General features: G+C 41.3%; 1 protein-coding gene and 3 long non-coding RNA genes across 5 annotated transcripts; 2 read left to right on the top strand and 2 right to left on the bottom strand.

Moving 5' to 3' along the window:
- Positions 1–433: 433 nt before the first annotated feature.
- On the bottom strand, positions 434–3,773 carry ID4 (inhibitor of DNA binding 4). Of its 2 annotated transcripts, none has more exons than XM_085051683.1 (3): positions 3,066–3,773; positions 2,331–2,389; positions 434–1,896 (listed from the first exon to the last, which is right to left on the bottom strand). In XM_085051683.1, exons 1-2 carry the CDS (start codon positions 3,469–3,471, stop codon positions 2,376–2,378), a joined length of 420 nt encoding a protein of 139 aa, XP_084907809.1. In that variant the 5' UTR covers positions 3,472–3,773; the 3' UTR covers positions 434–1,896; positions 2,331–2,375. The 2 variants fall into 2 exon arrangements, with proteins under 2 accessions (XP_084907809.1, XP_084907808.1); XM_085051682.1 differs by having other exon boundaries at positions 3,073–3,773.
- Positions 3,774–5,277: 1,504 nt separating this feature from the next.
- LOC146441423 (uncharacterized) lies at positions 5,278–7,687 on the bottom strand. Its single transcript, XR_014850440.1, has 3 exons — positions 7,509–7,687; positions 7,091–7,262; positions 5,278–5,419 (listed from the first exon to the last, which is right to left on the bottom strand). It is a non-coding gene; the product is annotated as an uncharacterized LOC146441423 (long non-coding RNA).
- Positions 7,688–20,153: 12,466 nt separating this feature from the next.
- On the top strand, positions 20,154–28,199 carry LOC146441422 (uncharacterized). Its single transcript, XR_014850439.1, has 5 exons — positions 20,154–20,369; positions 24,076–24,190; positions 25,792–25,877; positions 26,831–26,952; positions 28,056–28,199. It is a non-coding gene; the product is annotated as an uncharacterized LOC146441422 (long non-coding RNA).
- A 9,211-nt stretch (positions 28,200–37,410) lies between these two features.
- On the top strand, positions 37,411–63,447 carry LOC146441421 (uncharacterized). The gene is made up of 5 exons (XR_014850438.1): positions 37,411–37,524; positions 38,104–38,252; positions 60,883–60,931; positions 62,358–62,515; positions 63,365–63,447. It is a non-coding gene; the product is annotated as an uncharacterized LOC146441421 (long non-coding RNA).
- Positions 63,448–71,815: the final 8,368 nt, after the last annotated feature.

The following is a 71,815-nucleotide window of genomic DNA, read 5'->3' as shown; positions in this document are numbered from 1 at the left end:
GAAAGTGTTCATCTTGTTGACACTATCACTGTAGTCAATACCTAATGACCTCCATAGTTAATTTCCTCATATTTAACTTAATAGAAGTCCTCCCTTGGGTTATAGCACTTTTGACACTTGTATAATCTGAAACAAATCCTCTTTTTCAGTCAAACAGACCATGTTACACACACAGTTAGCTAGCTATTTACAAAGCACCCAATTAAATCCTACTTAATTCTCCCACTCTGAAAATCCCATTTCACTAGTGCACAGGCTACTGATCACACAAGATGAGTATCTTCCACAGAGCCTGGACACAACTTTACAGCCAGCAGGACTTGATTATACAAGAGCTATCTGTAAAAATAATTCACCCATCAAATGCTAAATACAAATAGTGAAGAGAATGTGCAAATTCAGAGGATTGAAGAAATAAGCTGAAGAATCACAGTTAAAGACAGGTAAATCTAGTTTAATGTTCACAGGTAGTAGTTACACATCACAGAGATTAAACAGGATTTTAACTAACATAGCTGCAGTGAAATGTAAGTAATTTTGTACTAGAAAAATAATCTTGACGCAGTTATCTGATTTTTGGTCTACTTAAGTTCATTTTAAGATGAATTTACATTGCTGATCATAACGACTTTGCCCATGTGCCTTGCTGCAGTTTGCTATTAATACTCTTTGGATGAAGGAAACAGCAACTGTTTTTGTTAATGGTTTGCCCTTTGGTTGCAAGTAGAGAACTGTTTTCAGTTTTTATGCAATTAATAAGCTGTAGGAACACAAATTTACAATAAAACCTTTTGGTGCTAAATGAAGTTCCTGAACAAGTTTCTTGATCTAATTCAACAGCAGATTTTTTAAAAAAAAGCTGGTTAGAGATCTAAAGCATTGCACCCATAATGCAAAAAACCTAGAATTTGTTTTTCTATTCTCAGTAAAAAACACTACATCTTACTGCTACTTTTATAGAATGCACTTAAAACCCCTGTGCCTAAATGACAAAAGTGTAGTCTTGAAATGTATAATACACTTACAAACATTTTAAGTCTAAATTGAGGAAGACACGTTGTATGGACTCCAAACAAGTTTATTTGCAATTAGACATCTCATGCAATCATGCAGGACCACTAGCTATAGCCGCAACTTTCGAGTTTAAAGGACATATGGGGACAAAAGAAGTCCTAAACATTCAAGGTATTTCCATATTAGCAGCTCCGTACTTGAGCTGTGGTTTTCTAAAGAGATATTCCCACAGATTAAAAAAAAACATACACACCTTTATAATATTTACAAAAAAATATTTAATTAAAAATATTTTATAATTACAGTAGTCTATTAAAGCATATACTTCTCACACTTATAGAACATCTCTATATATATATACACAGTATGAAATGTCACTCATCTGTCTATACAATATGTAACATTCCTGCAGGGAGAAGAAAGTTCCCTGGGCCCCAATAAAATCCATCTATTTTAAACAATAGATGTCAAATATATCTACAAATGCTCTGGTAGATTAGTAAAGCTTCAAGATTCGGCGCTCAGTCCCCTAAGAGTTACAAGGTTTCTAAAGTCTGGTTTAGGCTCGGTGCTCTATCCCGGGGCAGAGTCGCAACTTTTCCCGCTGCCACCGTGGGACGCGCCGCCGCTCACAGCTGGCCGGGAACGACGAGAAGAGACGGAACCAGGGGGAAAAAGGGAAAGGACACGGGGAGCCGGGGATGGGGGAACCGCTACGGACGTGCAAAATGGTGAAAAGGCTTGGCTCTGCCGGGGTGAAGCATGGGAACTGCTCGGGGGGTTGGATGGCTCCTTCCTCCGGTGCGGCGGGGCAGGGCCGGGCCCCCCCCGCCGCCGCCCGCCCCCCGCGTTGCCTCTGCGCGGCGCGGCGCCGCCGCACACCTGTGGGAGAGGAATGAATAGAGGGGGTGTGTGAACCGCTCCGCTCCAGACCGACTGGCGCCACCAACAAAACACAAGACATGCTTGATCAACAACCCAAAACAAACCAGGTCAAACAACAACCGCAGCTCCCAGGCTGGGCCAGGCGGAGGGAGGGATGCGCAGCTGCACGCCGCAGCCAGAGGCGCTCCGGGAGGAGGGGGGTGCACGGGGGGGAGGAGAAACCCAACCACCCGGTAATTACAGAAAATAAAATAACCACCCCGTAATTAAAAATAAAACCCCAACGCCTCCTGCAAGTATTTCTCGCCGGGCTCTGGTGCCCTTTCGGCAGGCTTCCCGCAGGATGCGGTGCGGCCCCACGGAGCCCGGGCGCTGTGCCGCGGAGGGCTGCGCTCCCCCCGCCCGCGGCCCCGCGCCCGCCCGGCACTCACCTGGGGAGCGGCGCTCAGCGGCAGAGGATGCTGTCCCCCGGCTTATTAACAGAGCCTGCCTGCGCAGCAACCAAACACTGCAAATTAACAACTGGGGGGAAAGGACACGGAGACACACCCCCCCCCCCCCCACTCCCCAGACTCCCTCCTCCTCCGCGTACCCAGGCACTACCATAGCCCCGTCAGGTGCGCTCAGGAAAGACCCCCGGGGGACAGAGCCAAGGGGGTCGCCGCAGTGCTACGGGAAGCCCCGGGGGCGCGGGGTGCCGGGGCACGCCGCTTCCCGCGCCACCGGGCTGCCACCGTGGGTCCCGTACAAGGGAGTCGCTCCCCGATTCCCGCCCCCCCCAAAGCACGCCGTGTTCCATGTGCACAGCCCCCACAGCCCCTCACACTCGCTTCGCGGCGCGGAGGATGGGAAGCGCAGGAAGAGCGCGCCTGTTCCCGTGTGTGCAAACACGCCGGCTACAGCTACTCCCTCGAGAGGCTGTAATTACACGGTACACACCGTGCGGCTGCCTGCCCGCACCGAGGGGTTGCGGGCACCCACCGCGCACCCCCGGGGCGTTTCTGCGCCCATCCACCCTTCCCCTTCGGGAGCTACGGCTTCTCAGCAGAGCCACGAGGTCGAGAGGGGCGACGCATCACCGGCGCGCTCCCACGGCGGCCGGCGCTGACCATCGCGCTACGCCGCTCTGCTCCGCGCCCCGCTCCCCGCGCTCGTGTGTCACGCACCTCTTACCGGGTCAGTGTTAAGGGCTGTCAGCGGGGTCCTGGGGGTGCCCGCGGGACAGCTGCTCGGGTGCAGAGCGGGCGGCGGGGGCTGCTGCCGGAGCAGAGCTGGGTGCGTCTCCAGAGCCAGCTGCAGGTCGAGGATATAGTCGATGACGTGCTGCAGGATCTCCACTTTGCTGACCCTCTTGTTGGGCGGGATGGTAGGCACCAGCTTCCTCAGCCGGCTGTAACAGTCATTCATATCGCACTGCAGGCACAGCGCCGCGGGCTCCTCGCCCGACGGCGGGCCCCCCTTGCAGCCGCTGTGCTCGGCCAGGCACCGCAGGGCCGGGTGCCCCCCGCCGCCGCCCGCCACGCTGGGCTGCGCCTTGCGACTGGGATGCCGGACGGGGCTCACGGCTTTCATAGTGCCGCAGGGAGAGAGGGAAACCTCCCTCTCCACCACCGCCGCCTGCTGCGGCCGCTGCGACCTCGGGAAGCCGCGCACGCACCGCCCGCAAGGGGAGCGGAGCGCGGCCGCAGCGCCTCGATGGCGTTAACGGCGGCCGCCCCGGGGATGTAACGAGAGGCACTCGCAGAGCCGCGCGACAACAGCGGCACCACAAACCACCCCTTCCCAGGAAAAAAAAAAAAAAGAAAATTTCTTAAAATAAAAAGCGCACGCTCCGCACCCAACCAGCCACAACCGCGGCCGCCGCTGGCCGCGCCGCTCGCTATATAGCGCGAGGCGCGGGCGGGGCGGGCGGTGCCAGGGGGAGGCGGGGGCGCCGCCGCGGCGGGGCCAGGCGAGCGCGGCGCGGGAGCGGGGGGGCGCCGTGGGGCCGCGACGCAGCCAATCAGGGCTCGCCGGCTCCCCCCCGGAGCGCGGCGGCGGCCAATGGCGGCAGGGCTGGGGGGGCGGTGGCGCTGCTGGAGGAGGCGGGCGGCGCGCGCTGACCCCCCGGGGAGAGGAGGAGGTGGCGGAGGAGGAGGCGGAGGCGGTCCCGGGGAGGAAGGACTGCGGGAATGCGGGTGGGACCCGCCGCCCAGCGGCTCCCGGCGCCGTCCCCGCGGTCCGGAGCGCAGCCCCGCGCCGCCCGACCTGGACGAAGGCGTCTGTACCCTCCCCCCTACACCCCCCATCCTCTTCCCCGGGAGGGTTGGCATCTCCTCGGGTAGTGAAACCCGTTTTTATCCTCTCGTTATAGCAGACTCATCCTGGCTTTACACATTTTTTGAGGGACTTGGGGACACTGGTTTACAGGCAGGGAAAATCCCAAGCAAAACTTGAGGAGTGTGGGGGAGAAAGAATGAGGAGGGTTTAGGGACTTCAAGCAAAGCAACGCCAGGGAACATTAAACTGGAGCACATAACTATTAAAAATGCATAGAGATGGAGTATTTAAAATTCCTCCATGACATATAATATTAATCCGTTTTATGTAAAATTCATACCTGTAACTTAATTTGGTCCATTAATGCACCAGATCACGTATTAGTAGATGTACCATGTTTTAAATATGATGCTGGAAATGTCCAGAGTTCTGTATTTTGAGGCAGAACATTAAAATTAACAGACATATACTCCTGAGTCCTGCTTAAGTCATCTTGTGGCAGATTGTAACCTTTTAATTTAATAATGCAGTGTTGAAACTTCCTGTTAATTCCTGCTAAGGATTAAGAGCCACTGTGTATTTGAATGGGACGCTGGTGTAAGAAACTTGGCGCCTGATCCCACAGATGCTGCAGTACCACAAGTTCTTAGTGAGTGAATAGGGCTGATTGCTCGGGCAAAGGACTGAAGGAAGGAGTAAAGGCTGCAGGATCTGCCCCTAAGCTTGTAAGTCAAACCCAACAGAAGGGAAGAAATCCATAATGGTGATTAATGATTACATGTCCCCTCAAAGCTTAGTCACAACGGGTGATATATAAAGGATACAGTGGGAAGCTGTCAAACCCAGAACTTGAACGAGCGGTGAGGCTGGATCATCTGAAGCGTATAACGAAGCACACTTGCATTCTCTCTCACCTCTTAAAAACACATGTTTTGAGGTTCTGCTTACAAATACTCGCACTCCTGTTTTCCTGATTTTGTCCCACATTGCCAGTGCCATCCATGGCAGTTAGGATCCTCTCAGATCAAAATCCAAGTGTGTGGTGTAAATCTAGACTGAGGTCTAGATCTGTATGCCATGTCATGGCAATGCGATGGGAAGATGTATTTCCATTAGCTATGGGCTGGATGATCCAAATTCTGTTGTAGCCATTTCTTTTATTCAGTGAAACTCCTTGCAGGCACAGGCCTTAAGGTGAACATTTTGGTTACTTTGTCTGTGTTCCGGAGTCCTGGTAATACGGACAGACTGGATGTGCTGTCTAGAAAAAATAAATACATTGTAAATTATAGTGAAAATGCTGGCTCAAATCTTGCTGGTGCCATTTGATTAAAATCTGCATGAAACTAGATACCCTGTAATATTGGGCTGTTCTGTTTGTACTGAAACTCCTCTGGGAGCTCATCTGATCTCACAGGAAATCTCTGGGAAACCCCAATATGTAACTGGTTCCCCTTTAGTTTTCCAGAGCTAATTTGGACAGATTATTTCTGTACACACACACAAACACTCACACACACACACACACACACACACACACACACACATGCAGACACATCCCCCCCAGAGCAGTACTATAGCAAATCCACTGAGACCACACTGGTTCTTGAAGATGACTCAGTATTTCTGTAAACTCATGAAGAACCGTGAAATGCCTTACACCTCTTTTTCCATCAGGCCACTTCCACCGCAGAGAGTACAAAGAAAAATCCGAGGCTCTGCAAGCCCTGAAGTTGTGAGTGGATTGTGTGCATTTGTGTAGCTAACATATCACAGTGGAGATATATGGGAGAGGGAAAAATAGCCCTCCCCTTCAACTACCATATAAATATTCAGGGGTTTTCCTCTAGTAACTCCCTTTGATACTCATGAAGCTGGTACATGCTAGTCCAACATGCTCAGCTGAACAATTCCCTGTCAACAACAGGTCTGCTTTTGCTCTCCTTGAAGTCAATGGGGGTTTTGTCATTGGCTTAAGTGGGACCTGGTTAGATTGGCTGCTTTTTCAAAATTTAGTTTGGATGTGCTTAGTAAATTGCTTTAGAAACGGATTGGAAAACCCAGAATGTTATTCATCTAGGTGGGCATAGTAAAACTCCTCATCCCTAAAGAGGATAGTACACAAGAGAGAGGGACAGTGGCTATTGTTCATGCTTTTGTCATATTAATAGCAATATTTTTCATGACATGAGTATAAAGAGATTAAGACTTCTGTTTTTCACCAGACCAGGTTTGGATTTTTAAATAATTTCTGTGCATCTTTAAACATCTGGTCCCTTTATGGCTGGCTGGAGGAATTTATCTGTCTTGGCTGGGTTTTTCCATGCTCTCTTTCCGTATCCAGAGTCAAGATTCATTTCCATTGTGAGCAACTCTTGCAATATTACCACAAGATCCTTGATAATGCTTGAATGGACCAATTTGGTCTATTAAAAGAGAATCAATGAGTTCAGATCACATCATAGGTGTTCTCTGAAGATTAGAAAAGTCACTTTTGATTCAAACCTAAAGTAAAACAAGTTGAAAATTAGAATGTAGTGACTGGCCTTGTGTGCCCTGTGTCATGAGAATAATCCCATTGAATTTAATGAGACTGAGTAACGTATTCTGAATTTGTCAGCATAGGGCTGAGTATATGAATATGCCGTTGACTCCAGGTGCAAAAATAAACCTGACACATTGATGCTGTCTCTTGAGTCATGGCACCATGGAAGAGGGACAGTCTTTCCAAGCACGGAATGTGTGGCATTTCCTCTGACAGCACTCTGGATCCACAGAGGTTTGTGCATGATATGATGCCATTGAACCAACCGTACCACATTAATTAAAATAGTCTCTGGGCAGATAAAATTTGAAGGGAACGCATTCAGGTATGCAGAGGGAAGCAAGCAATCAAAATGGTTACTTACACAAGGTTGCTTGCTATACTTACCTTAAGAGGGCATGAAATGCACACAAATGCTCAATGCATTTTTATTTTTAAGCAGGTTATGAAACAGTGGTTGAGTCAAGTGTCCTCGTTTTTGAGCTTGAGGCAGAGCAGTGCAGTAAAATCCCAAGCTTTCCTTTGCTTAAGGCTGATAACTGGTGTGACAAGTTTCATCCTGGTGGGCATAAAGGTATGTAATACTGAGACCCCCTGCTCCCCATTCCTGTTGACTTCAGCAAGCAGCCAGAAGACTCAGGATCTCAGAGGAGCTGCTCAACACCTAGAAGGCTGATCATTAAAAAACCATTATAAATCTCTGAATGGTTTATGGTTTATGAGGGAAATAGCAATTGATTCCTCAGTGGTGCCATTACTCTCCACTATTGCTATCATTCAAAAGGCAATAATGTTGATTATTTACCTTCAATTAAAATATCTAGTTAGTTGTGATGTCATTTAAAATAGCAGTATAATGTGTTTAGTGCTCCCTTATCAAACACCATAGATAAACTCCTCTTGGCAACAGGGGATGGTGATATGAAATGTAAAATGGGGCGGGGGAGTGAGATGGAGGAAAGACTATGCAAATCTTTTACTGGATTATTATTCCTACATGCCTGTGTCCCTTTGGACAACAGACTGGAGGTGAGACTGCAGGCTCCTTTGCAGTGACACCCCATGGATCCTCCAAATAGGTCAGGGAAGATCCATTGTGCATTCAGGGAGTACAGAGATGTCACCTCACTGTGCAGAGTGTAGCAATGGACAGAAATGCATCAGTCTTTTGGTACCACTCCTCACCAGGAATGATTTATCACCAAAGTTTTTGATCACCAAAGTTTAACCTTTTCCCAAAATAACATGAGCCATCTTCAGTACTGTTCTCCCTATATTCCTCAAGTCCAAAATCTAAATACAACTCTTACACTTCGCTATATGTGATTTTTTTTCTCATTGTCTGATTGTGTTCATTATAGAAATTTCTTCTTAATAAGAAAACCCAAGAGTTTCTCAAGACTTCAATTCCTCAGTGTCCCCTGTGCAAGAAGTTTAATAAGAAATTAAAAGAAAAATGTTTGTTGATTGTTCACAATAGCTCTTAACAGACAAAGGAGATTTTTTTTTGCATGTTCATGTAGTTGTCCAGGTCAGAGCATCCTTCTAATGGCAGGAGCATACTCCTACCCACTACTTTATGGTTTCCTTCAGTTTTGTATGCTACAAGACAGTCACAGAACAACAAACATTATGGAGAGATGAGGAACAGAATTAAAAAAGCCTTTCTCCATGGCTTGATGCATATGTATGCTCTTTTTTACACAAACATGGAAATAAATGCACAAAGAAATATTTCACCTCAGTTAGTGGAGAGAACCAAAAAAAGACTGTGATGGGGTTCATGTCTACGAGAGTTTTTCTTGCTGTGCTGTGTCCAGCATGGCTGGGTTGTAGGAATTTGTTCAAACCCACCTTGTCCCTTTGAGAGTCTGCAGCAGCAGCAAACATTTGTATGTCACTGACAGGCGCCCTGGCATTTTGCTGGTGGTTGTATGTCAGCTAAAGGCTAATGTCATTTAAGAAGGTTGCTTTGTTCAGGTGACCAGAAACACTGGGTTTGTCGGGTAACGTCAGATTTCTGCATTGACTAAAGCAAGCTTGTGGCAAGAAAGATAACTCATGTTGACAACCTTCTGCAGTGTGGTCCAAATATAAGCAATCAAGATGCTTATTCTGGGGAAGGGGAAAATAATTTAGGAGTATTTGGAGCAGCTTCCTGAGGAACACTCTATTAAACTGAGTTACATAGTAACAGATTGAATTTAGAGTCCTAACTTTAATTTTATTTTGTGTAGATTTAGATCAGATTTATGTGCAATGTCATGCCCTTTGTTTGTAGAGAAGAATCCTCAGCCAATCTGCCTGAAAACTGATAGTATGATACCACCTCATACTGTTTTTGTGTTTGCTATGAGTTTACATTAGCAGGTCTATAATCACACAAATAATGCAGCCTACAGGGACAATAAGCAAATCGACCTAAATTAAATAAGTATCTAGATATGTACATGCTCATCTGCATATGTTATCATTACACCAATGACACTGGTATTTATTTTCAGGGAACTTGAAGAGCTTGATCAGCAAAAGCAGTCTACGTTCATGCCATAAAAAAGCCCTCAATAGCAATATTTGCACTAATACAACATTTTACATTTTGAAAGCTAATACTAACACGTTTGTTATTTGTCCTCTGTGTTTTAAGGAATTTTTCAAAATCTTTGGAGGTTTTTTTTTTTACTCTTTTAAATAATTGTTTTAAATCAAAAGAAGAAATCACCTCTTCCCCGACTGTGGAAACAACCTTTCCCACAGTGGAAGGACATTCAAGGTAGATGAAGAGACCTTAGCTTCCTCTGTGTTGATGCAAATGCGTTGATGTCTTCTGTGACTGTAGTCAGTTGGTTCTCAAAGTACTTTTATGAGCCAGTGTCACTCTCAGACACAACCTGCTTGCCAGATACTAATTTCCAGTTCTGCATCTTTTTCATGGTAGTGACTGCCTGACAAGTATGTAAACACTATAGAAAATGCTGTTTGCTGGATTTAGTTCAAGTCAAATTGGTGCCACCACTGGGAACAGAAGTTAGAAAGAACTAGAAATTCGAGTCTGGTGGTTGTGTTTGTGGAGGGGAAGCTTTTCAATGCATCTTCAAATCCCCTGACTGCAGCTATTTATGAGCCATGGCATGCACTTCCAATACCTGCTGAAATCTCTGTAATCTTATTATCTATTCATTTACCTGCTGTAGAATGCCTGTTGCCATAACATGCGAGGATCTACCAAAGCCTTAGTAACAGAAGCAAAAGGCTCTTCCTCATTCTTCTGTTCCATCTTGCAGAAGAAATATTAGAATAGCAGGAAATTACTTATAGGATGACAGCACCAGTTTAATTTGCTTATATACTTGTGTATGTTTGAAAAAGCAGTTTGCACAAAAGGTGAGTTTTGTTTTTAATTTGTACCAGGTTTCTTCCTGTGATCATTCTTTATTGGGTAGTTTCTTGGAGGAAGTTGTCACTCAAAAATACAAGAGTCCTCAGCTTTTGTTGACAGAAAATAGCTCTTGCAGGATTTCATGTTTAGAGAGCATGAAAAAAAGCATAGACAGGTAATGTCTCCTTTAGGCAGACAGGGTCACACTCACCAGCTTAATTTCATCAATAGTATATGCTAAAGTGACCTTTTAAATTTATTAGGACAACAGGATTGCCTAATGAAAACCACTGTGTAGCACCGTGAATTTAAATCAAGATATAAATTGCAGACTGCAAATGGCTGGAGATGCAGAAAAAAGAAAGATGGATGTAGGGAGAATATTGGACAGTGATCCATGAAGTGCAATTCTTCACAGTTAAATATATTCTATGACTTACTAATTTTCCCTTAGAAGAAATGGGAATGAATGGTTTTTTCCATTTTGGAGTAATTGCATAGCAATTCTTCATGGTTTTGCTTCTTGTGCAGGGGGCAAACTATGCAAAAGTATTTTAAAGCCATATTCAAAATTGCTGTTAAAAATGCTTCAACGTGCAAATTTCTTACAGTTTCACTTTGTTTTCTTTAAGCTAAATGATGTGCATATATAAGAATATTTTGGGTAATCACACCGCTTATGCTAAGTAACTATTCCAAGTTGTCCTTGATACCAGTATATTTTCACATACTTACCTTGAAGTGTTAATGACATTTATTTTGGTAATTTTTACTCCAGTAACGTGCTTTTTGAACACTTTAAAGCACTGATAAATTTTATTCAAAAAAATCTCTTAATTTACCTCAGTGGAGAAATTGACTTGAAAAGCAGTACAAATCCTTGCTTATATAGAAACTTTGTCTTGAAGTTAATGAGCTTATTTGCCTGAGTAAGGATATGGATATAGCGACTGCTCAAGTGAGCAGAAGTTTCACAACTGGATGCAAAGTCATTAGCTTACTTCAGACCAGCCTCATGAAATAGTCACTGAACACTGAGAGCCTGAGATCTGGTTCTCAGAATAATATTTTCTAAAATGTGAAAATGCATATGCAAAAGAGTAAGAAAAATTGAAACTTTAGGCACAAAAGTTTAATTAAAAGACATTGTGGTTAGTGGTGATGATTATTTGAAGTAAATTTTACATCCCCACGGCATTGTACCCAATGTGCATTGCAGTCATTTTCCACTGGGAGTAAGAGACTCCCTATAGATAAAAAGAGTTTTCTTTTGCCCCCAGGAACTTTTTAACACACACAATAAATCAATCTTCCTTGCAGTATGGTATGAATTACTATTAGAAATGCATTAATAGAATATTCTGCACTTGTAATGTTAGCATGAGGTATGATTTATTTACAACCTTGCATCTCAGCTTGTTTCTTTGTCCCCGTCCTGTCCACTCTGTATCTTCTGTCTTCTGAACTGTCTTGCACTTGCAGCATCAGGATTCTCTATGGTGTTTAATGTTTTAGTAAGGTGGCAGTCTCTCCTTTCACTTTTTAGGGTACTGTTTCATCCTCATATGTTGAGAGATGCATGCATTTACCTCTGCATCTCACAAAAGGTACTCCTCCAAGTGTGTGAGCAATCAAATGGGGATGTGTGTGTGTGTGTGTGTGTGTGTGTGTGCGTGTGTGTGTGTCCCTCCTTCCTCCATTGTTTCAGACAGGAGCTGAGGAAGTTGCAGCCCATAGAAAACTACACCAGATGAAACTTAACAGGCATTGCATAAAGAGGACACACAATGGGCAAGCACTGGATAAAACATTTATTTTCAGTTGTTATTGATGACCTCTCAGAAGTTGCTCGTGGCTCTACTTCGGCCTGTCACTTGTGAGCTAAAGGGTCATCAATAACTTATGGAAATAAATGTCTTACTGATAGTCTGGCTACTGCAAGTCCAGTATATTGTCTCACATACAGACATGCAGGCACATAAAATACAAATCACAGGGAGACCAATTTTGATATTAGCTTCTGTCCTATCTTAAGAAGATTGTGGCTTTTTAGTTTTTGTTCCCTTTCCGTCTCCCTTGCCTTGCCTTGCCTTGCCTTGCCTTGCCCTGCCCTGCCTTGCCTTGCCCTGCCTTGCCTTGCCCTGCCTTGCCCTGCCCTGCCCTCCCTTCCCTTGCCTTCCCTTGCCTTCCCTTGCCTTCCCTTGCCTTCCCTTGCCTTCCCTTGCCTTGCCTTTCCTTGCCTTGCCTTCCCTTGCCTTGCCTTGCCTTGCCTTGCCTTCCCTTGCCTTCCCTTGCCTTCCCTTGCCTTCCCTTGCCTTCCCTTGCCTTGCCTTGCCTTGCCTTGCCTTGCCTTCCCTTCCCTTCCCTTCCCTTGCCTTGCCTTGCCTTCCCTTGCCTTGCCTTCCCTTGCCTTGCCTTCCCTTGCCTTGCCTTCCCTTGCCTTGCCTTCCCTTGCCTTCCCTTGCCTTCCCTTCTTTTTCTTCGTTTCTTCATTTCTCTTCCTTTCTTTCTTTCTCTTCCTTCATTTCTTCCTTCCTTTCTTTCTTTTCTCTCATTTTTGTTCTTTCTCTTTTTTGTTCTTTCAGTCTCTCATCTTCTATTTCTTTCTGGTATTTCACAAAGATATGCCCTTAATTTATTTATACGGGTAAGTCTCCAGAACAAGGTAGCATTACTGAGCTGGCTTACCAGTTCCTCTGTACACATGAGTACATTCATAATTGATAGAACGGTCTATAGTGTTGGGGCTAAAAGAAACTTAAGGTCAAATCTCTGGGAGGGCAAATCTTGCCCTTCCTGATGAGAAATAAATACATGGAACTAAAAACTGTGGAGGTGAAAGGGAATAAAACCGAATGCATAAGGGCATTTTGAACAATTCATTCCAAAGTGAAAGTGCTTTTTCTTAGTTTTTATTCATTGCCTTGATCTTCCTAAAACTGTTGTTGGGGCAGGTTAATGACTGACCTTTGAGGGAACCACATACCAGTCTTTGTTCCCTAGCAGTCAGGATCTTGCAGAGGCTTGAAACCTTTGAGGGAGAGAATAGGATTAAACTGCTTTATGAAGTCCAGTGCAGGTGATGATCAATGGGAGCGGAGGAGTGAGTTTCTCAGGATGCTCTCTCCCTTCCCCCAGCAGCTGGTATTTATTTCCTTTACTGCAAAGTTACCTGATGGAGAGGGCTGCCTGTCAGTGATTGTTGTCAGATTATTTTCCCCTAAGCAGTCATCCAAAGCATTCACTGTTAAAATCCCAATAAGATTTTAAAGGTTATTGATGATTTAAGATTTAAACATCACATCAAGCAGTTAAAATCAGAAGGAATTAACTTGAGCCTCACACCCAAATCATATTTACATACACTCAGCTTACTTGCCACCCTCCAATTTTCAAGGTGTCCAGCAAACTAAAAATGAGCGTTTTTGATCCTGCAACATGTGCATGTAGTGAATAACTTCTGATAAACTGGTGTTTGCAAGGTGAGTCCCTCATATCTGCCTGTCCCAATGTCCAGCTGTACACCCATGGATGAAGCCATTGGTCCTAATATGATACATTGACTGCAAGGTCCCTTTGAATGCAGATTTTTGTAGGGGATTAGCTTTCACCTTGCCTGCAGATGGAATATGGGCTGTTTGAATTGGAGTAAAAATCTTTTGTCACTGTGAGGACTCAGCTGCTGGTGGGGTGCATGGGTCCCCTCCCCATCCTCTCTACTCCCCACACTCCTGGTCCCTGTGCGGAGATGCTGCCACTCTCCATGTGCCCTCTCCTGCCACCACTCTTGCTCTTTTGGGTGGCTGAGCCTTTGCTGCGACAAGGTTCAGATAAAGGGTCTGCAGGCTGACGGGTGACATTTCAGCAATGGTTTCTGCTGCCTTTCGAGGCTCCATATGGCTGCAAGTGGTTGTTACTATTCCAAAAGATTTGGAGTCAACCTCCTTTGTTCCCTTAGAACTCATGCACAAACCGATTTATTAATGGGAGAATTAAAATAAGCAGAATTTCAAAGAAAACCATTGCAAGCATCCCACCTGCCTAGTCTCAAACAGCTACTCAGCAAAAGCCAAGTGAAGCAAAACCCAAAGCTGTAATTTGTGTTGCTCTAAGATTTCACTGATAGGGGAACCTGATGTCACATCTGCTTCTCCACAGCCTGGAAGAGTTCCTATGCATGCAGGCTCTGAGGCCCACAGCTAGAGGTGCTGTGTGATGAAGATGAGATAAAATACAGAGGAGCTGTAGTTTCAGACGCTCAAGGGACCATTTCATTCACTGAGGAAAAACCCTGCACTCTGTAACAGTTTAATGTCTATAAGGAGTGAAATTTATGTTTAAACCCAACCTACATCTCCTGCTGAGTCACAAAAAGAGCTATGCTGGCTTTTGCTGAGGGATCTTTGTCCTGAACTCGCTGAAACTAATGTAAAGAGTGGATCTATGTAAACAACTTACATTAAGGAACAATCAGATTTTCCCACTAAGACATATCATTAGGAATGTATCCTCTCATGAAGAACTGCGGTAAGAAAGTAATGAAGAATTTCACATGTGAAGTAAACTTCCATCGTGAATTTGAGGGGCTATTTTACTGGAACCGGCCAAATTATCAATATAATCGGGTATTCTGCAGTGTGGGAATCTTGCTGCTGAAAGCAGTGGGAAACTTCGGGGCTGAATGTGGGAAGCTTGCGAGCGTTGGCAGGGATTGTAAACCTTGCTGGAGCGCAGTGAAAAGCCCCTCATTCCTGCAGGAAAGAACTTTTCTAAAGTGCCTGCAAATGAATTGAGGATGGAAACAGAGACATCTCCATTCAAACAATGGGGAGCTGGCAAGGACCGAGCGAAACACCCGCGGCCAGCGGGGCCCGAGCGGGAGCGGGCCGTGGAAGTGCCGCCTTCCCACCGCCGCACGGGACAGCGCTCGGAGAAAGAAGGGGGAACACCCGCGCGGCTGCGGGAAGCGCTGTCCGCCCCACGCGTGGCACCGCGCTGGGGGTGCGGGGGGGCGATTCCCGCCGCTCCCACCGCCTCCCTCTCCCACCCCTGCTCCCTCCGCCCCTCTTTCCCTCCCTCCCTCCCTCCCTCCCGGCCGCTGCCTTGGCCCGGGCTGCCCAGACTGGCCGGCGCCGGGCCCGTGACATCACCCATTCACACTGCGGCCCAGCTGGCGCCGCCCGGGCGGTCGCCGGGGCAACGCGGACGCCGATCCGCGGGCAATGACTTCCAGCTGCCCGCCCGCGGGAGCGCGCCCGGCGCGCCCTCGCCGCGTCGCGCACCCCCGCTCTTGCCGTCCCCTTCTCCTGCAGCCCTTTAGTCCCGCTCACCCCCACCCGCGGGTGTTTTAACCCTGCCCTAAGCGGAGTTCGTGTGGTCTAAAAAAATTCCACATTCACCTTTTTATATGCATTTATATACGATTACTGATTTTGCTGATCTCTACCTTATTCTCCCTAGTTGCTTTTCTTCCCCCCCCGCCCCGCTGAAGAAAATAGGCTGCTGTAGTCTCTCCAATGCGGACTCGGTTCTGACTTTTCGTCCTGATGCTCCTCTCCGCAAGCCTGTAGTTGTGCGATACCCTTTTAGAGATGGTGGGAGAAAGATTGCATGGAAACGGCAAACGGGACTGCCGTGTGCTGAATACTCCTGGAAACTGTTTTCTCTCTAGGTGCCCGAGCACGAAACGTTTTTTACCCTAGTATTGCGGTCCAGTACATGAAAATCTTGATACGGAGTGTTTTGGAAGCTTAAAGGCTGTAGTCTTTCTAAGCTCATCTGAGAAACTTAAAATGCTTGATGTCTCTGGTCATCGAGAAAGAGCTAGGGCAGATGTCAAACTTTGCAAATACCCTGTTTCATTGACCAAGTAGACATCCTTCTTATGCTTTGTGTTCACTAAGAAAATTTTTGAAGCCTGAGTTGACTGAAACTTGCAGCAGAAGCACCAGAAGACAAATAAAACAAACCTACAGCGTGACATTAAAACATTTTGTGACTTTTGAAGCCAATACTGTGATTTTTTATATGTATATGTATATGTATATGTATATGTATATGTATATGTATATGTATATGTAAAATGTGATTCAGAAACTGCTCATGCTGCAGTTTGATACTGCTGCAGATTTGCCCCATGTGAGTTCCCAAGGTCCCAAAGGGCCTCTGAGTCAAATGAAGGATTAGAAGTGAAAGAGCTTCCCAGGTTTTCTGTACAGCCCTTTGGCAGGTAGCTCACAACACTTCCTTTGAGAATGAATAGTTACTACCTATTGCCTTGCAGTTTGTTGATTCACACTTCCTACAGGAAACCATCTGTAAAAATTAGCCTGTGTAATTTGTAGTGATATTAAACAAAGTGATGAGAATCCCACTTAAGAAAAAAATTGATGGCTTTCCATATGGTTCCAAAAAGCTTAACACTGATACTAGTTAGCGCAGTGTAGGAACAGCACAGTTCTGATTCAATTTATCTGTAAAAATGAAGGCTTAGAGAAACATTAATTTTCCAAAATTATGGAATGTTTTAATGTGATTGTAATGACCCCTTTGTGCTTTTAATTTATTACCATTGTTATAATGAATTATAACTCATTGTAACCAAATGCTTTAGATGTGAAAAAGCCAGGCTGGTATGCTGGCATCTTTTTATAGAGATGGTCTCTGTATAATGCAATGGTAGCTTGCGCATTCTGATTTACGTGGAGTAACTTTTGCTGATTTGGGTTTTCTTTTGCATCAGTATTGTGATGCTGTTATGTATCAGGCTCAATCTTCTACATTTTCACATCTTACCTTTCTTTTTCCTGGGGAGCTGCACTTGGATTCAAGACAGCTGGAAGAGCTGGGTGTTGTACAAAGGAGGCACAGCAAACTCCTGTAAGTGATGCTGGGGTGGAGAGCTCTGTGGAATCTCTGATGCAAGCTCAGGAGTGTGTTGCAATGGTGTCTGACCAGCTGTTCCTCGGGAGCCAGAGTGACTCTGAACACCTAGCACTGAGTGTGCACCTGGACACACCCCAGTGGCATTCCTACCATATGGAACCAAAGTTAAGCCTTGCTGAACCACATCCATGCCTGTTTGGGTGTGTCTGTGCTGTGTTCCTGTTATCAAGAGTGCTGAGGAGCCCATCTCAGCAGGTGTCCACACAGAGGCCTGATGCTGCATGGTGCTGAGCAGGAGCTACTGATTCAGCCCGAGCACAGAGCCTGCATGCTCTGCTCCACAGGGCACAGAGATGAGCTCAGCAACAATCCCACATCTGGGCTGGATTTGTGCTGTGCCCCACCAAAGCTCAGACTGAGTTCAGTCTGGGGTTAATAGTCCTAACTCCATCCCAAAGCCTCTCAAATCCATGTGGACTTTGCTACCTAGATCTCCTGGGAGCACAGCATAGGGTAATTGGGCAAGTTCTACAAGGTACATTCATATTCTGTGCTACATGGAAGTACTTGTATGGATGTGACTCTTGCAGTGGTCTGGGATGCAGCCTTAGCTAATGAACTCAATCAGATCTGAACTGGCTCCGCAAAGAGCTCATCCTGGTGTCTCTGTTGCTTCAGCATTCCTGATCTACGACTCATCACATGTGGTGTATCTGCAGATTGAGTTTTTCTGGTGGTGTATGTGTAGATGCATAAGGTACAATGTGATTTGGAACAAAATATCACTGAAAGCATTAACAGGAAAGTTTGTAGAGAGAGACTCAGTAGCACAAGAGGATTGTGTTTAAGACGAGGTCCATACCCTGATGCTTTACAGTTATTTTTTCTTATGGGAAAGGGAGCTGATCCACAGGAACATGGGATTTGCTATAGGAAAAACTGACTGTAGCACTAAGTTTCAACTGTGCTTGTATGTTTTCTTTTTCAGTGTTTGTAATAGTCAGATATTTGTGTTCTCTTCCATTGCATGTTACAGTTCTAATCTAGCAAAGCGCTTAAATTATGTTCTTTAGAGCTTTACTGGATCAGGGCCATTTTCAGTACTTCCAAAAAGTAAAGCCTAAAACATTCTATAAAATCTTTGGCTAGAGATTGTCTAATATTATTCCTTACCCGTAAGGATCTTATCTTCACCCTCCAATAGGAACTGAAATAGCAAATGTCAAGTATGCAGCCTTGGCAGGCAGTTTTGAACTTGGAGGACTTCTTTTGGTGAAGTAGCATGGGCCAACACGCCTGAGACATGTTAAAAGCTTTTTATCCTTCCTCATCTATTTGAAATACAAAAAGACAATTCAGGGGCTAGACATATATTGTGATGGTGGCAGTGACTCTATAAGGAACTATGGGAAGCATAGTCTTCAGTTGAGTGCATAGAATATGCTTTATCCAAGAAGAAAAGAATCCCTTAGTGTAAAAATAAAATAAAATAAAACCCTATATTGAAAGCTTTTAATGTGCTAGGAACTGTTTATTGATTCATAAACAGTCTTTGGCACACTTTCCTTGTCAGCACTGCAAAATGCTTACCTTGGTAGATCAGTGACAGATGTCTAAGTTAGACATTTCATCTTCGGAGTTTGTTTGCATTAGTGGGGCCTCGTGGCTCTTGCTTCTGATAACTGGAATGTATTCAAACATGCTGTCTAATTCCCAATTTTTCTCTTCATCTTTGCTTGGAAGTCAAAAACTGCTAGGTGCCAGTAAATTGAAAGTTAGTATTGATTTTTGTGGAGTTAGATTATCATGAACCCTCTATGCCCATTCAAGAAGGTCGAGGGCTAAATAATGCATTTTCAGGAAGCTTATGCTATGAGCTATAGCATAGAGGAAGAAGCTTCAGTGGAGTGTTCACAGATAGAACATAACTCCACAAAGGTGGACAAGTTGAGGATGTGGCTGTGATTCCCAGTGGCACGCCTACCAAAAAATTCCAAGAACCCTGTACAAGCTTCTTCCCTGGTACATCTTGGGGATGTTTCCAGTTTTTGAGACCCAGGTCTACACCTAAATAGCAGTGTAGGATCTGCCTTTTTCATGAAAGACACAGTAGTGTAAGTTCAGAGTCTCTTACTGTGGTTTGTTAAAAATATATTTGCTTCAGATTTTCTGGTATGCAAAGGGTTGTCAGATGTGCTGTTAGTGATTTGGGACACTTGTGTGTAGTGCAACAAGCATAGAATTGTCAGGGCTGACATCACATGGTCTGTGTGAAGTTTTGGGAGGTGGTCTTTGAGAAAAGATAGTGCTGGAGAGAATCTATGAAATAGGCAGGATTTTAGATTTCTCTTTGTTGTTAAATGCATTATATTCCAGGCTTTTAAATGGGATAAGGAATGAAAAATATCACCTTTTCATTACGTATCATTGCATCCATAGAGTCGCCCAATGAGTGGGCCTAGCCATGAGAGGGCTCATATTAACTTTATTAACTGTGTTATCTGAGTTAAAAAATAGGTTTTTTGTGTGGTATGGACATACATGGATACCTAAAGTATCCATCACCCTCAGATTTGAATACTGTAATTACTTATTTATTCAATTGGTTGTTACTACTATTAATTACAATGCAACTAAGATAAATTAATTTGTGGAAAAAATCCAATTACTAAATAAAGTACATTTCTCTGTAATGAATAGCAACAGGAAACTAAGATTTCAATTCTAAATTTGAAATTCCGGTCTATCTATTGAAAAAAAAATTCATGTTCATTTCAATAAGGTGGCCTGTACATCTAGCTAGAGGTGGTATGTTAATTTCAGCAGGTTGAAATGATATATCATGGCAATAGAGATCCCTCTTCATGTCCTTCCTACTGTACTTCTTATGGGGTCCACACAGGCCTCCTTTTCCCCACTTCATGAACAACCCTGCAAATATACTCAAAGATAGTAATAGTCCATGTGGCTCGCAAGTTATGGAAAATGGCTACTGATGTTCATAGGGCTCCTCAGAGGTAGAGCCAAGTTTCTTCTGCTGCATCTTTGTATGTTTCACTGCTCCTGACATTCATCCTATCTAGTTAGCACACCACTTGGATATCTGCCTGGGCTCTTCGCCTGTGGAGGACAACCAGCTGGAGGTTCCCTTAGCAACAGAATTCCATCCAGGTTGTTCACAGGGGAAGCATGGAAGCATTGGCTGGAGGTTCTCAATGGTGATGTGTTCCTGTCTGGAAGTTCAAACTTTGGGGGCCAAGGTAGGGGTTGATGGCAATTTGAAATTACTGGCCAGGGTCAGGGAGAGAGGAGGCTGCCCCTGGTAGTGTGACTTCCAGTCACAGAGGAAGGGTGACACCATTCAGTTCAATATATTCTGAGTTAGAAACTCAGCCTGGCAAGGTCAGTTTCCACTTCCTCTGGTCTATCATGGCATACAATACCCTCAAATGGTGTGTTGCAGCACAATTTCATGAAGTTCAACAGGATTCAGGGCACTTGGGTCACAACAACCCCAGGCAGTGCTACAGCCTGAGGGCAGAGGGGCTGGAAAACTGCCAGTGGAGAGGACCTGGGGATGCTGGTCAATAGCAGCTGAACAAGAGCCAGCTGTGCCCAGGTGGCCAAAAGGCTAATGGCATCCTGGCCTGTATCAGCAATAGTGTGGCCAGCAGGACCAGGGCAGTGATTGTACCTCTGTACTCGGCACGGTGAGGCTGTGCTTCAAGTCCTGTGTCCAGTTTTGGGCTCCTTGCTACAAGAAAGACATTGAGATGCTGGAGGGTGTCCAGAGAAGGGCAATGAAGCTGGTGAAGGGTCTGAAGCACAAGTCTGATCGGGAGCAGCTGAAGAAGCTGGGATTATTTAGCCTGGAGAAAAGGAGGCTCAGGGGAGATATTATTGCTTTCTAAAACTGCCTGAAAGGAGGGTGTAGCCAGGTGGGGGTTGATCTAATCTCCCAAGCAGCAAGAGACAGGATGAGAAGAAGTAGCCTCAAGTTGCATCAGTGGAGATTTAGACTGGATATTAGGAAAAATTTCTTTGCAGAAAGGGTGATCAGGCATTGCGATAAGCTGTCCATGGAATCACCATGGACATCACCATTCCTAGAAACGTTCCAAAAACATGTTGGTATGACACTTAGGGGCATGGTTTAGTGGTGAATATGGCAGTGCTGTGTTAACAGTTGAACATGATCATCTTATAGGTCTTTTTCAACCTAAACAATTCTATGATTCTGAGTTAATAAGCCCCATCACTGCTGCACAGGAAGCAGGGACAGACAAAGCAAGGCAAGCTGAATCCCCCAGACACCTTCTGATCTACCCAACAGTACCTAGGGGCACAGATTCTGCACACTGATCTGTATGATAGATTGCTGAAATTTTTCTTAGGATTTTTCATAGGTAAAATCCTAAGGGAAAAAACTATTGAATGGTTGGTGAAGACAGCAGATAGGGAGGAACTCTATAACTTTGGGGCAGAGGCTAACTTGGTTATTCTGAAGGTCATCCTGCAGGACTGAGAGCAAGTGCAGCCTCAGCAGCAGAGCCCAGCCAATAACTATGTTCCTGTCTTAACAGAGCCATAACCACTGCTGTGGTTGAGGTAATTGGCTCCTCACTTAAATGCTGAGGCTATGAACAGTTTTCCTATTTCAGAGAGGAGGGAGAATAGATAATGTTTTTTAACAGTACAGTTTATTTTATTTAGTAGGGGTTTTGTTTGTTTTCTGTTCTCCCTTCAGATCCCTTTCTTTCAACCCTCAGGGATCTAAAAGCATATATACAGACATTGTTTTTGTTTGGCCAACCCATGCTGCACTATTTCTTCCTAGGAGTCACTATTTTCAGTGCACATTTAAAATACTGAAGTTCAAAATATCTATCTGGTTACCTTAATATATGATAAATGCAGTGGATGTTTTCTCTAGTAGAGCCTTCTCCTTCTCCTTGCCTGCCCCCCCCAATTTATCTTTTTCTCTAGAGGACACTTCAGAAGGGTGGTTATGGCAGATATTTTGAGGTTAACAACAGTTGAGAAAATAGGTCTACTCATAGTGCTTAATTTTGAATAGATTTATCCTTAAATGTGATCTTGCACACAGGTCAGTTTGTAAAATCAGAACCTTCATGTAGAACTTGCTCTGGATTTTCATGAAGATTTTAGTTGTCTGAAGTTTTATTTTTCTAGCTATTGAAGTAAAAACTGCATGTAATATTTTAAAGAACTTCATTAGCTTCCTTTCAGATGTGGCAGTTGTGATTCCAGGCTGAGTGACAGATAAATGTAGATGATGCAGAGGGTCATCTGAGCAGAAATATAAACTCTCAGCAGAAGACAGGACTAAGCATGGTGTGTTACAAGAGGCATCTCAACCTTTAATCTAGCTTTTGTATAGGTTTCTCCAAGACAGTTTGCTCTTAAGACTTGAACAAGAACAGTGAAAAGGAATAATTCTCAGGAGTTATAATTAATTTTGATTGGCTAAAGAGTTTCCATTGGTCAGGCTGCCCTCTTCAAATACCTTATTTGATAAAGGAAAGATGCTTCCTTGCTGGTGTGATTTTGTATTTTCTGAAAACTTGACAGAATTCTTATTTCAGTAGATGGCAGAATTCTGGTTAAGGTCATTAATACAAGACAAGCTCAGAGAACTTCTTTTTTCTAGAAGCTCTTGCTCTTACAGTCCAGCCTTCTTAGGAGCCAATTAATTGCAGTCTGAAACTGAAAAGAAGAAAGAAACTGGAATTTGTGTTTATCTGCATATACTTATGAAGGACACCTTTTAATGCTATTTGTCTCTAATTTCCCCCAAAACATTTTTCTTGTTTGGTTATTCAGCATTGTCTCTGTGCCAAAGAACAGATTTCACAGGGGTCATCCATGTATTTTAGATCAGTAAACCTGTTCTAATAAATGTTTTTACTGTGAATTCCTACTCATGTAATTATGTTTTATTAGATATTAATATATAGTTTTATATTAGCAATCTTTATTGACTCATTTCTCTTTCTAAAGCTTATGGGGAAAAATAACTGCATTTAAATACTTACAGAAAGTAATTCAGACATTAGATTTACTCATAAAATTATATTAATTGTCCATAAGCTCTTGGCACAAATTTAATGTAAACCTGAGAACCTGTAAGTTGGGGTCAATTAGGGGTGATTTTGAAAATAGCTTATTTAGTTGTTTTGGCCAACTACAGCTCACTTAGTTGTGTCCTGTGGTCATCATTCAATCCAGTGCCGTAAAGTCTGTCCTAACAGCAAAGCATCCATTGTCTTCAAGAGTGGAAGGACTGGTGAAAATACCAGGAGTAATGCACACATTTAGCATTCTGCATTTTTTCAGACTGCAGAATCTAAACATAAGCAGAGTGTATTTAAATTACATATATGTGTGCTTACACTGTACATGTGTATATATAATATAGTAAATGTGCAGTCATATTCTGAAAGTATTTTTCATGTATCTTTGATCCTTTTAAACATCAGCTACCTTTAGTCCATTGGTTCAACAAGACCAAGACACTTGATAGAAGTTCTTAATAACCTCAAGCAGAATTTGGATATCTGTCTTTTGATTAAGTATAAAGAATGAAATCTTTAAGGTGGTGGGGTTCTTTGTTTGGTGGGTTGGTGGGGTTTTTTGGGTGGTTGTTTGTTTGGTTTTGTTTTTCTGGTTTTAACTTGTTGGGGTTTTTTTGTTTATTTGGGATTCTGGTTTTGGTTTTGTTTTGGGTTTTTTTTCTCTCTCTCTCTCTGTGTATATGTGTGATGGGGCTGGAGTGGAGGGCTAGGGGCTATGTGAAGAGACATATTTGCAAGGAGTTTTTCCACTGCCCTTAGATATCCCAGCTTTTTACTGGAGTAAAAATTAATGAAGTATTCATTTGGATATCATGAAGTAAAGCAGGTCTCCTTCTCCTACCTCCAGTTTTCACACATCCACACCATAGTTCTACTTCTTCCTCGTTTCCTGTCTTCCTTTCCCAGAGCTTCTTTTTGTTCAAGTTTGATCTCTTAAATGGTCCTGGCCTAAGGACTGTGACAGACAGCCTAGCAATTTGCAGATTTAATGGCCATTTTCTTTGATCTCTAAGGACACAAAAGGAGGGCTATGAAATCCTAAAAATATCAAAAGGAGATATTGTAAATCAGCCTCAGTCCTGTTGCTGAATGGAAAATCACTGTAACAACACAAAATGTGTGGCTTAGGTGAGACGTACTACTTAATGTCGGGCTTTGCAGTATTTTTGTGTGTGTTTGGTTTAATTTCTTTTATTTTGAGAACTGAAAACTTAAATTGGTAGGAAAACCAGCACTTAGCTTCAGAAGTGGTAACGTATGAGAAGCACTCCTGACCTGAAGTAGGGAAACTCTGTAAGTTTTAGAACAGTTTTGCCATTGAATGATTATGTTACAATAGCAGTACGTGATGACACCATGATCTTCAGGCATGTGCTTTTCAATTCTTTGAATAAAATACCCATTTTGCCCTCATTGACCTCTCTTCCCAACCATTCTAGACCACAGAATTACAGTCTGAAGTTCATACATATATGTAAGTAAGTTTAATGTCTAATTGTACATATGTACTCCCATGGAAAAAAGGGGGGAGTGTTATCAGGAATACAGGCACGATTAAGTGTCATTTTACAGGAATAAGCAAACTGTAAGTACTGTATGGATGACCTTTAAGTAAAATGAGAATTCATTAGTGTTAGCAGGCATGATTTTCAGAAAAAACATCATAGTGTTGCTGTTAAGATTATTAGCTTCTTTAGAGATTTGTCAGTGTGGATAAACCAAAAAACCTCATGTCATTTGGCATACTACCAATTGCCAGTTACTGTACTTAGCAGAAACTAAAGAAGATAACCCCAAATCTTATGATACCCTTGCATGCCTCTGCATTATGTTCTGTGAGGATAGAGTGTTTTTCTTTAAATCTTTGTGTGTAAGACTGTAAATTCAGAAGAAGGATTTGTGTACTAAACACCAGATTTAAGTGCTTAAAGCTGCACAAAATTACTTCAGTAATGCATGGATCAACGTACTGACAGGCTGCAGAACTCTTGCTTGCTCTACCTGATGCAGGTCATAATTGTCTCAGCGTGCTAATCAGTAATAGCCATATGGGAAATGCCTGACAGCCTGGAATCAGCAGTGATTTTTTATTGGGAGAATAATCTCAGCATTTTGCGGTAGTTGTAAATCTACTACATGTATATGTATATGTATATGTATATGTGTATGTGTATGTGTATGTGTATGTATATGTATATGTATATGTATATATAAAAAGCTATAGCTTCTGATTTTTATACAGATGTATTACTGATTTTAGATTCCAGGTTATATTCTGTCTCTCAGTTCAGGGAATTATTGCTGATATATATGCAACTGTGAAAAAGAAGCAGTCAGGTGCTCTAAAGTTATGAGGATAGAGTCTAAAATGAGTCACAGTGGAATTTGACTGTTTCTTATAGCAACTTGTCAAAACATTGGATTGTAATAAAAAGCTTGCAGTAATACTTTCTGCACATGTAGGATGTGCTTTTCCTTTTGTTAATTTTCAAAGAAGTAGAATTAAAAAATATGGACACAGTCATCTTAATTTTTTCTTTAGATCAGAAAATGTAATGTTTTGTTCAAACATTTAAATAGAACAATTATTCTTTTGTTTTTAAATAAAATTTTCAAGTGAATTAACTGCTTGTGACAGGTGCATTTTGAAGAGTCGTGGAGAATTAAGTCCTTTTCTACTACATCATAAAACAGTGTCAGTCAAAGATTTCTTTATCTGTTGTCTTTAGGCATCACAGCTTTCTTGTGGAGTGACCATTCCTAAAAGTAAAGCAAAGGAGTAATACCAAAACCCCATCTTTTTTTCTTTGCTGAGGTTGGTTATTACCTGTTAGGATAATTGATACTTCTTCACCTTGAACTACACTGAGATTGCTGGCTCCCTTCTTGTCCTTGAAGAGCATGAACTTGAGAACATTTGACCTGGATTAGATTTTAAAGTAATGATCTTGAAAAGGACCCATATTGGGGTGCCATTCTGCTGTTATTTTTGCTGCAATTAGCATCGAAAATACTAAATAAACAGTATTCTCTTCTTCTTTTCCTCCCATGCCCATCATTAACAGTGTACAAAGGTTTAGTGCAATCTCCTTTAATAACAGGAATAGAAAAAGGAAGAAATAGCTACACGCTTATTAGAAGCAAAATCAATTATTACTTTTAAAAACTACCTGCTTTCAATTAAGCAGGAAATTATCTAACCGGTTACTTAATTTGCTCTGTCTGGCAGTCTCTCAACTGCTTTATGCTGAGTGGAGCATGAAATTAAATATGTAACAACTATCCTAATGGTTATGTTTTTAGAAAACCAGCATTTGGAAATGGTATTTTGCATGGTTTCAAAAGAAATAATGACAAAAATAAATTACTACTGCTTCAATGCATCTGATATTTAAAAGAAAGATATTACTTAATTGTTGATTCTCTTATTCTGATCAATAACAAAACAATCTTTGGTTTGAGTGATGCAAATCTATACTTGGGATTTACATTATTTGTTTAGGTGGTTGTCTTCCCTCCTGCTTTCAGATTGTGTGAAATGGGTGAAATCATTGCTGTCCATCTTTTGCTGTTTCAAGTGTTAAAATCCACCCCATGAGTATCTATTCTGTGTACAATGTGCCTTGTGGTAAAATTTCTGTAGGAATCTTCAAGAGATTTTTAAGTTTTCTCTTTGATGCTATTTACTGGATCTTTCTCAGGCAGAGCTTCTATACCCCAGTTGAAACCCACGCTTTTTCACTGCTTAAAAGTAATTTTCTGTTTCAGAGGAAACCCCTTGGAATTCGAAACTGGCTCACATAGATGCCTTTTAGAAAAACTGGGAACCTGATGCAGAATGCTTCTGATTGTGTGTTAGGAGAGAGATGAAGCTGATGGTCCAAAATCAGGTAAGTCAAAGTGCTTGAATCATCCAGTTCTTCATGTATATTAGCATCAATCTGCCATGCCTCTCCCCTTCCCCAAAATTTTGCAAGCATTTACAATGGCAGAATGATCCACAAATTTTCACCATGTAAACTTGGCTATGTTTAGATTTGAATTTAATGCCTTTGATTTGATTAACTTCATGACACAAATCTGCAGACTTCATTATATTTATCACTGTATAAACTTCACTGTCTTTATCACTTTCAGTTTTATTTAGATTTAACAATAGAGAAATAATTTATACTATAATCCTAAATTAAATGGGTCTTTTTAAACTACATCAAGCAGCTATATGTATCACAGAAGTTTTCCTTTTTTAACAACATATAACCACATATAGACTATTTTGTTCTTCAGTGTTCTTCAAAGCTATCTGCTTTACAAAAGAAATATAATTTTGTAGATCTCTAATGGACACATTTCTGTTATCTGGAAAACTGATTTTGAGCCTCCAAAGCAGTAAATTTTTGGTCTTTGCTTTGAGTCTTGACTCAGACATTCATTTTTTGCCATAACCTTTGAAAAAGCTTTGAAATTTGGTAGAAAGTGGTGGTTCTTCCACAGAGTAATCCCACTCTTAGATTACAGGCCGTGATGGTTGTGATACCAATTGTCTGCATCTTATGAAAATTACTTGGTATTGTTAGTTGGCCATTTGTCTGCCAGGCCATTCTGTTTCTGTTTCTTAATGGAAGACACTTTTTAAATAGTCTCAAATAACAAAAATTAATAAAAATAAGCTCTGGTTAAGTCGAATTGGAATAAAATAAGAATGTCTGGTTTTTCACTTCTGTTTGGACCCCTTTACCCCTCTCTGTCATGCAATTGAGAAGCTATCTCCAATTCTTCAACAATCTAAAATTACTTTTGTCTTCCAGTGACCACTTGATGAAAAAAGTGGCAAAAACCCCCCAGACTGAGGAAATGAGCTCAGGCATTTGAAGTACTTAGATCAGCATCCCTATCTGTCACCCCAATTTTCTCAGAATTCTCCAGTCACGATCTTGAGTAAAAGTCACCTTTCCTTATCCACGTCTTTGGCATCAATTTTCTTTCGCTGCAGCCTGCAATGAGAACCACTGAGCTGAAAACCAGCCTGCTCTCCCTCAGTGATGCCTTCCCTGGAAGTTGATGGTGTCCTGTCAGCAGCTCAGCCAGACAGAACCACCAGCGCCATCTTCATTAGGGAAAAAACTAATATAAACAAATAAAGGCATTAGTGGAGATAGCAGAGTGAGGGGATTACTGAAAAATGACTTACAGTGTCAGTTGCTATGCCTTTAGTTTTAAAAAATATGTAAATGTTATATGAATCTCAAATCCGCTTTTATTTACATAAAATATTTATACACCAAGCAAGACAATTTCACAACTTTAAAATGTATTTTCCTGTTAGATTAATCTTTTCATATGCTAACCACATTACAAGTAAACATTTTCATAGTCTCCGCTACATGAATGTGGCTAAAAGCTTCCTTGTTATTTTATAGTTACAGCATTTCAAATGTATCTTTTTTGACGTGGTTAGGCAGCCTGCCAGTTTTACCACTAAATTATAGCAGAGAAAACACTCAGTAGAATTTGATTAGATTTCTTCCTTCTCCCCATGAGTAAGGCAAAGCAAATTTATGTTCAAAATGCAAGCTGGGTTCTGAAGAATTGAATATAGATCTGTATTTGTAGTGTTAAAAATGCAGGAGAGTTTTGCAGTGGAAAATAGATCTTGTTTATAGTGCTGCTTTATATTACTGTTGTATTTTGTTCTGTCACTATCTGTAGAATGTTAGAAAAATATTAGGTAATACCAAGGTTAAGATTTGTATTTCAGAGAGTTAGAGATGAATATGTCCTTATCTTTGCTACTAGTGAAAAATTATATTAATATAATCAGAGAATGGCTCAGGTTGGAAGGGACCTTAGAGATCATCTAGTTCCAATCCCCCTGCTGCAGGCAGGGACACCTCCCACTAGACCAGGTTGCTCAGAGTCCCATCCAGCCTGGCCTTGAACACTTCCAGGGATGGGGCATCCATGACTCCCCTGGGCCACCTACTCTGGTGCGTCACTGCCCTCATAATAAAGAATTTTTTCCTAATATCTAATCTAGTGCTCTTCTAGTCTGTATCAATTCCCCATTGTTCTGTCACTACCTGCTCTTGTAAGTAGTCCCTCTCCATCTTTCCCGAAGGCTCCCTTCAGGTACTGGAAGGCCACAATTAGGTCATGCCAAGGCCTTCCCTTTTCCAGGCTGAATAAACCAAATTCTCTCAGCCTTTCCTCATAGGAGAGGTGCTCCATCCCTCTGATCACCTTTGTGGCCTCCTCTGGACTCACTCCAACAGGTTGATCTCCTTTCTGTGCCAGGTACCCCAGAGCTGATGCAACACTGCAGGTGGGGTCTCAGCAGAGCAGAGGAGCAGAATCCCCTCCCTCACCCTGCTGGCTACACTGCTTTGGATGCAGCCCGGGACACATTTGGCTTTCTGAGCTGACAGAAATTGCTGCCTTTCATCCACCAGCACCCCCAAGTCCTTGCAGAGCTGTTCTCAATCCATTCATCCCCCAGCCTGTACTGATAAGGAGGATTGCCCCGACTGGTGTGGGGCACCTTCCACTTGATCTTGTTAAATTTCATGTGATTCCTGTGGGCTCACTTCTTGAGCTTGTCTCGATCCCTCTGGATGACATCCCATCCTTCAGGTGCTAAGTACCTATTAAGACTGTATTCATCCCAGCCAGTTACAAGCACTTACCCAAGGGATCCAATTTAGGTGCATGTTATCTTTACTCTGTACTTCTAAGGAGAAAGGCTGCATCTGACTGACCTGTGAGTGTGTGGTGGGACATGTGTCCAAGCCATAAGATTGATTTGTCCAAATCAGGTGTCTAGCTGGAGGTTATTGTGGTGCCTCCTGGCCAAGAAGGTCAGATATCCTTCTTGCAGTAGTCAGGGCAGAATGGGAGAAGAGATCATCTGTGCCTGATTTTGACCTGATACACAGTTGGAACATGGGACAAGGCAGCATCTGAAACTGACAGTTAGGAATCATTCCCAGGAACATAGACCATTGTCCAAAGATCTTCAGTGGGCTGAACTGCCTCTTGTGTCTGTCTTTTCCCATGAACTACAGGCAGACTTATTTTCTAGCTCTTATTCTCTGTCTCAGCATTCAAGATTCTAACTTGAACTCCTAGGTTGGCTGGTTTGTGAATTATGAATGCCAGTGACCAAAACTCCTTCAACACATGTTTCTGAAAGACCATATCCAGTGTTTCTTTATTACATATTTGATAGATAACTGCATGAACAATTAGCTCATGGGTGTGAATGATCATTAAATGGCACAAAAATTTCTTTATATTATGTTTGTTACTCAGTATCACTGTTTCCATAATATATCTGTATCATTTAAGGACCGGAGAGAAGGTTGTGAAACACTGTTCCATAACATAAACCAAGGCATTTTAGTCATTAGTCTCTGCAGAAGCCCATTCTGGTGATTAGTTGAGCTTAAGTATGTATTTTACAAAAAAATAATGCAAAAGCTTAGGATGGATAAACTGCTTATTTAATCCCCATTCTAAGAGGCAAGCACAATAGCTTGCATAGGAGTCCCTTAGATTCTGTAAATCCTTTATCGGAACAGAAGGGTTCAAAATCTGACAATATAAATCCAGCATATTTCACAAATTATCTTAAAAAATGTATACTTTTTGCTGCTTACAATGTGTGTTTTTAGTGTTTAAGTGAACTAAAATATGTATTCATCGTTCCCTCACCTACTTCCTGCAAAGGAATTAAATCAGTAACTTTAATGAATACCATTTCATTATGTACCATATATAGATATGACATTAAACAAATCTTTATTTTTTTCTTTGTGCGAGAATGTACCGAATAATTAACAAAATTTAATAAATGTGACTATGATACATCTGATTCATTTAATTAGGGAAAAATTCTGTAAAACATAGGCATTTGATGTAAAGATGTTTCATCAGGATTAGTTTGGTTCCTAGGTTAAAGAAACTAATGTAGGAGGAAGAGAGCTTCTATTGGTTTTTTTTTGTATTCATAAACCCCATGAAAATCTTTGGATTTTCAATTTAAAAGATATATGAAGACTTGTTTTAGAAAATGTTCTGCAATACATCAGTTGGCTGTGCAAATGGTAAAAACAGTGAGTCAGTAAGCTACACTAGCCTAATTATTCTTAGCAGAGAGGTAGTGTATATAGCACAGCATGGATTACTTATTCATACGTTGTAAACAGCTTTCATGACAATGGACTGATTCAAAGCCTCTTGGCATCAGCCAGTGCGCTCCTACTTTTATCATCAACTTCCATTCCAACTTGGAGCCTGATCCAAAGCCTACTGAAGTTGATGAAAAAGTTGTTACAGCTGAGGTGGTGCAAGGACCTAAACAAGCTGTTCTGGAATTTAATATACTACCTCTTTTTATAACCTTTTTCTTGGTTCTTCTGTTAATTTTGACAGCATCCAGTTCTTGGGAGAACTTTTATTGAGCAAATGTGGATTTTTAGATCTAACTCTCTAAATGGGTGTTGTTCTACCAAATGTTCAAAATGTGTCCTGCCCATAACTATGAAGAATATGACATCGTCAGAAGGATCACAAAAAGTGTTGTATATGTTTGTAGATAATTAAATTTAAGTAGGGTAGCAGAATATTAATTTAATTTATGATTTGTATACAAATAAAGATGTCATTGATTTAATTTATATCACCATGGATCATTGGTAAATGTGACCTAGAACGATCTATATTGTGATCTGAAGCTCAATGTGATCTTATTCCCTTTAAAGAGCATAATAGTAATCAACAGCTTTTAGCCTTTGGGGTTTGAGGTACTATCTGTTCCATAAAGGTTTTTTATGCATTTATTGACAGTGGTCTTCTTATTGTATATAGGATGAAAGTTACAATTTCTTTTACCTGTAAGAGTTTTGTCAGTCATGAGGACATAATTTGTTGATCAATTTAAAAGATGTCAGCACCCCACATGCCTCACAACATGGGCAGTCCAAATAAACTGGAAAGAGAAAGAATGAAATGGAAGAGTAAACTTTTTTGTTATTTCTGTGAGGTTGATACAAAATGACACTGCAAGAGCATGTAGGGTTTCTCACTGAAGATGCAGTCAAGACAGATGATCTTCAGATCCCCCATTAGTGTATTTGTGTGTCATCTTTCAGAGTGGGGGAACTCCTCAGGTATGAATTAAAGGCTGTTACTTACATATGTCCTGATCAATAGCCATCTTCTCAGAAATTTCAAGTCCAGAGTGCAAATAGTAAAGAAAAACTAAATAATTTTTGTCCATAGGATGTCATATCATACAGCTTCCACTTCCCTTCTTCAGCCAAATCCATTTCCTCTATAGCCTTTCTCTGCAATAGAATTAAAACATAAAGGTTGTGCTCTTACTCTTATATCAGCTCTAAGCACAAACTCTCTGATCATCCTCTGCTAACATATGGGTTTGAGACTGGGCATAACCCCCGTTTCAATGGGTGGGGAAAAGCAGGAGTAGGGATAGATTGACTCTCCTTTGAGCTGTGCATTTTCCAAAGGAAAGCAGTGCCTTGAGCCTCTGTACTTCCACAGGCCTCTTGGGTGCAGTGTCTTGGTTTGACCATGGGGCTTTTACTTCTCAGGCTATAATTTAATAACATCTGCTTGATACTTTCTTGCTTTAAAATCAGCAATAATACGAGCAGTGGCCCCATCATATGCTCCAGAGCTGCAAAGAAAAGAGCCCCCAGTAGTCTAATAGCAGTGGGATTGCAAACAGATTTGTGTAATTTTGCAAAGTACACAAGCTATAAATATTATGTTTATTCTAAAGAAGATATGTGAAATGCAGTCAGCAGATAAAATCTTTATTTTCTCACTGTCACATGTGTTTCTCCATCCTTTTGTGACCTCAGTGTGGTAATATCTAAATAGCTTCTTCTAAAGCACAAGACACACTGTGTGAAGAGGCACGAACAGGAGTATTCACACCACACCAGGATCTTGACTGGTTGGTCATCTCTTGCTACTTATGATTAAGCAATAAGGAGAGAGGTACAGGGTATTTCCTGGGGATTAATAACTGATAGGGAGGAGTTAGTGGCCTGAGGTGCAGCTGAGGGCCATTAACCCCACCTGGTCATCAATCCTCATTAAAAACCTCTGCAACGCAGTTCACCGAACACGGTGAAGGGCAAATCAATGTTTTAAGCACCTTTGTGATTCCCCTCTCGGTTGTGTCTTTAAATTCGTTCTGATTTAATTTCTGTTACTTCCTGGGGTAGATGGTGCTTTTCTTGCTGTAGCAGAAGTTCTAGTCAGCTATGAGTTTATCTCACCAGTAGCTGGGCAAAGACTGCAGAGTTCAGACCTTTATGTGCCAGTGGGATTCCTCACTGCTGCAGCAGCAGAATGAGGGGTGTTTTAGATACTCCAGCATTTAATTACATGGAAAAAAAAAAGTAAGTAATAGATTTCATAAAAGATTGGTTTGTGAAATCCAAATTTGATTTTTAATAATGTACTGCAACCCTTTCTGTTGCAACAAAAGCTATTTTTAAGGGAAGGGCCCATGGTTCTTCCAGTTCTGTTGTTAAACTTTCTTTTACTGTGTTTCAAAAAAATTATTTATTTGTGTTTGGTAGTATTTGATAAACCACCTCCTCGTTCTAAAATAAAGCCAAGTATTGCAAATATATTCCATATTTGATGATAAGCACTGGTATATGTGTCTTTTATAATGGATTTGGGGTTTCCTTAGGTTTTGAAATGCAAACAATTTTGTGTTATGCTGGATATTTCTAGAAATTTAATCTCCTTGTAAGGGCGGCCAATAGTCAGCATGGTATTTAGAACTGAGTACTTTTGTAATTATGGTATTGCTCTTGGTTATTGCAAATTCAGATTGTGATAATAAAATATGAAGCTATGACAGAAGTCCTGAGACTATTTTTGGAAACAGATAAAATACCAAAGCCTCTTTTCCAGGCCCTTGACCTGACTTCTTGTGGTAGCAATAAAATACCTGAGTAATACTGGAGAGTTCAGTTGGCTGAATTCAGGGATAGATGATTGTCTGTGTTCATTGCAGATATCTGTCTGAAAATCACCAGAAAGGTCTCTGCAGCCCTTACAACTTTGTAGAGATACTATCAAATGTGATTGGTAGACTTTTGGGGACAGGAGGCAGATAATAGAATGAAAGGGTATAATGTGGCAGCAACACTGAAATCAATGAAGATTTCTTTTCCTTTGACTATAGTGAGAGCAGAATTAGTGTTTGGCCTCCATTTAAAAGTGTATTTTGTCCTACAGATGCTGATGAAATCTGCACCCTCTGCATGGGCTTATAAAATCAGAAGCTCTCTTCTTCTGGGTCTACACAAATACCTGAGAGGTAAGGGACCTGAATGTTTGAAAGCAGGAGAGCACAGAGCACTCCAGTTTAAGAAATACTCTTTGCGTTATACCCTTTCCTGATGCTGCAGAAAACAAAACAACTCCCTTTGCAGAGAGTGGGAAATGGGTGAAGAATGCTGCTGGGATCCACTGACTTGGAAATCTCATTTGAGTCTGACACAGGGAAAGGGATATGTGCTGTTTCCATGTGTAACCAGGAACTTGGATATGCAAGTGGGAACTGTACAGGAGAGACTTGAACCAAACAGCAGTTCTTTGAATGTAGTTATAGAACATATGTCTCAATACAGGCTTGTCTTTTATTCAAAAGACTCAAGGCAAATATGTATGGTGACTGTAGCAAGCTTATTTGCTCTGTGTGGTTTAAAAAGGCATTCCTTCATGTATTGCAGGGCTGCACTGTCACTATTCATCTGAGTGAAGATAGGCATTCACAGGCTTATTTGCAGAATCATCCCCCTGAAATAGATAGAGACTGATAGGGACTCCTGTTCTAGAGTGTTGCCGGAGCTGGGCTCGGCCTTCAGCCCACTCGGCTCCGGCTCCGTCCCTCCAGACTAGCACCAGTAGGTCCCCGGGGACACCGCCTGATTCCCCATATGGGGAGAGGAGGAGTAGGCCACCCTGTGGCAGAGGGTCAGGCCCGGTGGCGGGGAGTCGAGTCAGCCTCCAGTCCCCAAGAGGCAAAGAGCCACAGAGGTCGAGAGCTTCAAGGTGCTTTATTGACGGGATAGCGGAGAAGCAGGCACCCAAAAAGCTCGCAGGCTGTCCGTGGACGTGAGGTCTGGCTCCCAGAACCCACAAGGCACGAACGGCCCAGAGCAACGGCAGTTGGGGCGTTTTAAAGGGGGGGTACGGGGTTTCCAGGGGCGGGTCAGCAGGGGCGGAGCCAACCAGCTCAGGTACAGCGTTGACAGACAAGCAGGGTAGCAAATGATACAAAACCAGGGGAGGGATACAACCCAGCCAATGAGGGAGCGAGGGAAACAGAACATTCTAGATAGGGGTGGTAGCTGGGGTGGTAACAGGGGCGGGGTAACTAAACTTCTAACCAGTAAACAAAGAGAGAACTTTCAGGGGGCGGGGTGTGGGAGGTTACACTTCGTCCTCGGAGTCTTCGGATGAAGCTGCATCCCATTTGGGGAGCTGCGCCACGTTGACAACTGGAGCCCTGGGCTCCGGGCTGGCCGGTTCGGACCGGTGAACCTCCACACCTCCCCCTTCTTTATTAAATATAGAGGTAAACGGTTTAAGAACCTTTTGATGAGCGCAAAAGCAGCAGCAACTAAACCGATAGCAAACAAAACAATTAGACAGTCTTTAAGAAGCGTGGCTCCCCATTCCGGCAGTCCCAGTCCCTTGAGTAGTCTATGCGCCCATCCTCCCACGGTGCCAATAGTGCTGTTTCCTCAAACCACCGGCTTGACTTGAACTGAATGTTGTCCAGCATCGCCTGCATATCTTGCTGCTGGTGGATGCTGCGACTTTGGGAGGACAGGTTAAAACAGCAAAGCCCCTCAAATTGGTGGCACCCGTGACCATGGGCAAGGAGCAAAAAGTCTATTGCTGCCCGATTCTGAAGGGTCGCCAATCTGGTGGTCTGCTCATCTCGGAGGAGGTCTGCAATGGCATCTGAGGTAAGTCTCACCTGCTTTTTCACCCAACACTCGAGGTTTCCGAGCTCTCCAAGTGCCTTGGCTGCAGCTACCCAAGGCAGAAACACGGAAACCGCAATCCATTTGCCTTTACTCCAGTGATAGATGTTGGTGCTGCAATCTGGGGCTGAATCTGTAAATTTGGGGACCGAGTTGTTCGACCACACCGGGAGGTGGGTCATGTTGGGGGAAGCCAGGGTCAGATGCCCAAAAGTACAAGGACCTCCTATGAGATGGGAGGGAATCCCCGCCCAAGCCCGTTCGCCACAGACCAGAAAAATGCCCTCTGGAAGCTGAATTGGGTGCTTGTAGTGCCAATCTGGAGACGAGGGCGCTTTTACGTGGGCAATTTGGGTGCACCAATTATTTGCAACATAATGGGGGTTGCCCTGTCTCAGCCCCTGATACAATTTTTCATCTGCTTTATAGGGAGTCTGATAATCGAATTGAACACATGAATGGGCTTTTAGAGATCCAATCAGCTGGAATTCGTGGGGCTCTTCTTCCAATTTTTCCTCATTAGAGACCCACTTCTGCCATAGCAGGAGGGGGTTTCTAATGGGAAGATGGAAGGAAAATTTTTGGCGGTCCTTGTAAAACTCATAGTGACTTTGTTTCAACGAATTCACTGTTTTCCATAAAGAGACGAGGGCTCGCGGGAACTCATCTGGCCAGACAGGGGCTCCTGCCAGCGAGGACAACAACGGGTTTTTGGCCGCCTCAGTAGACAAACACATTTGCTCGTTGCTCATGGCTTTCGCGAGCGCCACCCACACATTGGTTTCTGGTTGCCGGACCACCCAGAGGACCACTGGGACTGGTTGACACGTGATGAGAAGGGCACACAGGAAGTTGGCAATGCGGGCCATTCCTGCATGGGGAGACAACAAAACAAGTTGAAAATTCAAATTAATTATATGAGGATAGGGAAGGGAGGGAGGGAGGAAGGAAAGGCCATAGGGAAGAGGGGGAAAGGAATGGGACAGCTGGCTCAGGGATTCCCGGGTGTGCTCTGCAGTACTAAAGGGACCCTCGGTGGTGACGTGGCCGGAGTCGATACAGTGAGGCTGGCGGTGGAGCAGGAACCTCCGTCTTCCTTCGCCTCCAGTGTGGTGAGGCAACGTCCTTCTTGTTGGTCTTCGGCGATGCTGGGCTGGCTTTCAGGAAGGGCTTTATAAACTTGCCGGGGACCCATCGTGGTCCTTCAGGGGTGGATACGCATCCGTATCCTCGCCCCCAGGTGATTAACTCGAAGGGGCCTACGATTTGAAAGGAGTTGAAAACCTTACCTGGGGACTTATATTCTGAATTATAACAGCTGAAGAGAAAGTCTTCTACATTAACTCTCTGCATCTGGAACTTGAGGAGGTTTCTTAACCAGTCCAACAGTATTTTGGAAGGAATTTCAGAAGTAAAAGAGTAAGTAAAAGTTTTGTAAAAGAAGTTTGAAGAGAAGCTCTTATCTTCTACAGTCTAAAATAGTTCACTGTGTACAGCTTTGCTTATGGGAGGCCTCTGAATGCTATTTTACTGTGTGGGATTATTTGGATTCCCTTACTAATTCTGAAGTTTCATTTCACATACTTCCACCATAACACAAGTCTCCCCTCTTACACTGTGTTCTTATGGCTGTAAGTCTTACAGTGACTTGTATTTTCAATTCCAGGTATCAAGAGTAGAATCTCACTTTTAGGGTCTGACAGTTACTAAACTAGCAAACTTGCTTTAAGTGTATATTTTCAGACTGACTTATCCTGTAGCTCTTTTAGCACAAACGAATTTGCTGTTTAAGACAAAATATCTGCATTTCTGTGACTTCTGCACACCTTATAAAATCTGCTGCTCTTCATGTTTCAAATGCTGTTAAATGCTCTCCTGCTTGTTTCTGATTTAAGGGACAGTTAATAAAGATTAAAAAATACAGACTCTAAGGCATACTCTGATGATCCATCCCTCTATGCATGTTTCATATAAAGAACATATTTGCTTGTTCTCTAGATGCCATAGAGAAGACACTATCTGTGGAAGGGAGCAAAGTGTGGCACTTTATTTTGCTGAGAGTCATGATTGCTCAGCTGTGAGATTGCTTCCTGGAACTCTGTAGTGGAGAATCAAGCACAGTGCAGCAGAAGCCCCATATGAATGTGGTAAGTGAATAGCTGTGTTTGTGCGCAGGGAATAGCTGAGGAACTTGGGGAACAGTAGTGTCCTTTTGAGCATGACTGGCCAATTGAGGATATGCTGGTTAAATTGCTCTGAGAACCCAGCTGACAGATGTCAGTGAGGGTATGGGTAAATAATACAAGTTGGAGATGGAATTTTCAAGGAGGAAGCAAACAAGGAGACATCAGAGATGTCCAGTCATAGTGATCTGCAAGTAATTAAATCCCCTTTCTCTAAGTTCTTTGGCATCACTATCCAAGTCTGAAACTCATGTGAAAGGCTCTACCTCATGCATTTTCTTCACTTATCATTTATTACTTCATGTTTTAGGAAACTAACTTTCCCTTGTTTGATGTGACAAGTCTGTAGCCTTTGGCATTTTTTGTATTCTTCAAAAAGGCCTTCATCTCAGTTGATGTCTCAGCAATTTATTTATGACTCTACAGTGCTGTCATTTTTTTTTCTTTTGCTGAATGCCAGAGACTGTGCTGTAAAATCTTTTTAAGGCCAAGATGTTAATGTTTTTGTGTTGCTGTTCACTTTTTGCAATGGCTAGTCACCAACTCATTTTTTTCTCTCCTTCCTTCTAAACCTCTGGCTTGAAAGAGAGGGTGCTTTTCTTGGCTCACAGCCTAACACCTTCTGTGTTTTGCTGATCAACTGACCTTCCATGTTTATTTTAAGTATGAAGTTTCAGTATTTTTATATTCATCCTGTTTCAGACTGGTCATGGGCTTGCTGCAAAGCTTTCTTTAAAAGCAGAAATATTTATTCTTTCTACACCTTGGCCTTCATGTATGAAATAGATATGCTGAGTTAGCTTATGACTTATCAGTTTATTCTGTCTTGTGTGTTTCCTCCTTTAGAGTATAGGTTTTTCTGCCTTTTTCTTCATGCTGAGTAAATCTTGCCCTTCAAATTCTCAGTATAAAATGTTGGCATCATTATGGATTTCTTCAGTATGATTATGGAATGGTTTATTTTTATTTCCCAGCTGTGTATTTCAGGACAGGAGAAGTTAAAGAATTTTTGTGGGACAGTGGCACACTTGTGCTACTTTGGCACTGCTATGCAGGAACTCTGAATTCAGTGGCAATACCCTAGATTTATGCTCATTGTAATGAGAAACCCAATCCATGTCTTTTTCTAGCTGAGGGTTTCAACGTGATATTTCAGTGGCCTAGACAATATAATTACTTGTAATAGTAGAAATACTTCGACTCTTTTTGAGTATATATGGTTCTTCTATACTTTCTATACAGACTCATAAAACTATTTTTTTATCCCATCAAGTCAAAATATGTTAGAAAGATTCCCTATGCTTCCTGCTTTCACAATAATGTGTTGTATTGACAGTCTTAGTGAGAATATGATTAATGGTTGAAACACGCTGGATTTGTTATAATCCCTAAGTAACAGTTGAATATTGTTCTTGTTCCTTGTTTCACAGCTGTGTGTAATAACCAGTCTTATACCTGAAAGCTTTGGCTGGAACTTAATTGAACCGAGCATTTGAAGCTCAGCTCAATTCATGGTTATTTGTTGGAAAACTGTCTCCTGTTAGCAAAAGTTTATTTCTGTCTCTCTTCTAATCAGCCCAGTGGATCAATGTGCAGAAAATGACATGCCTAGGCAAGATGCTGCTGAGTATGGACAAACATTTAGAGATAAACAGAAGAAACTGGATGTGTTCAGAAGAATGTCACCTTCTTAAGCCTGGAATGTTTTCTTTGCAACATTTTTAGAGCAGTGGGATTTCTGTTCAGCAGGATCTGAGATAGGATTGATGTGAACACTTGTGGTGTTAAGGTCAGAATTGTCCACTTCTTAGTTCTGCCTTTGAGCTGAGTATATTGAAAGCCTTGCATCATCAGTCTTGTGGCACTCTGCTTGTCAGGATTTCAGATCGTGTGCTGTGCAGCAAACCTGCTAAGCAGGCTCTCTTGGGAATGGCAAATTTTGCAGAGCTATTGGATTGGATAGCTCAACTAGACTTTCCATACTTTATGCTCCCATGCCAGGAACCAGATGAGATTGGGTTTCACATGGGTTTGGCCTTGTCTCTATAGAAGGGACCTTGGAGATCTTAGAGGCAGGATTTTTGGAATGGCAAACTTGGAAAGAGTTTCCAAGGTGGCTGATTCTGGGACAGTGTACCTAATGAGGCTTATTGAAAGCTGTAGATATACGGATTCTGTGTACCAGGTCAAGAAAACCGACAATATCACTTAATATAAAAGCAGGTATTTAAGGAGGAGAAGGAAAATTAGGAGGGCTTAATTTCACAGAGATTCTGGAGAGTGCATGAAGTCTTTTCTGGGCAATATGACTGAGTCTCTCTTTACATTTCTGGTTTGTATAGAGGCTAATATTTCCATATTCTTGTCGCTCTTATCCTGGAGTCAGGCATTTCCTATCAAAAAACCCCTGCTTTTTGGTAACTATAGATGCAACCCCATATCTAAATGTGTTGCACATAAAACAATTCCCCCCCACCCACTCAAGCTCCTGTAGGGATGCTGACTTCGCATAAATTCTTTCTTGTTGATTTTGTGGCACTTATGATATAATTTTACTATTTCTTTGACATGTGAATAGAGAACGGTTCTGATATGTAGGGTTGAAAATTTCTGTAGATACCTATGGGATAAGATTACTGTGGTGCATTTTAAATGATTACAGATGTTGGAGGTGGGGGCATTTCCCGCTGAGAGGAATGGAAAAATTTCTTGGTATGAATCAATGGTAGGTGTAGGGAAAATGTTGGTTTTTTTTTTTTTAATCAAACTTACAGAAGAGAGCCAGGATTGCCGCATCAGTTGCAGCATGTAGCTTCAAAAAGGAAACAGAATAATCTTATTCTTTTGCTGTTTCTGGGGGCTAAGGGAATAAATGACCTTCAGCTTTAAGTAAATGGAAGGATTGCAGTTTGTAAATTATGATAGCCATTTAAAAACAAACGTAATCCCACTTTTCTGTTTTTGGCAAATGCCTTGTAGTATGCAAAGGGTCTGACAGTACTGTGTCCCTTAAAAACATATTTAAGCACCAAAAAAATTAATATAAACTTGAAGACTTCATTCTTGTGTACCCCAGCATAAATCAGGAGTCTGTACAAAGACAGGGGAGTTACTGTCACACGCAACTAGCGTGAACTCATAATAAGCTCCAGAATATTGTAGATATTAGAAGGCACTAATATATATTGTGGATTATATTTCCAGTCACTGGTTATAAACCTCATGAAATGAATCGCCTAATTTATAATGCATACCATGGGACAACATCTAATTTGGTGACAAGCATGGAGTCTAGCAAAGATTCAAGAGAAATATCTGCTTAAATGACCATGTTCTCACCTAATTACATATATTTTCTAAAGCTTTGTTATTTAATATACCTGTTATTATTAAATTGAATTTCACACCTTCAAAAAATCTGGTAAATAAATGTCCTTTTCTTGATGAGATGCAAGGTTAGTGTTTATTTTAAATTGTGACTTTTTGTGAGAAAGGTAAGAAAAATCAACATATGCTGTTATCACTTCTCACTTTTGAAACAACAAAGTGAGGGCTATCCTTGAAAAGTAATTGCTATTCCTGTACAGGCTGAAACCAGTATACAAACAGATAAGCAGAATCATTCTCATCTGTGCTTTAGCTGAAAATGCTGTGCCAATGGTTGTCTCATATGGCCTCCAGTTTCAGACCAGACCTTTGACCTTTTGGACCATTCTGCTGTTTACTCTGGCCACTTCAGATGCCTTAAGCCTGTGTAATTTTTAGCTGCATAAATAGACCACAAAACTACTAAAGCGATGTTGTCTAAGTTAATGTCGTGCAGTGGGCTGACCTTGGCTTGACACCAGGCAAGGCCAAGCTTCTCTATCACTCCCCTCTGCAGCTGAACAGGGAGGAGAAAGTTGGATGAAAAAACCTCCACGGGTCAAGATAAAGGCAGTTTAATAAAGCAAAAGTGGAAATCATGCATGTGCAAGCAAAGGGGGAGAAAAAATTAAAAATTATTCTCCACTTCCCATCAGCAAGTGATGTCCTGTCACTTCCCAGGAAGTGGTTGCTCTGGAAGGCAAGCACTGTAAATAACAAATGCCCCCCTGCCATTTCCTCCCCTTTTTCCTTAGCTTTTATATCTGAGCTGATGTCATGTGGTATGGAATATCTGTTTGGTCAGTTTGGGTCAGCTTTCCTGGCTGTATCCCCTCCTAGGATATTGCCCACCCCCAGCCTACTGGTGGTGAATGCTGGGGAGACAGCACTGATACTGTGTTAGCCCTGCTCAGCAGAAGCAAAACTCGGGTGTTAGCAGCACCTTTCCAGCTACCAATGCAAAGCGCAGCACTCTGAGGGCTGCTCTGGGGACAATTAACTCTGTCTCAGCCAGGCCCAATATATATTGCCCACGAAATGATCCCATGAATGGGCAAAGGAAAAATGGCTCAGTTGCATGTAATTATTTTGCACTTAAAATGTCACCTTTACCTTGGATAAGAGGTAGCTAAAATTCCATTGCTTATCTAGATGAGCATGTAATAAGTCCACAGTTTAATGGAGGAACTTGCAATGAAATCTGTTCTTCACAGATCATTATGGCTAGTTAGACAGCGTAAGGGATGCTTCAATGTCATTGGGAGATAATGCAGTGGTCATTACTGTATGAGGTAAAGGCTGTAAAAGTGCAGTTCTGTTAAGTTTCATTCCTAGACTTCTGGAAACTAGTTCTGGTCTATAATACAACTAGATCTGCTGTAAAATTCAAGTGCCTGTGGTCTGGTATAAAGTGGCATATTTTTAATCATTAGTTTCTATATCTTTTTGGTCATGGTTAATGGTGGTAGTGGCAATGTGAGGTATCACTGCTCTTCTGGCAAAATCTTCAATACTAAATATAACCATGGTGGAGTGAGCTGTGGGGTTGAATCCCTGTTTCCCTCTGCTGAGTTTTTGCTTTGTTCCAGTCTGTTTTACCCATGGAAATTCATTACAAACACAATGATTATGCCAGTGTTTCTTTGAAGGGGGCAGTTGAGATGTAACAAACTCATTGTGTATGAGTTGTTGGAAAGAGAGATGAGAATGCTTTGCCTAAATGCATGTACACAGTTTGGAACACAAACAGCAATTGCTGAAACTTGTTCAGGTGAGGGAATCTTATATTGCTGTTCTTGCAGAATCACTCTTTGGGAGAGAATTGTGCAAATGTTTTGTCTTTCAATTGAGTAAATACTTTTATCCTTTGAGCTTTTTATATGCATATATGGAATTTGTTTGGGTTATTTTAAACAACAATTGTATTAAGACAAATAGTTTTTTTCACTTAATCAGTTGCTTATCTTCTGTACCATTCTGGAATGCTCTCCCAAAGCCCTGAATTTCTGCACCTGCAGCAGGCTTATGTTGTAGCTACAGAACAGGTGATGTGCCCTGAAAATATGGCCTTCAGGGGAGGTGTCAGACGCATCTTAACTTATCTCTGAAAGAGGAAGGTGACAGTTTCTGGGGAATCTCTCATGTGTGGGATGGGGGCACATATCTACCACACTGACCTGAAGTCTCAGTGGGTTTGCTGCTCACCCAGTGCTTATACTCGGAATGCTGTGGAGAGTCTGCTGAGGCTTGTCTGCCTTTTTGACTGTCACTTCCTGCATATTCATCTGAGCACCAGTGGTACTGTCAGGGTATGCTGAGTGTACCAGGATTAGCCACAAGGCTTGGCACAAGGATGGAGTGTGGATGAGTAGCCACAGGGTTCTGGGACAAGGATGGGGCTTGTTGCTGAGTGCAATGTGTGAATTAGTGACAAAGGGCACAGGTAAGCCTGAGGTACTTGTGTGTCTTGTGCCTCAGTCCTCACTAGTGAGGTTTCAGAAGCCTCTGATATTAATGAAGGATTTCAAGAAGGATGGTGAGCCCTATCAGGGGACAAGGACCATGTCATGGAATACTTGGAAGAACTTGACCCATGCAAGTCAATGGGACTAAACAGGCTGCACTCAAGGCTGCTGGGAGAGCTGGCTCATGTCTGTACAAAGCTGTTGTCTTTGAATAGTCATGGAGATGGGGGAAGAGCCCCAATTCCTGAACAAAGCCAAATGTTGTACCTATCTCCAGGAAAAGTTAAGAGCTCAAAACAGGGAGCTGTGGGCTCCTCAGCCTTCACCCTGTGGGAAAAACATGGAGGGAATCCCCTAGGAGCACAGATGCAGGAAGTGAGTGAGAACAAATGTCATGGACTACCTTGGAGGAAAATCACCTGTTCTCACCCTGTGAGAACAGTCAGGAAATGGAGTAGGTGGTTTGGAAATTATGTAGAGCCTCCATCACTGGAGGCTTTGAAGACTCACCTGGTTAACCCCTGAATACGCTGGTTTGATTGTAGCTGACTTTTTAAATGAGCGCTTGGATTATAGGTTTCTTGAGGCCCTTCCCACCTGAATGAGTCTGAGTCAATGATTCTATAATGGACAAGATGTCAGAGGTGGCAGATTAATCCTGTTGTGCTATTTGGATGTTATAGCAGAATGCATCAACAAAGCAGAGACGTTTCCTGAATTACATGAAGATGCAAGCCTGTGGGTCTGCATCCATATTGCTGTTTAAGTAGGGGAGTAACCCAAGTGTTAGGAAAAGAGGACTGCAGGTGATGAGGAGCTCATGAATGCAAGTCTCACTTACTTAGGGTCTTTTTATCTAATGCTTTGTGTGATTTTTTTTCCCCCAGTGCTTTAATTTTGATACTTATAGGCCATGACCCATTGTGTTAGGGATATAATTGCAAATACAAAGCAGATAAATCAGTATGGGATTTTCAAATGGAGAGAATGGCATTAGTGAACATATGATGTCCATTTGTGAGAGCTGGGAAGGAGGAAGAGAAATCACAGATTTGTAACTTAGAAATTAATGCAGTCATGCAAAACTTCTGTTATGTGGACTCTGAGGATCTATCTACAGTTGAATTTTTATACTGTGATTGGCATTACACAGATGGGAAAGGCGGGTAATATGGTGAGAGAAGTGTCAGGGCATTGAAAGCATAGAAAAGTGTGCTAGTGGTTTTTCTGGTTTTGTGCTTTTCACAAATGCTGCTATTCATAGGCCATCTGAATGGAGGATTTACTTGACATTGCAGAAAATATTTTCTGCATTCAGTGTAGGAACATTCTCTGTAAGTCTGTTTTAGCTGGTGGCAGTTTTGGATGCAATGCAATGTTGATAATTTAATTGTTTACCTAGTATGAATCTTGCATGAGAAACATGGGGACTACAAAGCAGTTTTCAGTTTGCACTTGTCAGTGAGGATTCTGAAAAGGCTATTCATATTGGCCTAGTAATGTGCAAAAAAAAATTAATCCTTTTAAATTAGGATTTATGAATAATCTGGATTTCTGTGGAATGGATCTATTCACCAAGATACTTGAGGAGAGAGCCTTTTTTTCCTTAATTTTTTTTCTTTTCCTCCTAGAAAGGTGCATGTACTGTGGTCAGGCTCTGCATATGGGAACTTAAATACATGATGGAGCAGGAAACAATGTAAAAATTTGGAATGAGCTGCATTCCTCTGTTGGCCTCAATATTGTCAGAGCAGTCTGTTTTCAGAGAACTTGCTCTTGCCCAGAAGCTTCCAATTCTAGAAGCTCTTTCAGGTAGCAAAAGCAGTTAATTGCTTCCCACTACTTGAGAGGAACAAACATGCTACCCTCTGACTAATTAATTGATCTATTTTCTTAACAACTGCATAAGTATAGCAAGCTTACATTGTTAAAAAGGGGGCTTATGCACTGTGGTATTTGATGGCTGCAGCTCTGAGGGAGCTCACCTGTCATCTCTCCAAATACTCACACCTTCTGTGGAGTGGTGTTAGTGGGATAGCCGGAAGAGATCCTAGTGTTGCCTAAAGACGCTTTCTGAAAGAAAGCATGTGTTTACAGGCAGAGGGATCTTTCTGGACTAACAAATTGGTTCCACATTGTTTCAAGGAATGAGTAAAGAGAGTTTGTGCATGCCCTTATTTTGATTCTGTATCAGCACACCAGTATTGAGTTTCTTGGTGACTCTAATTTTGAGGATCATTAGAGTCTATATACCAAAGGCACCACACTAAGATAACCTGTGTTATGCCTTTTAGGGAGGTAGAGCAGGGGCTACCAAAGAAGTGACTAGTTCAGGGTAGTGCAATGTGTGTGGTAAAAAGGGAAGACGTGCTCAGACTCCTATTTACTATCTTAACTCTCATATTTGTCAGAGGAAAAAAAAATCAACAGTCTTATTCTGTTTACTTAATACTCTGGCAGAAATTTTTTTTTTTAATCATGTAGATGTTTTTCTGATATGCAATTAAAATCAGGGACATTGTATGTTTTGATTTGTCAGTGGATTCTTCCTTCAGGCCTGAGCTGCACTGAAACATTTTCCATATTGTAATGTGAACATGATGTTAGTTGAGACAGTAGTAGCATAGTTGGCTGCATCATCAGCACTTGAAGTACCTTATGATAATGGTCACAAGGCCATAAGAGTGGCCTGATGAGCACAAACCAACAGAGTATGCCTTTAACTTGTTTTTAAGTTATTGATATCAGAAGCTTTTATTGTTGCATGCCATCTCATTATTTCATAGACATTAACTCAGCAGTGACTGTGTAATTGTTGATAGCATCTGAATAAATAAGACTTAGCTTTCTGCTTATGGTGTTCAGAATAATGCTCTTTTTAACCCTGGGAATCCTTTGTTTCCACTCTCCAGGTCTGTATCTACTGGTTTTGGGAAAGGGAGGGGGAAGGAGGAGGAAAAAAAAAAAAAAAAGCAAGGTAATTATCTCCACTAATAGTCTGCCTGCTTGTACTTGATTGAAATGCAGGCTGGCTCTCCTGTATCACTGATTTTATTCCCAAAGAGAAGTTCCAGTTGTCTGCAAAGCCAACACCTTTGGACAGGCACCATCTGGCCAGCTGCTTATTAACTCCCATGGTCCTGCCTGATTCTACTGGTAAAGAGACCAGTCTCAGAGCAAGCAAACTAGAAGGATGCTGCCAGGGGCCCCAAGATCACTCTTCCCTAAAGAAAAATGAATTCCATGCAGCCTCCCTAGCGGGTACATGTAAAAATAATTAAAAGGGTACTGAGGAAAAATAGCTAATTAAAAAGACTAATGACTGAGTCCTCTTATCCTTGAGGCTGGTCAGGCTTTTCCTGTGGGGAGGCCAGAAGTCAATCGTGTCTTTATGCTGTCATTTCAGTTGCCCTGTTCTGAACCTGTGTGAATGCCCCCTTAAATCAAGGTACAAATCAGGGCACCATGGTTTGCTATGCACCCTCACACCCATGGGGTTTGCTGCCTGGCCATGCTGACCTGACACTCCCTGGTGACTTTACTGTCCTTCTATTGCACCATAGGTGGACTCCACTGAGCAGAATTTTTAACAGTTCAATTTTTTTACTGCAGTGATCCTGTGAGGGCAGATTGATAGAATGTCAGGGCGTGCAGGTTTGATTGGAAGCATAAAAACAAGCGTACCAAAATCTTTAAGAAAGTTAATATACTACAAGGAAATCTAAAATTGGTGCTGGGTGGAATAGGAATGTTCATTGATGGGGTATTTAATCAGAGCACTTTACACAGGGAGCTTTAACTTCTGTTGAAAATTCTTTTGTATGAACAAAAGGAAGATTTGGGTCTATTGCTGTGTACTACACCTGTCACCATAGGGATCTTATTACATTTTTAAATTCAAGAGGGGTGATTGGATTTTGGGAGGCATTAGAGTGGACATGTAAATTCATAAATGCTCATATAATGTCTCTGAAAATTTTCTTTCCCCAAAATCTTCTGAAAATTTGGACTTCATTAAAATAGGAAAAAAATCTATGCTGTTTTTATAGAAATATCATTACAATTAATATAAAAACTAGCATAAGTAACTGTTACATGATCACTGCCTTACTCTGATTTAAAAAAAAAGAAGATATTTTTTCCGTTATCCGTCACTAGGTAGCTTCATTGCTAGGCACTATGGTCCAAAAATATTTTCTTTGTTTGAAGTTCCCTGACATAAATTCAAAATGAATCCTCAGATCTTTTCTAAACTGTATGTCTGATGGAAAAACATGTGTTCTTTGATTTCTACTCCAATGTTCAATTATTTTGAAGATTGGGGAAAAGAGTAAAATTAACCAGAAATGTCTGTCAGCTTGTGAGAGTCATGCCATATCACAGTGTATGGCCACACTTAAATCCTCCTATTGTTCTGTCATAATGTTGGAACTGTGCAGGACTTGCTTTCACCTGCTTGCACTTGGAAACTTGTGCTGAAAAAACACCCCCAAAAAAAGCAACAGATTCGGGTACCTGCTTTTTTTTTTTCCTGCTTTCATTCCCTTTTCTTTTTCCAGAGGGACTTCTATTTTCTGCCAAGCAAAACACACAGCAGAATTTCTGGCACTGTTTCTCCTGCTGGGGAATGAATGGTACAACTCATAATCACTAACATTGTGCACAGATGCTCAGAGAGATGATAGAAATGGAAAACTGACCATAAAGCAGCTGCATTTTGCTGTGATTCCCCTAATGCAGGGTAATCAGAAGTTTTCTATTCTCAGTAATTAAACCAGGGAATATTACACAAAGAGGGCAATGGCTGAAATGAGTATCAGTAAGTTATCTGCAAAAGGGTGTGGGCATGTAAAATATTTTAGTGTGCAGGTTGATTATTCTTTCTGTTTCATATGTGTGGAACCACTTTTATCATCTGCGAAAAAAAGAAAAACTAACCAAATAAAGGTTGGTAGAATTGTCTTCATCTTCAGCCTATGCCTTTTGCAACTTCACTTTTACCATCTTTTACAATTGTGCTTGAAGACAAGCACTAGCCAGAAACGTGCAATTGATGTAAACTTTCGTTTGAAGTCACTAGGAGTTTGAGCTGTGTGAGCTCACATGGGATCAAACAGCACACTGGAATAACCTCAGTTCATGTTTGGTGTAAAAGCAGCTCCAATGTATAGTGCATACCAGGACCTTCCTTAGCAAATCTGCACAGATGAGCAAACCACAATTAGTCACCACAGCCAGAAGATCTAGTACTGAGCTAATCTTCCCATTCAAGTAAACAGAAAGTATGCTTACTCTGCTTTGCTTATTCTTTCGAGGGCCTGTGCCAATATGTTATCACACCATGCCCAGAGTAATGCTAGAGCATCATTGTGTGTCATGGGAACCAAGGAGAATTGTGCTGTGAAGCATGGGATAAAAAGGTTTTATTTAAAAGATAATTTCATGACTAAAAGAGAAGAATATCAACTTGGGCAAAAACACTATGTGCACAATTTTTTTTTTAATATTTGAGGGGATAATTAGGGTCTGGAAATCTTACTCCAAAAGAAGTTGAGGCTTACTAAAAGAGTGTTTGTATGTGCCTATACATAAACTTTTTGTATGGATATAGGCACAGATAAATCCTCTTGTCTCTGTTGGTGAGGTTAGCAGTGCTCACCTGTATAGTATTTTTTGGGGGGAGTCTAAATCTGAATAATGAGCACTAGTAAAAACAGGTAACTGCTTCTTTATTTCCCTTAAAATGTCTATGCTTTAGTTTTGCCTTTCAGATGCTCTCAGTTTTCATCTTCAAATCTGGAACAGCAGCATCTCTGAAGGACAGTATTACAAGCAAGAGTAAGTGCAGGTTGTGGCTAGCACAGGCTTTTCCCATGAGAATTCTTCTTGTGTTTTATAAATAAAGATAAAGTTTGGATGTTATTGGAACAGTGTCCCAGAACTTGGACGGTGCAGGCCTGGCCAATCAGGCCTGGGGGAAGGCTTCTGACCGACCAATCTGGGTGACTTTTGAAAACTCTATATATATAATGAAATCAAAACAATAAAGGTCATTCCTTCATGCCACTGAGAACTGGTGCCTTCTTTACTCTGCTAGCTGTTCAACAGCAACATCAGGTTTTTTACTTCTTTCCTTTGAAAACACATTTCAAGGCAGCCTTGACAGAATAGTTGCTATATATACTGGTGCATGTCAGAAAATCTACTGCATGCTACCACAGAAACATTAAAGTGAGTGACTACCTAGAACTAGGTCTGCTAAGGCTTATTAGTTGTAATTGTATGGAAACTCTTTTGTTGATTTGAAAGACTGAGGGTGGTTGACTCTTCTACTCTTTAAATTGTTGCCCCATGCTTTCCAATATTAAGGGCTGACCTTGAAAAATTGGAGTATTCAAACATACAGGTGATGTTTTAGGGTCTTTGTTTTGCATTCCTTCCTGCATTCAGAGATCAGAATATCCAGTGATGGATAAACTTGAAAATTTGACTAGGTCAGAGTCTCTCTAGCACATAAAGCTTGAAACATCTTTGTTAATTCATTTAATTGCTATGTTGTTAATAGTCTTTGAGACCTCAGTGGCTGGCTTTGTCCATTCCTTGATCCCATGTTTTCTCAGATGAATTTACCCAACCTCATGCTCTACTCCTCTCTGATTGCTGACTCATGAACATCCTGTGGCCAGCTCTTCAATCCCAGCTCCCAGTGTTCCAAGCAGTCTAGTGACTCTGCATTAGTTCTGTTCAATGGTTCAACTGCAAGATAAGACCCAAGCTCTTGAGACCTAAAATGTAACTTTTATCTGGTTTCTTAGACAAACATTCTGTTAACTCCAATCAAGCCAAAGACAAATGCTCTTAAGTCTGGCCAGTTTTCATAATTTCAGTTTTAGTGTTGGGGCCAGGTTTCCAGTGGCTGATCCAACAGATAAATGAAACACACATGAGATGTCTTAGGCCAACAGGTGTTGCAGCTGCTTTTATAATGTGAAGCTGTAGAAAACAAAATGCCTCAATCATATATGAACCAATTGTTCTGGCATATCCTGTCTTCGAAAAGCCTGCTTTGGGAGACATCGCAAAGCATTACAGAATGTCTTTGAGTGACAATTATTCAGAGAAGTTACTGCCCTCATAATGTAATTTTCCAGTGTCAGTATATAATTAGGCAGAATGAATAAAGAAGAGTTTCCATTGTGAAATACAGAGAAGCTGCTGTGTCCTTCCCAGTCCAAAGCTGCTGAATAAATCAAATTTAACTTCCAGTTGGGCAACTTCTGGCTTTCTGAGCTTTGAAGCCTGTACTGAGCTTGCTGTACAAGTGATGCAGCTGACTTCTGCCTTTGATCTTCAAGGATCCCTTGGAAACATTATCTAAATGTTAAAAAATTTGGGGTTTTGTTTCATTTTCCATATTTTGTTTAATTTGAATGCTGCACTTGTAGAACATGTCACCTGCATAATGAGGAAAGACAGAATTTTTAGCAATAGCAACATTGCAACCTGCTGAAAGTCCCATTTTTCACCTCATCCTTTTACCTTTTCACCTCAAGCCCTATCTCATCCTTGCTGGGGTAGGTCAGAATCTTTGTTGGATCAATTCCTTCTAGATGATGGAGATTTTTGGCATTTAAGAGGCTGGATTATCAAGCAACTGTCAAATGCTGTTTTAAAAGACTAATTCCACACTGCGGAATCTGCATGCTTCTGTAGGTGAAAATGAAAGCTTCAGTTTTGGCAATGCCTTCCAGGTGCTATTGAGCTATACCAGTTTTTGGACCTTGATCTGTGGTTTATATTTCACTGCTTTCCTCCTGAGAGGCCAAGTTTGCCTAATGCTCACGGATTTATTTAAATGTCCTTAAGACCACTCCTTCTGTGTGCTGTCTGTGTTTGGGACAGTTTGTGCAAGCAGCTCCTCAGCAGATATAGACATTTGCTAATAACAGATCAGAGCAGCAGCTTCACTAATGAGGCTTCAGTATGGGAAGGTGATATTTGGGGATAATGTATCTCTTGCTAAATGGATCAGAATGTCAAATACTTTGCTTGGTTGCCCTTTGTGATAGGAAATAAAAATCCTATTCTTTACATGGAATGAGCTCACTGGAGGAAAAACTATCAGTTGAGGCCACAGGTTACAGAATGTGGTGTGGAAAAGGAACATGCCAGAAGAGTGCACCTTAAGCAGGAGGTCCCTTTGCAGCTGGATGGCTGGAGGATGATGGAGAGAGCTGTGCTGGCAGCTGCAGGTTCTTAATGACTCTAAAGACTGGTGAGAGGCTTATTTATTAGCTAGCAGTGATCCTTGGTGCTCATGCTCTTCTGCAGCTGGAAAGCCAAATAACTGAACAACCAGAGAACTCTGCTGCTTTACAAGGCTCTGTGAAAAAGGTTCTGTAACCTCTGTGTTAGACATTGCGGTGATGATTTTGGGCTAGACAAACAGTCCTAAACTCTCTTATAAAGGAGCAACAATCCACCTATGTCTAGAACATCATGTAGTCTGACAGCATGAGCTCCTAGGGTGGCTTTGTAGTGCCTGTGTGTGGTGTTTTGTTGTGCCTGGGGTGTTGTCAGCCCCTCAGCTTCCTAGTTCTAAGCTTGGTGGGATGTAAACACCTTGCGCTGTGATGTAGAGCCATGTGGAGAGTGGTGATTCCTTGATGCTGCTTAAATGTTTATGAATGCTCATCAGGAAGGCCCCTTTCTGATCAGGGAAGAGTGATCATGCTCTCCAGGTACCTCTGCAGGATGTTCCCCCCACCCCAGCTGAAATATTATTTTTATGGTGAGATGAATCACCATCTGGAGATGCTTCTCTCTCTGTTGAGGCAGCCTAGATGTCTAGTTTAGATTAGATGCTGACTTTTGGACAGCTAAAGATACTGAGATGAATGAAGTTCTCTGGACCATTTCCTCTTTGTACTTGGAGAATATACCCACATGCCACAGGGGATCTTGCTCCTGAGGAATTGTGATAAATAGGAAATAAAGGACTGATCTTTCTCTTTTGGATAAAACCCAGAATCAAGACGGGAAAAAAAAAATCCTGTATATATAATCCTTTCTTTTAGGGCAAACTTCCATTTTTAGTTTCCCAGTCTTTGCCTTTGTGTTGGGAAGGGATCATATGCTTGCAGCTGCATAGTTACAGAGATACTTCAAATAGATTGAATAGTATCCTCTGCGTAGCAAGCCTGATTGAATTATCTTTTGAGGTGAAGTTTCTGCATTTTGTCTAATACTTCAAGATTTTTTTTTCCTTATATGTTTAAGAAAAAGTGAGGTATTAAGATTTAGAAGAAGCCCCTGTACACTTAGAACTGGTGGGAATATACCTCATATGCTGTTTGCTGGGATGCTCTTAGAAAGAACAAGCACTTGCTATAGTTTCAAACATAACTTTGAGATCTGCTTGATCTTTTAAATGTAGTAGCATTTGCCTTGTGATTAATCAGAAATGATAAAAAATAAATTTAAAGCACTGCATTGTTTTTCTCAAGTGTAAGGAGGATGGAGGGAGCATAAATAGAATAGAATTTAACTCATCTTGGTGGTTTGAAAACAAATAATCTATTTAGGATACCGGAGCTTAGAAATAAAATGCACAATAATCAAAAATCAACTAATATGAGAAGTCCTACAAGTGCAGGCAACAAAGCTGTTTTTGACAAGGGGACTCTTGAAGCTCCTTTTTCTGTGTATGTATAATAATGTGTGAATACCGCAGGACTTACTTATGGTTTGGTGTGTTTGTTTTGTGTATCTTCACTCTATTGTCCTTATCCAAAGCAATGTGTTTTATTCAATGTTTTGGAGCAATTCATGACTGTGGTGTCAGGGAGACATGTTAAATTATATTTTATGTTTTCCTAACTGAAGAAGACTTAGATTCCTAGACTTAATTATTAAGTCTATTAACACAGTATTTTATATCAAAATGCATGCATTTATCCCTATTTATAAAATATTTACATCCCACCAGCCTCAGATGAGAATGTAACTTTTTTTTCTGTTGTTCATATTTCACCCTAATTGATGAGTGGTCATAGAATGAAGTCTATGCAAATTGTAGTTACACCAAGTCAGTACAAATGTTAGCAGTTAAAAGTTAGCAGTTTTCCTAACTGCTTTAGCAAACCTATTGGAATTTCTCTAGGGCTTGATCCTTCATTTTAAAAAAAGCCCCACCCAAAACCCATAATGCTCAAACCAAAAACATGGCAGTACTTGATGGTATTACAACTTGAGAAAGCTAGATCTGGAAAAGAAAATACGAGAAAAGATCCAATCGTCTTCTGGCTGTCATACTGTTCACAAAAGTCCTGGTTGACCATCATGGGAAGAGGAGTGGTAGAACTCTGTGGCTGTGGAAGGCAGGAGTTTCACTTGTTGTTAGAAATATTTAAATCCTCAGTGTTCTGTATTTTACTTTACAGAATCAAGAAAGGAAATACCAGGTCTGCCCTGCTCTTAATGACTTTTCAGAAATTTGAAGACTGAGCTTGGCATTTCTCAGAGAACCTGGAAGGTGTCTGGAAGTGTGAAAGGGAAAATTGTTGTTTGTTGTTCCAGTGGGAAGCTGCATAGTGAAGAAGGAACTGTGTTTTTGCATATTTCCTCAAGAGGCACCCCACATATTTCTTAGGATGTGTAACAGACCAGGAGATATCTTCTCACAGTCAGATCCTACAGGGGTTTTTCAGGGTATCCTGAGCACCAAACTAATTGTAGGGTTTAAAAAGAAATGAGCTGAATAACTTAAACACAGCCTTCAAATGGCATTGGCATCATGAACTTTCAAACTGCAGCTGCAATCCTGAATATGTTTTGTGAGGCAGTACTGGGTATTCCTGCTGAACTCCTTGGGATTTATGTGCAGGTGGCAAAGCCAATTATTTTAAGGGTTTGGTTGGTTGGGTTTTATTTATTTATTTTTAATTCTCCTTTTCCTATAGGCCTTTGTGGTTTGAATAAAACTTTATGCTCTACCCACAACTTAACCAGATGCTTTTGAGGAGTCTGTTGATGTTCGAAGTTTGCCAGAGGGGATGATTTAATGCAGAATTTAACTTATAAGACCTTTGAAATGAAGCATTAAGAGCCAACACTTGTGATGATGTGTGCTAAACACTGGCTGTGAATTCCTTGGCATTTAGCAACCTGAATCTTCTTGTATAGCAACAGTGCCTGTGGGTCACCTGCTGAAGGGGGTGTGTGTGCAAGAGAGATAGATAAAAACTTTCTTTCCCCCAATTTTTGCTGTATGTTACCACAGGGTAGTGCACAGAGTTGAGCAAAGTTCTGAGCTCAGTTCAGCACAGAGAGTTTGCATTGCAAGCATCAATACCACGCTGTACTTGGGCTGACTGCACCAGCCCAGAGCTGGCTGCTTGTGATGTCACCATTGTCCCAGAGCCTCTCTCAAGTCCTGTGTTGAGAGGGACCGTGGCTGCCAAGGGGTGTCAGACTGTGAGGCTGCATCAGAGCAGAAGTCACAGGAGTTCTGAAAGCCCACTAGATAATGGGGCTTGAGCTGGGAGAGGAGCTCTTCAGCCCTTATCCTGCTTTCAAACTTGACGTGCCAAAAGCAGCGGGATCAAAGGCCTGTTTGATCATCCAGCCATGTGCTTGGGAGAGGAGATCAAGAGCCCTGCACCTTGGTGCTCATTGCTCAGTGCTGAGCCTGGGAGCTGGAAGCCCACTGCATGGCACTTTCCCTCTGGGCTTGACTGTCAGAGTCTGTCTTGGTGGCAACCTGAGCTAAATAATGGCAGCCACCCGGGCACCATATGCCTGCGAAAAGATTGGCTTTGAGGCCAGCAGGAGGCAGTGAAAACCTGTAGAACATTCTTTAATCTTGAGGTTTTTTTTATTAAATTTTTTTCCTCTCCTCGGTGGCTTGATGTCAATAAATCTAGTCGTTTTGATCAGCTTTTCATTACAATATATTTAAAAATATTAGTAAAACTCAGTACAGAAAGAAGTGTGAAGTTCCGTATAAAAACTGTTTGGATTCTAAAGACATTTAAGTACCATTTTTGACTGGAGATCTATGGTTTTGTAATTAAACAGCCTTCACACCAACAATTGCCATCAAACTAGATGCAGAAATGTGGAAGCCTTATCTATATTTATGCAGACCCCATAGATCATGTACTGAGAGTCTTTTGATTTAATGAAAAGTTCATCCTGTGCTACAGTTGGGATAAAGTGGATTTGTGGCTCCAGTTAGGATTTTGTATGCACTGGGAAATTAAAGAGCAATGCTATAATTATAGGCACTCTTTTTTCCCCTTATTTTCTTTTCTTTTTCCCCTTGCTGAGGAAGGAAGAGGATTGGATGCCAATTAATGCTGAATGCTAGCAACTGTTCTTAAGGTATTCATAGCAGGGATTAAACTAATGGATAAAAGGTGCAAATTCTTTCCTAAGAAATGTAAATAATTTGTTAGGGGGTTGATAAATTTCTAATACATGAATGTATTTGAAGAAGGGTAAGACTATTCTCACATAAGGTGCATAGGTTTTAGAATCAGAAAAGATCATTAAAATGCTGACACTGCAATATAACAAACTGCAGTATTTCACCCAGGTGTTTTCTCAGTGTCTTTTGAAGAAGCTAAGCACATAGTTTAGGAGACCTAGTCTTGATTTGGTCTTTTAGCAACGGAGAATTCTCTACATCCTCCCCAAATGGAGGTTTTACACTGATTAATTTCACAGATTATTACAGTAGTTCCTTGATCTGTTTTATCTGGCATAATTCAATGTGCCTGCTGAAAAGGGTATTCCCGCTGTCATCTATTTGCTTATTTCTTCCTCTCCCTTTTGCCAGCTCTGGTTTTTGTGCTTCCTGGGTGAAGCAGATGTAGTTTGTTGCCAGATGCATTTCCTAACCTGCAGAAACCAAACAATTGTTTGGTTTTCAGCTCACTCAGTTATTTAGTTTGGTAAATATTGATGCAATGGAGATAGTGGGAATGAATGGCCATAATATGGAGCAGAAATATGGGATTGGCCTCTTTAATCAGCAGCACTGAGCAATGACGGATTAAATGGATTATGGAATAAGGGTGTGCAACATAACAAGCAAGTAGCTAACAGCTGACACTAGACAAATTCAGATGTGCAAAAGTACATGTGTGGCCAATGAAGATAAAGAATCCTTTGCTATCTGACACAGCTGGAAATTTTATTTCAGAGGCAGAGAATTTTTTAACCCTCACAAAGCATATGATGTCTTTTTTTTTTTTTACTGTCTGCACTGAATTTAGAATTTGGAAGGACTACCAGTATTCCTACGGAGAGGGGGTTGGTGTTTGGGTGCTACAGAAGGGTGGGGGGGTGGGAAGAAATAAAGACAACAGAGGCGTGAATCCTCATCCATGAGGTGAAATTCTTACTCTCTGCTGCCTGTTGTGTCAGCAGCTCACATTCACATGCCTCCCAACTCAGTCAGAAGTCAACTCTTGCAGCAGTGCAGAGCCTAAAGGCCGCTCTCCCCTGCTGCGGGGGGAGGGCTGCCCCAGAACTGGAACACGCAGGATGGTCATTCCATGGCCATGAGCTGTGGGACTGGTCAGACACAGTCCTTGTAGAAGCGTTGCAGGTTTAGAAAGGCGGCTGTTTCGTTCCTGGTCTCCATGGTGTTTTTATTGTGGAAAACAGGGGAGGAGTGGGGAGACTGGGGAGGGGGAAGGGAAGACAAGGGAGGGTACAGGTTCCATACGAGCCCAGAACCAAAGAGACCTGTTCCGGATCTTGCTGGGGTTTTTATCTCTAGGGATGGGAGGTGGTCCTGACTCACATCCAGTCAGAAGGGGTCAGGGGGGTGGGGTCAGGGACAGGAAGGACACATGTTACAACAAACTCTCTTTCTTCCTGACTTCGAACCTTATCCATGTGACAAAGCAAAACTGTCTTGGGGGTTCTTGGCAGGCTGGGTCAGTGCAGGCTGGGCTGAAACTATGGTGATTTGTAATATGCGTCTGCAGAGAGATGTTTCTCTGCAATGTTTTCCTTTGGTATAATTGGAAACAATGTTGTGTGAATGCTGACAATCAGAAGAGGGCAGACAAAAATCTCATTTTATTTATTTATTTATTTACTTTCTTTTTAATTTCAACTTTCCATGCCCTTGTTGAAGTAGAATTGGATGAAACTGAGTGTTCTGAAGAACAGTTGACAGATGAGCAACATGTTATTGAAGAGCTCTGATGAAGGCTACTTTCATCAAACCCATTGTTTCCAGGAGGGTTAAACTCCTATTAATATCAAAGCTATTAGGTTAATCTTCACACAATAATATGGTTTATACCTTTTGAACTGCACCTGTATTGGGTTTGAAGCATGAAACTACTGCCCATAAATATCTGTTCCAAGAACTTGTATACACCTGTGACTCTAAATGCCCTGTAGTCATTGGGGAATCATATTCTGTAGCTTTCTTTAAAATTCAACCAGCTATATCTTAAGGGAATTTTGAACTGTGAAGCTGCTGTTAAAATGTCTGTTTAAATGATGCTACAATTTCTCCATGACTTATCAAACAACAAAAGTTGCAATTGGCTCAGGTAATTAGAGCCTTATTTTAAGTTTCTGCTATGATTTAATTTCTGTAAGAGTATACCTTTTTATCATCTGTATTTGCTTGGCACCTTTTCATGCAAGTCAGGGAAGATGCTACTAAGCATCTCTAAGCTTTTATTGCCTTTCAGAGGATGACAGATAATGCTCTGATGAAACCTGGGCACTGAGCTCACAGGGCACTTTGCCAGCACAGCATAGCTGGTTTTGTAGCTATCTGTGTTTCTAATATGACACAATATCAGAATGGCAACTGTAGACTACAAAGACATGCAGAAACATGCTTTCTGTGTTGGGGTTTTTCTTAGGTCCCTGAAGTCAGTTTAAACTTCAGATGCATTTTCATCACTAATGCTCTCATTGGGTCTAACAGGAGCCTTAATGGGTCTCTTTGAGAAATGTGCTTGTGTATTTTTGAATTCCAGTAAACCAGGTAGCCTTCCAATACATTTTTTTCAAAGAACTGGTATTCTCAAACACAAATACACAGAGAGGCAGTATCAAAGAGACTGGAGAGTAATAGCCCCACTATATATATGTATGCATAGTGCTCCATGGTAAAAATGAAATTAACATTTTTAGGTGTTCTGAAAATGAATGTTCAGGTGTGCTGCTTGTAGGGTGCTGCTTCTGTGAGAAAAGTAAGGCAAAGTTTGCATGCTATTTGCCATCCAGGCAGGACAGGCTTGGAAAGGAAAAAAAACTTCGGAATTGTTAATGCAACTCTGTTTGATGAGACTATGGTGGCAGGTTGCAGCATGCTATGATTTGGCTTTTGGTTTCCTTTTCTTCCTCTCCACCTGGAAACTGTTATTTCTGTGTTGAAGGAGGTATTCCAGTGGCATGAGAAAACACCAACTCTTTGCAAGGATTCTTTCCGGGAGTTGGAAATAGTCCGTTTGACTAGTGTGTGGTTAAAAAAATGCCAGGATGGAGGATAGCAATCAAGACCCTTGACCTAAAAATATGCTTATAGGTCAAATACGTGCACTGAAGAAAGTGACTAAACTGGTTTTATAAAATGGGTTGTTAACCAGGTAGTGAATCCAACTTACTGATAGAAAGGTTGGAAGTTTACCTCTCAGATGAAATAGGTCAGTGATGAAGTCCTGAAGCCCTGTTTCCTTGGGAATTTTCCTATGGGACAAAGAGAATCTGAATCCAGCAAACATAGTGTTTCATAGACTTGGAACCTAGTGAGACATAGGGAAGCTTCCGAATTACCTGCGTTCTTGTGTGGAAGCATTCTGTACTTTTAAGTAGGTAACTCAACCAGGTCTGTGTCCATAGATATTCCTGTTGGTAATAAAGCTAATTTTAAGGGGTCAGGTTTGTCAGTGTGCTGACCCTAGCAAACTTTCAGAATTAAAAGCAAACAAAAAGGCCAAAAAACCCCAACTCCAAAGCCCACAAACCAACCAACCAACCTTATTTTCTTCTCAGAAACTGCACCCCTTAATCTCACTCATATATATATTATTTGGCTTCTGCTTGTGTTTTATGGTGGTATTTGAAGTTTTTCTCTTACATGTATACCTGTGCAAATAGTCCTGACCATTAGATGTTCCAGATGGTAGTTTCATCTTTCCTCTAGTTTATGATCGGTGTGTTTCAATTGGTTCTGAGGAAGACATTAAGCTGCAAACAGCTGTATTGTGTTCAGAGCTTGAGGAATTTGATTTTTGCTCATACCTGCTATTTCTTTGCCTCCTCATCTTCTACCAACTGGTTCCAATCAAATTGAACTGCTGAGAAGTGGCTGATGATAGTGGCTATAGACAAGGTTTTTACATGCTGTTAAAAATGAACAAAAACTTAGTGCACTTGCAAGTACTTAATGTGTGTGGTATGCAACAAACAGATCATTCTGTTGCTAAAGATTTTGGTGCTGAATGCTGCTATGACTTGATTTATATGTGACTGTTTTTAAGTTGAACTAGCTGTCCAATCTTGCTAGCTTATTAAATTAAAAAAAAGTAATAAGAATTTGAAGCATGACTTCACCGTCCCACTTATTTTATATTTGAAAATACTGGTGAAAGTGGTAATACAGTGTTCTCCTGGAAGGACCTGTGTGTAATCTGACTGAAGTCAGTTACTCTCATCAAACAGTAGACTGGGACTGGTGTGCTTGCAGCAAAACGCAATTTGCATTTTCTCCATTGTGCCAGACAGTGTCCAACACTTCCAGAAGGAGTGAAATTGTGAGGAGGCATATTGGTTAAGTTGTCCTGTGTCAGTTTTTGGTTCTGTGGACACAACATTATTACCTGTGGGCCTATGTAGGTTAGCTCTTGGCAATAGAAGTGGTTTGTCTCCAGAATCAAGTGCTCAGACATCCTGAAGTGCCTCCCCATCTGCACAACTGCCACTGCCAGAATGTTCTCTGCTTTCAGATTCAAACTGATTCACTTTCCTAAATTGAAAGTAATTAATATTTCTAATTTTATGTCATGTCTGTGCCTGTGTAATGGAAAAGTGCTGTTGCAGACATGATAATTAAAAAGAACCTACATATTTGTAGAGAAGAGAAACTGTCTATTAAGGAAGGTAATTAAAACCCTTCAGAAATTATGAATATATATTAAATATTTATTTATAAGTGATCCAGGATATACATTTTTGCTTCCCTAAAAATTAATAAAATACTCATAAATTGTTAGTGTGAGAAATGTATGGACAAGAACTTCCTACCTAAAGAGCAGCCTGAAGTTCATCAGGTGGTGTGACTTTATGGGGAGCTCCTAGACAATTTGTTAATATTGGAAAGTTGTCCATGTAGCTAACTACTGAACAATATGCCACCAACATCTGGAAAAAAAACCCTGAAACCTGAGAAGTCAGACCCACATCCGTCCTTGAAGGCAGAGGAATTCAGGTTCTGTGGGCACATGCCGAGTGGAGTTCTCCTACTGGCCTCTTCTGGAAGGTTACAAAGTACAGTTCTGCTAGCGCTGGCAAACCAGTCCAGTGAGCGTGTAGAACTGCTAGGAGTATTCTCAAATAGCTGGATTTCATAAGCCTCTAAAGTATGATTTATCTCGACTAAATACATGTGACTGTGCCAAGACAGGCAGAGCCACTTCAGTTTGCTAAGGGAGGACTAATGATTTCAGCTGTCTTGGTTGCAAACTACAATTATAATCTTTGTCAGGAGCAAAATGAGCAGATTTTATTACCTGCATTTTTGGAGAGAGAGAGAGAGACAGAAAGGAAGTCACTAGATTCCTGTCCTAGAGTAAGTAATGTTTTAATTGCTGGTCAGATTTCTTTTTCCTTTTTCAATCCATCAGCATCTGGAGGTATTGTAATAGGCTTCATCCCTCTCTAGTCCTTTAAATACTTACTTTAAGACTTTTTAAACAGTATCTCTTTTTGTGCATACGGATTTTTACTTTTCCACTTGAAGGCAAAAGAAAACACAGGGAAATTCAGAATAGGCTTTAAAGGATATTTGTCCCATATTTTCCTGATTTCAAGATCAGTTTGCAAAAACCTTGTTAGAACATGTTAGTTTTGAGTACAGCTGTTTAACTGTGTTGCAAAAATGAATGTTCTTGAATTTTCATGATTCTTCATTTGATTATTTTCTTCCTGAATTGATCCCAATGAAAGGATGAGGTTTTCTGATTTGCTTTCATTTTAGATGTGGTGCTCAAAGTCAAGAGATTAAACACTTCTTGTTATTGTGCTCTCTTTCCCTCCAAACCTCGAGCAAAAACCCAAAACCTTGGATGTTCTTCTTAAGGGAAAAAGCAAACAATCCTCTTGGAGTCATTCTAGTACAACTAATGACATAAAAAGGTACAGCCAAAATTTTATTCAAAGCATCAATGTGTCTGCTTACTGAGGAAGAATCTGGCATGTGTGTCTATGAAGTGGTTAGCCACTGATACAAATTCCGTCTCCCTGCTCACAAAGCTACTCTGTGCCACTCTTCCCCTATACAAGGACAATTTGCTTTTCATGTAGTAATGAAGAATAATGTTTTAACAGACAAAGGCATTTCTAGTGTATTATTGTGCTGTCTTTTGAGTAGCACTAGATGCTGGGAAAAATGGTAATTCACAGTGTGAATGCTTCTCACCAGCAATGTGGGTAAGAACTGAGCATGTACAGTTTTTATATTGCGTAAGGTACAATGCTGAACATTGTGGGAGTAAGAAAAGCCCAAATTGCAGCTCTTGCTGATGGCTAAGATGCCAGCCTTTTGTCATTTGTTAAGATAGAGACAGCCAAAAAAAATCCAAAATACTGTCCTTCAAAGTGTGTGTGTTGCTGAATTTAGTAACAATATGTTCATTTTTAGTGTTTGCAAATTCATGTAAAAATACATGGCAATATTGCTGAAACACCTGTGTTCTTCTGCTTTTTCTTGTAAACTGATACAAGGCACAGATATCTTCTCATTAACTTATTTCACACAAATATAAATATGCTGCACAGTTTCTCTTGCTGTAACTACATAATCCAGGAAACATGATTGCTACTGATTTAATGTAATCAGTGTTGTGAGGTGATCATTCTGAGCTCTTTGTGAATGGCTCTATTCTGAGGGGATTTACACCCCATGTAAATCTGATTTAAATGGGAGAGTGGTGGAATGTGGCTTTCCTATTTAACGTATGCAAAAATCTATATTCCCCCACCTAGGTTTCTCAGTGTGTGATGGGATACTCAGCTGGTACGTGGTGGGGGAGGGGAAGAACACAAGTCCAATAAGGACAGGGAAAGTAGGTAAGGGACTATCTCAAACAGGCAAGTTATACATTTTGATTCAATATTCTGATATTCTTATCAAGGCTTTCCACAATGTGACACTGACTCAAACCGCAAACAATAAGGAGAAAACAGGAAACATGTATCAATGTCTTTGTTGTTCTGCAACGGTTTCTTTTTTTTAAAGGACCAATGTTACAGCAGAAATAAAAATCTAGAAGAAAAGCAGCAAGCCATCTTAAGACATAAAAACAAATGCATTTTTAAAAATTATTTTAGTATTTTCAAGATATATTTCTGTTTAAATTTATTGAACTACAGCCAGATTTATTCAATTAAGATAATACACTTCAAGGTTAACTACCATTTGCTGTTCACTTAGGCAAGCTATTGTACAGTTATGTAAATTTCATGAACAGAGACACGACTTGAGTGTCTTAATTACAAGCAAAAAGTGTCATTTAAATATGAATAAGTGAATAGTTGCCTGTATTTCCTGTTCACATTCTGCTGTCATCTTTAAGACCAAGAGCTAACTAGCCATCTATATTGTGCTTTCAGTTTTTCCTTCTGTCTCTAAAATGAAGGAAAAAAAAAAGAACCACCACAACAAAGCCTGTCATATAAATGCATGTAAAGCAGATGATGCGGGAATGTCCTACTCTTAGAGTTGTTATTAGCACAGTGAATTTTAATTTACTGAGATCACAATGAATAGCAGTAAATATGCAGCATTTTCTGTGGATTTCTCTGCATTTCAATATGATATCTATATTCAAACTGTACAATCTATAACTTACTTGTAAGATCCTGTCATAGTTTTTTTGACAAGCCTGCTAAGGGCTTATTTTGTATGTTTCTATTTTCAGTGCTAAGACCTATTATGAATTCTTCGCATTTATTTATATACACATATTTGTGTTCAAAATAATCTGTCTCCTTTTTAATTTATAGCCAGTCTAAATAAAATTTTATGTAACAAAATGTTTGGTAGCAATATTCCCTCTTCGTCTTTACGACCGAATTCCCTGTGTTCCTGCCGTGTTGATAGTTTGGGATTTTTTTCCCATTGTTTTGATTTGTTTGTCTCTCCAAAAATGACCTAGAAAGAAATCTGTTGTTAATCACATATCAACGAGGGAGGGATGATTAGTTAATAAAAAACATGCCTTGTGTCTGTGGACCAAATGGCTAACTCTGGTTCTCAGTATGCACAGGGTCTTGAAAGACTGTTCCCATCCCTCAGTGATGTAGCTGCAGCTCTCCCCGAGGAATGAGAGGTTCACTATTCACTCTGTACTTGCATCACCCTTTCCAACATGTTCCCACTGATACATTAAAGGAATTAATTGCTCATAATGATCTCACCATCTGTTAACAGAGGTTCATACCTACAGGCTGGTGGCATGTGGTGGTCCTATTCAGAAATCAATAGGCAATGCTGGGGTAACGCTTTCCCACATTGCCTTCCATTGCACTCTGAAAAGGGGAGGAGAGCTCAGTGTTGGCCATCTGCTCCTTGTCTTTCTGTGTGAGAGACCTTGATGCAGTCCAGCCTGGCTCTGATCTGACTCCAGTCTGATTGGAATGTGGCTGATCTGAGAGCCTCTCAAAGCTGTGAAAGTGAGTCAAAAGGAGATCCCCATTGTCCAGCAGGGCTGAAAGAAAATGATCACTTTAAAATTCATAACTCCCAGGTGCCCGCCATCTATTCATGGGAAAAACTCTCTGAACTTCTCTTCATTAAAAAGAGAGGGAGTCCAGCTAAAAAGAGAGAAAAGGAAGTAGTTTGTGGGAAATGTGCAGGGGATTTCAGGCTAAACAAATGAGGAATTTGAAATTTTTACTTGTATTAAAGGAACCGTGTAAGGAAAGGGAAGCATTTGTAAAAGCAGGGCCTCTGCTTCAGGGGCCCTTGTCTGGGGTCCTTTAGCAAAATAAAAAGCCTTTTCCCCCTCCCCCAGGCCCCCCCCCCCCCCCAGCAGTTTTTCCTCTCTTTTTCTCTTTCTTACCTGTGTAAATGAGGGTAGGAAAAGTACATGAATTAGGCTGTCCCTGCTTTATGTGATAAATTAGAATGCATTCAGTTTGCCCACCTCTCCTGCATGTATTTTATTGTTTAGGTTGCATAGAAAGCTGACCTGGTAACACATGTAAACTGGAGCTGAATATCCTCATGGAGAATTGGTCTGGTGAGGGGGTGGAAGGGCTGTTCTGCTAGCTTGCTGCCTAAACTCTTCACTGCCCCCCGTCTTGTAATCTGAGGATTTACCATATCACAGGAGGGATTTTGGACTTCTTCCCCTCCCCCACTCACTCCATCTTTTGCCTCCTCTGAATGTGAGATAGTGCTGAATCCTTCCTCATTCCTCAAACACATTACATGTGCTTTCCAATTCTGTGCTTTTGCGCAGGGCCTCACAATATCTGGGGTGGGTTTGTGCTTATTCCTACAATGTGAGATGTCTTTTCCCTCTGATCCTGCCTGTGTGGCCAGAGGTAAGGAGGATTGGAGGGACCATGCAGCAGATTTTAAGGCAAGAATGGGCTGTTTTGGCCACTCTTCATCCAGCTACCTCTTCAACAAAGGCTGTTAAATCACTCCTGACAATTCCAGTTCAGAGCCTGTAGCTGTAGGCTGACTATTGAGTATCTTTCAGAAATACCCAGTTTTAGTTCAATGATTACCAGAGGATTCATCCATTTGTGAACTGCATAGATATTTATCTGTGACCTTTCTCCAGTCTAGGGTAGCCATTTCAAGTCTTATCCTGTCCTTTGTGACTACTGGGGTCAGACATATTTGATGCCTGATAGCAAAAAGTATCACAGTGTGTCTGATGGCACATATTTGCTGTCAGGATATAGTCACTTATCTCCCACCAAAAGTGTTTGTGTAGTTTTTGATGTGATGCTGACCTGCTTTCTTTATTCCAGGAGTCTCTTACCTTATGATGCACCAGTCTCGTTCATTTTCCCCTCTTATCATATCATTTGTTAAAGAGAGTGATGGTGTGCAGCATCTTTTTGATTTGTTTTCTTTCAATTCGAAGTGATTATAAACTTTCCCACTGGGATGTTCTGTCCATCCCAACTTCCCTTTCCGATATCTTTGAGATGGAGGCAGCTGCCTCTGATCACTATTTCTCTCTTGTTTATTCAACAGTCTCAGAGAATTGGTAAACAATGTTCAGGTTCTCTTCTTACCCATAAATTGCTGAAGAAGTAGGCAGCCCTCACCAAAAAACTGAGAAGCAATGTCCCAGCAGACAAGAATGCTTGTCTTGTACTTTCATGACAACCTGATGCATCTCTATTATCTACTTTTAATATCTGCTCCAGTTCTTCCTTGGTATCATCATCAGTTTCGAAGATGTTTTTTATGTGTCTTCTCTGTATATCTTCAGTGTCATTCCATGTATATTCATCAGGTGAAGCATTCTTCTCACCACAACCAGAGTCACTCTTTGCATTGTGATTTTGGGAAACAACTGGCTTGCCTTGTGGTGTTGGGAGGTTGTGTTGCAAGTCACACTTAACAGTTCACTTTAAAGCAAATGGGCAAAAACCCCAAGCCCCAACCAGTGAAAAATGAGGGCTTCCAGCAGTTCACACAATATGTGAATGCTGTGTGTAGATAGTGCCTACCCAATAGAGTTTATAGCCAACAAGGAAGATGATTGGCATTTGGAAGAGTTTCGACAGACTGTTCAAACTGATCCTGGGTGACATAGAATCATTAAGGTTGGAAAAGGCCTCCAAGATCATCAAGTCCAACCTTCAACAGAGTCCCACCATATACCATATCATGAAGTGTCATGTAGACTTGTTTTTGAGCATTTCCAGGGATGGTGACTACTCCACTTCACTCAACAGCCTGTTCCGATGTTCTCCACTTGTTTGGTGGAAAAATTTTTCCGGGTATCCAGTCTCAACTTCCCAAAACATTTCAAATTAACAACAAAAAAATTACTACTTCAGTTATTTGATGCTGAGATAGTATAAAACTGTGCATGAATTAATGTTTGAAAAGTGGTATATTAAACAGCTCTATGAGGATTGGCATGTTCAAACACCAGTGCTAAAGCTAGGAGAGGGATCCACTGTTCCTGTAGGGAGGAATTTGGCAGAAAAGAGTGCATGACGGGGAGGAGAAAGCAAGTGGCTTGTAATATCAGGGCTATGATTCTGTGGTCATGACTTTTGAGGAGCAGATACAATGTAGAGGTTGCACAACATGATACCGCTTAGTTTTATTAACTTACAGAATTTGCTTTCTCTCTGTTGCGCAATCCAAATGTTTGCACTGTAATACTTTAAGGAAGATCTGTTAAAATAATCTGTAGGGTTTTGGGTTAATACTTTGCAAGTTTGTGTGTTTTTAAAATTATTAATAATATTGACAACCCTATCAAGAATATGGCTTGGTAAACACTTGAGTTAGCACAATTGAAGGATAGTGGCCCACAGTAGGAATACAAACCTCAAAAGTAAATGATATAAAGACTTGAATCCGATCTATCATTGGTGGAATAGTACTGTGCTGTCACAGGTAAAGATCATGCATCTGCTATGAAAGGTAGGGGCATGTGCTGTTGGGTCTGGTAACTTAGGTTTCAGCTTATATGTTTGTAGCTGAAACATAGCTTGCTTTGGTTTTCTTGGTTTTGATTTTTTATTTTTCTGAGGTAGATTTTCTTTGGGGCATAAATATAATTTCATCCAGCCATTCACTCTTTTTTCATAGTAAGCACTTCATTTAAGAGGCAAAATAATCCCATGATCATGACATAAAATCTGAGAAGTAAATGTGCAATACAAATGTTTTAACATAAAATCTTACGTAAGGAGTTTTATAATACTGTTCAAAGGACCAGTCATGGGAAGAATTCCCAGGAATGTCATTCCCAGAATTTGAGGCACCAACCACTTTGAGAAAATGCCATGTGGTGATGCTTTACTATCAATAAGTACTGTACAGGTTGCCGTGGAGAATCTGCTTGCTGTCTTCCCTACTTTGCCTGTGAGGCGCTTCTCTGTCTCATATTTATAGAACCTATACGAAGCACTTGGGCACAGTTCTCAACTGCAGAAAGACACATAAGGATCAGCACTTCTGGGAATTTTTCAAGGACACTGGAGTGGGTGAAGTGCTGTTGAATTCCTCCGACTTCATACTGTCACTTGTAAAACCAGCAGGACTGCTACCTGCATCTGTGGGCCTTCATATCTGCCCTGAATATGCTGAACTTTTGTATCAAATTCTTCCACCTGGGGTAGAATGGAGGGAGCACAACATTGCAGAGGAGTCCGTGGTCAGAATAACGTCTTAAGATACCTGACTTGTGTTTATTGCCTTCCATAACCCCAGAGAAGTGACCAAGATGACTGCTTCCCCCCACCTTTCTTTTTTTTTTTTTTTTTTTTTTTTTTTTTGTAGTATATTTCCTGTTACTAGTACAAGCCATAACAGCTCCAACAAGAGCACTTGGAAGGGGAGATACTTGGTGGTTAGATGGTCTTGTCACTGTGAAACAGCCAGCTAGGCTGGGGGCTTGAGTCTGGGTATGTACCCCAACTGAGTTTCCTAATTACTGGGCTTTAATAAGATTGGGGTGGGCAGAAAGATCACCAGTGAGGAATGGCTTCTGGACATGTGATACCTTCTGAGTGACTGGGTTTGTTGAATTGAAAATGTGCATTTAGTGTACTTGTGTGACAAAATTTCACACAAGCGCTGTTCCAAGTCAGTTCACAAAAAATCTCTGTGTACATAACATACAACTTGAAGTGTGAACAGCAGTCAGGCTTAAATTCCTTTCCATTCTTCTCTTCTTCCTTAGCTGTGCACTTTGAATGGCAGAGAGAGGGGCAGGAAATGATGAAAATAATGAAAATGGCTCTGTATTTGGTATATCAAAGGCTTTTAACTTACTCAAAACTAATTTCTTTTGGAATGTATAAAAGCTATTTCATTTCAGGTTTAAATCTCTGCCATGTTCTGTGCTTCTCATTTTATTTTGATCTTTATGATGAATATGAGAGCAACTGGTACCTTTCCTCTCTTTCCCTTGCTCTTGAAGTGTCGACACGTGGGTGACAGAGACCAAGCTTTTTGCTTTAACATAAAAAAGAAAATTTTATGTGTTAAAGTTAAAGCTTTAAGTGTGGAAAAAAGTTGTAGTAATTAAAATGTATTACTAATTAAAAAATGTTAGAGTTCTTTGAATTAGTTTCCATGGATTTTGATGTCTGAGGGTGTATTCTGCATATGTTCTTCATTCTGGATGTATACAGGAAATGACCAGTATTGCCTTAATCTGAAATACAGCCTCTGCTTGGCAAGTGTCAGTAAATTTGTGAAAGCATTGAGGTGTTTATGATAACTTGATAATTGTAGCAGTTTGTTAGGTTAGTTCAAAGTCAGAACTATTACTTGGGTAAAGAGAGGATATAGGCTGAATTGTTCTGTAACAAAACAGAGTAATGAAATAAGATTGTAAAATGTTTGGGATTTTTTCTCAAACTCCATCTGTGGCTGACTTTATAAACTTGTATATAATATGGTTGCAAAAGTGAAGTATAAAACATATACAAATGTAAATAAATTGTGTAATCTTGCATTTATTTTATATAGCTATATTAATTTAAATAATATGTTCAAGGCAATAAGTAATTATATTTGTTCAGTTTTACTCACCTTCAAAAGCAGCTCACCTGTTTTTGCTTGCAGTTGGGAGGAAATGTTTTCTCTGGTCTAGCGTCCACATTGAATCCACCTAAACTCAGGTTAAAGGGTTAAAGTTTTAGTATGATTTCTGCCAAATGAGAAGATTACAGAATCATGTCCCTCATGACCTCTGCTGGATATGGAGTTGTTTGTATTCATGTGTTAGAAGAATTTTGACTATGCTCTAACCTCAGAACTGTGGTGCCCTCAAAACTCCTGTGGTGTTTTGGAGAACTTGCAAAATTGCTCTGTGCCTCAGTTCCCCACTTGTAAAACCACATCACATTTCTACAACTTATATGAGTACAAGAAGTTTGGGTGTTGCTGTGCTCTATAATTCAAGTATGTTATATAAGCATTTGAGTGGTGGCTTCTCTGCTGCAGGGCTCTGACACAAGAGTGTCATTATTAGTAAATATTAGACATTAAAAGGCATTTGTATGTGGAGATTATTGGCAGGTTGGTTGTGGTCAATTATAATTCAAGTTTTAACTTCCATTTCATGTCCTTGCTTATACATAGTTTTTATTGTGATGGTTCTTTGGAGTATTCAAATATATAGTCAGATTTACAGCCTGTTTATGCCACAGGCAGCCCCATCCCTATTGAATGGCACCTTTCATTTCATGCTTCTGCCTGAGTAGCCAGAGCATGGGGGACAGCAGCCTTTGCTGGACTGCTACTGCTCACCCTCTGTAGGCAGGCAAGAAATGCCAAAGATTGTTTTTGTGTTTTCAACAGTTCACTGTTACTTAACAGTTTGTCACAGGGTAGAAAGCAATTTGTGGCAAGTGTGAAGCTGAAGTGAATCAGTTTTCTACTTCTCTTCACATTACAGATAAAGTATCTGAATTCCATGTTTCCAGTCTTGCCCTTTTGGCAGGCCATGGCCAGCTCATCTGTAAATATGGAGAAAGTTACACCTAGAAGTTCAAAGATTCTGGAGTCTTTAGGGCACAGTCAATTTCAGACAGTTGTCTGCCTTTGTTCTCCAAAGGGAAAGATGATAGGAGCTGTGCAAACTTACCATCAGCAGATTTTGATTGTGGGTGGTTTGGTAACCACCTTATTCTGAGGAGCCTCAGCCCTGGATACAGAGTGTGCTCATCCAGCTGGGATACTTTGCCTTGCATGGAGTAACAATAGATCCTGTTAGTTGTTTCCAAAAGTGGGTACTAACATGAGGATGTAACCAGTGTAAAGCAGGAATATGTTAAGATGCTTGTGGAGTTTAGAAAGGTCTGAATTGGACTTTATGGAGCTCACTTGGTCAAATAGCCAAAAGAAGAGGAATAGTTTTGTATGGGGAGGACACTACTTGTTGAATGAAGAGGTGATTTGGAAGAAAGTGAGAAAATAGTTATAGAAGCAGTGGACAAGAGGGATGTAGCTGCTGGGAAATAGCTAAAATGGGGGAGTAGGTATATTTCTGGTACATTAAATAAAAAAACTTTCTCATTAGAGTGAAAAATTAAGGCTGAGTGTACGAGGGAAAATTTTAAGCTGCTGTTTTGAGCTGCTCAGAATTGGGACTGAGTGTGAGATGATGTCTCCTGCTTGCCTACAGACCCTTCCTTCACTGCAGTGATATTTTTGACTGGATAGTAAGAAAAAATTGTTCAATGAAAGGGTATTCAGGCATTGGGACAGACTGC

Source organism: Lichenostomus cassidix, chromosome 2 (genome assembly GCF_008360975.1).
Source record: "Lichenostomus cassidix isolate B80296 chromosome 2, HeHo_3.0, whole genome shotgun sequence".
Lineage (NCBI taxonomy): Eukaryota > Metazoa > Chordata > Aves > Passeriformes > Meliphagidae > Lichenostomus > Lichenostomus cassidix.
Note: the sequence above shows the minus strand (reverse complement) of the source record. Positions and strands in the feature narration are given on the sequence as shown.

Bases quoted from the DNA above. Each gene is read 5' to 3' on its own strand.
- ID4 (XM_085051682.1), bottom strand. From the start codon at position 3,471: ATGAAAGCCGTGAGCCCCGTCCGGCATCCCAGTCGCAAGGCGCAGCCC. The intron at 2,390-3,072 runs GTAAGAGGTGCG...GTTGCTGCGCAG, and splicing joins CAGCCCTTAACACTGACCCG to GCAGGCTCTGTTAATAAGCC.